This window comes from Hibiscus syriacus, unplaced genomic scaffold (genome assembly GCF_006381635.1).
Source record: "Hibiscus syriacus cultivar Baekdansim isolate YM2019G1 unplaced genomic scaffold, ASM638163v2 tig00111779_pilon, whole genome shotgun sequence".
NCBI classification, from domain to species: Eukaryota; Viridiplantae; Streptophyta; class Magnoliopsida; order Malvales; family Malvaceae; genus Hibiscus; species Hibiscus syriacus.
In genome coordinates, this window is record NW_024063176.1 from 1,509,158 (window position 1) to 1,561,909 (window position 52,752).

Sequence of the window (52,752 nt, forward strand, 5' to 3'; positions counted from 1 at the left end):
TACAATATAAGCGCTATCTATTACATCATATTTTTACCTATTATATTGTAAAGTATCGATCCTTTTTATACTTTCAACATATCAGGTAACATTATGAAAAAAAATGTAAAATTTACTTGATATGTTAATTTACCTATTACATTATAATTATTGGTTTTGATGTTTTTTGGGTCGATACTTGTAGAAAATGTATTGACACATATTTAGGTAGTTATTGTACATACCTAAACATGTACTGCAAATTTAATGTTGTACCCACCCTTTAACTACCACTACCAATACCACATCCTATTGAAAGCAGCACGACTGAAACATGTTCAAAATGAACATTTGCTTACATCTCCATCAACTCCGGGACCACTGAACTTGCACAACAAAATTTTTGCCATGGATCATACTGATGTAGACAATGTTAAGCCAACCGAGGAATGTCATGAAGTACATAATGTTGATGAATCTGGCAGATTGGTTGGTCAGCTCTTCTGTTCACGTGATCAAGTTTGGTACTTTTACAAGGGATTCACACGGGAACATGGTTTAGTGCACGTAAGGGAACAACACGGCTTGACGTGGAAGGGAATGTGAAGATACAAGAATTTTGTTGTTCCAAAGAAAGGTTTCGAGTATCAAAAGTCAATACTGTTGATCGTCAACGTGCTCATACGCCAGTCACAAGAACAGGATGTAAGGCTAGAGTCTTAGTTACAGCAACAAATACAAACGATCAGTGGGTTATAAGTAAGTCTGATCAGAAACATAATCATGCATTGTGCACACCTGCTATGACACCATTTATGCATTCTAATAGAGCTGTAAGTAAGGCTGATATTGATGAGGCAACAACATTGAAAGAGGTTGGTGTTGGCACGTCACAAGTAATGAATTATTTAACGCAGCAGGCAGGGGGCTATCATAATGTTGGATTTACACATAAAGACCTTTACAATGCACTTCAAATAGGTAAAGCAAAGGAAATCGTCGATGGGGATGTGAATGTGCTTATTGCCTACTTTGATTATAAGAAACATGATGATCACGGGTTTTTATGACATACTCGGTAGACGAATCGGGGGCATTGTATAATCTTATTTGGTCGGATTCTACATTGAGATCGGATTACACATGCTTCGGTGATGTAATTGCGTTCGACACAACGTACAAAGATAATTTATATGGTCGACCAATTATGCCTATTGTCGGAGTCAATCATCACCATAACACAATTGTGTTTGCCACTGCCATAATCGCTGACAAGACGTCTCAATCTTTCGAGTGGGTGCTACAGAATTTTTTAGAAGCCATGATGAATAAATCACCTATTTCAGTTGTCACCGATGGGGATAGGGCAATGCAGAGGGCTATCAAATCTGTTATCCCTTATGCTAAGCACAGATTATGTTATTGGCATCTTTCTCGCAATGCACAAGCTAACATTGTTAATCCAAAGTTTACAGCATCATTCTCAAAATGCATGGCTTCCTGGTGGACAACCGAGTAATTTGATATTCAATGGTGTTCGGTTGTTTCAGAATTCAACGTCCAAAAGCATCCATGGGTGATTGAGAAGGGAAATACACGACACTTATGGGCACAAGCATATCTATTCGGTCATTTCTTTGCCAATATTCGCTCAACACAAAGGTGTGAGTCTATGAATGCATCACTAGCGATTGCACTGAAACACAAGAAGATATATTTAGATGTTGTTTGTAAAATTGAAGATGGAATTAGTAGAATGCGTATGAACGAGTTGAAAGCGGATTACTTAAGTTCCCATACGAAGCCCTTCCATATCACAAAACTGGTCGACCTTGAAAGCCATGCCGCTGCGATTTTAACCCGCGAATCTTTTCATGCGTTCCAAGATGAACTTATACGGGAGACATTGTACCGAATTGAGGCAGAGATTAAGTCCTTATCAGATGAATGTCAACATTATATTTTGTCAAAGTACGTAGAAAAAATAGGAAATTTGAAATTAGTTTTGATTCTCGTACGAAAACTCTAATTTGCTCCTGCAAAAAATTCGAGACCGTTGGACTTCCGTGTCGCCATCAACTTCATATTTTGAAGCACTTGGATTACACATATTTGCCCGGGACTTTGATTCAAAGTAGGTGGACTAATGATGCGATGGCTTCTGCACTCATTTATGTTGACATGAATGTGTCTCCAGAAGTGATGCAAATGGCAAGGTTCGCTGCTCTACGTTCAACGTCAAGTAGGTTATGCTACATTGCATCAAAGACATACGAGTCTTTCAAAACCGCAAGAGATGAGATGAAAAAACTAATAGAAGAATTAGAAAACTCATTTGGTTTGAATGATTCAGTCAACCAGAGCATTGTAGTAAACAACGTTCGTGACCCTCAACAAAAACAACGCAAGCGAAAAAAAGTGTCAAAGAACAAGGTCGAGAAGAAAATTAGGCGATGTGGGTACTGCAACGGTGAGGGACATAACAAACTAACATGTTTCTGGGTTTCGATACATATATTACACCTATTATCTCATAAAACCGGTATACTTATACCGGTTAGATTGAAAAATTACCTATTACATTATACTTATGGGTTTCGATGTTTCTGGGATCGACACTTTATGGTTGCACCCTGTTTGCCATTCATTCTGGACCAATAGTATCGACACAAAATTAAAAAGTGTCGATACATATATTACACCTATTCTCTCATAAAATCGATATACTTATACCGGTTAGATTGAAAAATTACCTATTACATTATACTTATGGGTTTCGATGTTTTTGGGATTGACACCTTTATATATGGATCGACACTTTATGGTTGCACCCTGTTTGCCATATTGTAAATTTACCTTTTACTTTAAAGTTAATTTTGTAGTTATTGTACATACCCTCAATATGGAATGGTCATTCAGTCTCGCACATGATGATAATTATGATGACATTTGGTATAATACAGACAACAATCTCCATATATCGTAAGTATCAACATGACTCTTAATGTGTATAAGAAACATGTACAATAACCTACTGCTAACTTTTCTCATCTCATTCATAATTACATTCACATACAAAATTATAAATCGTATACAAAATTATAAATGTTATACAAAATTAACCCTACATTTACATCATTGCATCCTTTTGTTATTCTTATGTCTCATGGCAGCTTTTGTTATCTCTTGTCTTCGTTGATTTTGATTGTGGCTTACGAGATCGTTTAAAATTCGCGATCGATCCCACTCTCCAACAACCTATATTCAAATTGTCAGAACGTTAAGTATTGTAAACTACAGCATTCAATCTACGACTTTTAACAATTTTACCACAAACGAATTTTTCTTTCCACTTACAAAATCACCAGTTGCCCCTGTAGAACCGATCGATTCTATCCACATCATCACATACATGCCGCAATCATGTCTGTTACAAAATTTGAAAACCACACATGTTAATTATGATGAATCCTGCATAAATTAAGCTTTCTATTTATGATAACATCTCATACTCATTCAATTGCTTATTCTTCTTATGCTCCACAAATTTGAAATTTTTCAAGGGAAACTTTCCTAGAGATCCACAGTATTCAACCCAAATGCGTTTCTTATTATAAAAATCTAATATTTTAATATGCATTAAAAAAGAATAAGTTATGATCCAAAAAAATAATGCATTATAATTTACATAATGTCATTTCATACATACATACATACCAATCTCTTAGCATCTTTCACTCTCTGTTTAGCTGCTTCAGATGTAAACATACTATCATATATTGTTGCAACACGATCTACCATATCCAACACCAACAGATACCAATGTGAATTATGGTAGTTTATTGTGATCATGATATGCAACAAATTTCACACCCAATTTGACAAAATTCAACATTCTATATCCGAAAACATCATTTGCAATTAGTATGGTGTCTTACCTTCTCACAGTCTGTGAATTTCACATAGTTATCCAATATGGGACCCCAGAAGGTAGTAATACTCTCAACACTTTCTTTGTTGTTGGCATTCAACGCCTGATGCTGCAATTACACAACAAAATTATTAATTTACCGTCTATAACACTACTTATCTCCATTTATTAATTTAACTCACCGCTAAGTGGTATGGAAGGTAGCCAATCCTCCGGAGTGACTTTTGAGAATCGTAGTATACTGTCCAGGCGAGCAAATCAATAACCTAACAAAATTAATTACACAATCAGAACATATTCAATAAGTTTTAACATTTTCTACTTTCTACTTACCACACCGCTAACCCATTCCGTAGGCTTCAACGTTGCAACGTCATATACAGTAGCGAATTGATTTCCCATTGAGATTACAGAATATCTATATGAATCATTAGGATTAATATGTTGTCATGAAATATTTAAATATCACTCACAAAGCAATATATTTCACTTACCCCGATTCTAACTCATTATTCCATAAATAATCACAAATTGCAGCTTCGATGTCATCAATTCCGCTTGGAATATCTGTTTTTTCAACCTAGAATTTTGCATACAAATTTTTGTCACAACAACATAATAAATATCAAATTAAGTTTTCTTTTATTCAACTTACCTTCTGCTTCTTCTTCTAGTGTGCATGACATTCCGAATCCAAATCTGCTGCTATAACACTCTCCGATGTATAAATGACATCGACTTCCTTCCTCCTCATTTCTTACATCTCTTCTTCTTCCTCCTCCCTCTTTTTTTCTTCATATTTTTTCAGTTCATCGTATTTTTTCTCTACATAGCTCTTCATCTCTTTTATTTCACCATTCAATTGATCTCCTTCATCCAAGTATTTATCAACCACCCCCTTCACCCCCGTAAGTTCACTCCTCAATTCCATAACCTCCTTCACCACTCCCTCAAATTTTTCACCCGTCACCATCTTAAGATCACCCCTTAACACCTCAACTTCTTTCACCACTTCACCCCTCAACACCTCTACTTCTTTCACCACTCCATCTATTTTTCCTTCCACTACCCCCTTATGCCTCTCAAGTGTATCTTCGACTCTCTCAAGTTTCTCTTCGACTCTATCAAGTTTCTCTTCGACTCTTGATTATCTTTGCATGATATAAAATTGGATTTTTTTGATATCAACCAATTCAGACATCAAAATGTCGAAGTTACTCTATTTTCCCTCACCGTAGTCCCCCTCACCGTCATCCCTCAATACAACCATCTCTCATTTCTTCTCCACTGCCTCCACTACCTTCTCTACATCATTGCCAATAACCTTCAAAATTAAATTACAATATTAAGACATTGATTATATTCTTAATATTATTTAATTACATTTATTACCCTTTCTTGCTTCTTCGCTCTATTCAACTTCAACTTCACCGTCACTCTAACCACATCTTCCTTCCCCTATGTACGGATGCGTGCCACTCCGGTTCTTTCATAAGCCAGCACTGCCTCACAGCCCGACCAAAAATCGAACAGTGCAACCTGCATTTATAATAAAATTTATATTTTTATATAATAACTATACTATCATTTTATATAAAAACACAAAAAAGTTCTTCAACTCATTTACCTCTAAGATTGCTATGCACCCTTTGAGGTATCTCTGGCTGCCCTTTTTAAATGTGATTATTGATTCAATCAATCTCGAATGGATATATTCAGCCCAATTGAATTCACCCTTCAAGCTTTCATCATAAATGAGCTTCATATATTCCTTGTTCGTTGACGTATCACCCGTTGGACAAAGAAAGATACCGACAAGGTATAATAGAACTCTGGCCTTCATCTCATCCCCCCGTAAGATCCACTTTTTATTTCCTCTTCAATTTCAGCATATGTCACCTTCTGCTTCAAACCATATTTGGAGGGAAGTGCTTTCCAGTCCTTACTCTTACAGACTTCTACAACACTTTTGCCTTCATTTTCTACCCCCAATACAGCTGCAGCACATGGGATCCCGAGAGGAAATGAAAAATCACCATACTTAGCAATACATTGTCTGACATCAAATTGTGCCATCAATGATCGACACAATTCCCTCCGAATAGGTCGACCCCTTACTCCTACCAACGATCCAAAACTTATTTCTCCCAGCACATTCAACTGACCCTTCTCCTTAAGGTGTTTAATTAATGAATTCACCCTTTTAATGTTGCATCTTGTCGACACTTCCTACATTTTTTAACAATATATAATGTTATAGTTCTTATATATTTTGTATCAACGTATTTACAAGTTTAATGAATACCTTATTTTCATGTGCTTTCCTCCGTTCTTTGTATTCTTTACTATCATTCATTGACTGTGTGATGTAAGGTTCCTTTTCAGCATCACTCATCGAATTTCATTTGGACCTCACATCTTTTTTCACCTAATATTAAACATAAACGTTTCTTAACCAATACATTAACACTAAATAATACTTAATGTCAATTTCATTTTACATACTGAATCGCTCTGTGTGCCATTTTCCTTCATCCTTTTGCATTCGGCCATACTGTCAACATTTAAAATTTGTAATCAATTTAAAGTTTATCGATACTTTAATCCAATTACCATTTCAACAATAATAACAAAAAGACATTGATACTTACTAGAAGTACATATATCCACCCTTTGGTTGCTTTCGAGTCTCGGCCTCAATTTCTAAGTCATCTGCGTCACCAACAATTTTCCAACCCATTGACTCCATTTTTCCTTCATATATCAGTTTACACAAATCAAATTATTTTGTTACATACACTTTATTCAATATACAAATATAGATAACTACTCTTGTGGTAAAACAGTTTTTTTCAAAAGAATTTGAATGGCCACTACAAAATCTGTCGGCACATTTATACAACCTATAATATCATTTTCTACCTATAATATTTAATAAAAGTATCGACATTTATATTTTACCTTGAATATCACTTTCTACCTGCAATCGGTCCCAAATGTTTCTTTACTCCAAAACCCCAAACAATACATAAAAACCCTATTCGCGATTACTGTAATAATAAAAAATTAGGGTTTCAACAACATACTTTTCGATTCGACTGCATCAACAAACAAACAAACTTCGCTTTAGAAAGGCCTTCTGAAATGCAGCAACAATTACGCTTCGATTTCAAAAACTCGTTCGTTCTATCTATTTTAAGAGGATATTTAGCTATGGCCTTTATATTTTCATCGGATATGTTATTTATATTTAATCGATACAGATACAAAAGTGTCGATACTTTTATGTCAGGTGTAGATACTTTCGAAAGGATAATTACGTATTTCTTTGAAAGTGTCGATAATTTATTACACGTAGTTACGAAAGTATCGACACTTTCAATATATCCGGTAGCGTTTTACCGGTTTTATCATTTTGATACCGGTTTTATCATATTTTTACCTGTTATATCGTTGTGGATCGATACATTTTTTTAAAGTATCGACACTTTATAGGCACTAAAACTGCTTCTCTTTTAAATTCACAAAGTGTCGATCCTTATATAAAGTATCGATACTTTCAATATATCCGGTAGCGTTTTACCGGTTTCATCATTTTGATACCGGTTTTATCATATTTTTACCTGTTATATCGTTGTGGATCGATACATTTTTTTAAAGTATCGACACTTTATAGACGCTAAAACTGCTTCTCTTTTAAATTAACGAAGTGTCGATCCTTATATTAAAGTACCGACACTTTAAATATATCCGGTACCGCTTTACCGGTTTTATCATTTTAATACCGGTTTTATCATAGTTTTACCTTTTATATCGTTGTGGATCGATACATTTTTAATTTGAATCGACACGAACTGACAAGTTAAGTTTGCCGGTTGCACAATTTTTTAATATTTCTTCATGACTTAGACCTACTACATTATTATTAGTCAACATTTCCAGTAGCGCTAAACCAAATTTATTAAATATCTTTTAATATATCCAGTAACGCCGTATATTAACCGTATATTAACCCGTCTTTCCTGAGACATTCCCTTGTCGTAGCAAGTATTCTATCTAAAAACTAAAATTTTCATGCCTTATATAACTAACTTCTTTTCAACGCATTATTAAAAAAAATGTTATCATAGAATTTATATGACAGTTTTTTTTTTCAATTCATAAATTAAAAGATATTAAATGTATTTAATTTTATGCCCTTCAGTATAATGCATCTAAGAATGATAGAATAATTTATATTCGGAATTTTGACTCGATTTGATTCGATAAGATTGGATTTATAATGAAATTCGAGTTTCAAGTATGATCAAGTTTTTTTTAAGTCCACTTAGTTTAGGTTTGGACTTAATTAGGGATGGTCATGGGATCCGAACCTAACGGGTTCTGACCTGACTTGACCTGATCAGGTTGAGTTTTTTTTTTTAAATGAGTTTGGTTCAGTTTGGGTCAGATTTTTTAAAGGTGATATCCAAGTCGGGTCGGATTTTGGTTTAGGGTAAAAAATACCCAACCCGATCCAACCTGGGAAAAAATATAATTTTACCTTATATATTTATGAATAATTACAATAATACCCCTCTAAATATTATTATTTTTAATTAAATCATTGTTTTTATTGAATAAAAAATAATATTCTTTATTATTTCGGGTCAAGTCGGATCGAGTTCAGATTTTATCTAAAAAATCGAGTCAGTTTCGGGTCGGGTGGATGGTATATATTTTTCGGATTGGGTGAATGATGTAAAATTTTCGGGTCGGGTTACATAACCACCTAGTTTATGATAGTTATAAAAATATTAGTTAGATTATGATAAAACTATGAGTATATAAGGTACTCAAATTATGGTATTAAATTAAATTTTATTTTAATTTTATGTTATTAATTTTAATAAATTAATATTTTATTTAATTATTTTTATTCATATAAAAATATAGTAACATATATTAAATCGGGTTGGATTTGTTGAAATTGGATTTTTAGTTAAAATTTTGGGATGTTAAAAAAAATTAAACTTGGATCGGGTTTTGTTATATAGTTTTAGGTTTGGACCGGTAAAAATCTATCCTGATCTGACTTTTTCCAGCGAACTAAACTCAATTAATAATTAGATTCAGATTTAAGATAAAAAATTCTTAACCCAATCCGAGATAATAATATGATTATATCTTGTATATTTATGAGTAATTATAATACTATTTCTTTCTCTATATTTTTCAATTAGATCTATACTTTATTGAATAAAATTTTTATACATATTTATATTAGGTCGGATATAAATTTTTATCTCAAAATCGAGTTACCCAAATTTCTAATTCAACCTTACTTGTATCCTTATCTAGTTAAAAACTTATATGAATAATGGTTAAAAGGTACAAGAATATAAAAAAATAATGTTTTTATTTAGTTGAAAAATATATAATTTTATTGAATTAAAATATTCTAATATTTTTTCACTAAAATAGTAAAAAAATATTATTATTATTATTATTATTATTATTATTATAGTCAAATATTGGCAGCTTATCAATTTCCTTACTTTAGTTTGTGAAGACTGCACTTTATAAGTAAACTTCTATTTAATATTTGCTATTTATTCTCAATGGGCTTCGGATTCACACACATTGATAAGATACTCATATGTCCGTTTGGCACTGTTTTCTATTTTTGCTTTTGCTTTTGTTTTTACTTTTTCTTTTTATTTTATTGTCCATTTATTAAAATATATGAAAATAATAATGAAGCCGGACATGTTATATTTTGACACTTGGCATGTTCAAACTTCAATGGGAACCAAAACGATGAAGATGTAGAAGTATGCATAGAAGGACACGTTCTTCCCTCAAAGGATTGTTTCAAGTACTTAGGGTCTATGATACATAAAGATGGGGGTGTAGATGATGACGTTACACACCGTATAAAGGCGGGATGGCTAAAGTGGAGGGCCGCTACTGGAGTTTTGTGTGACAAGAAGGTGCCTCTAAAACTTAAGGGAAAATTTTATAGAATGGCAATAAGACCAGCGCTGTTGTATGGTTCAGAATGTTGGGCAACCAAGAAGGATCACGTAAGGAGGATAGAGGCCGCAGAAATGAGAATGCTTCGATGGACATGTGGTAGGACTCTGTGGGATATGACGACAAACTCTGCTATTAGGATGTCCTTAGGGGTGGTGTCTGTTTCCGAAAAATTGAGGGAGGGAAGACTACGGTGGTTTGGGCATGTCCTTAGGCGACTACCGTCGGATGCGGTCAGGAGGGTAGAGTCGATTACAGTCGACGGTGCCAGAAGGAAAGGACGACCAAGGCGGAAGTGGGAAGACTGCTTGAGATCTGATTTGATGGATTTAGGCCTTACCGAAGACATGACCTATGATAGGAAATTATGGAGGCTTAAGACTAGGGTAGTCGAGTAGTGTGGGTCACATCTATAGGGTGTATCATCTTTGTCTTCTTTTAAATGCATTTGTAGTAATTTCCAGGACTTTTACTTTTTATACTTTTCTGTTATTGGTATTTATGAAAGATTAGAACTGGGCTTGCTATAATTGTCTTCTGTGTATCATTCTCGTCATGTTTCCTCTGTTAAATTTAGCCGGTCTTATGTTTCTGTCTATATGCAGAGATTCTTTCGCAGGGATTATTTTGCAGGGATTACTCCCCATTAAAGAAGCACATATGATATTAATGACTGCATATGAATACTGTTTAGCTATGTATTTTTGTAATTATTTATACATGCATTGCATTTTATCTATATTTTTAATTTTCTGACTGCCGGAGGTCTTTCACGGAAGCTATTCTCAACCTGGCGTTGGGGGCAGCCTACTACCCTACCTCCCCCTTACCCCATACATATGGGAATTGGGTGTTGTTGTTGTTGTTGTTGTTGTTGTTGTAACTTAGCATTATGTTTGCTATTGGTCTATTGTAAATTTCATCTTTATATTTTATAAATATTAAAAAGTTCACTTATTTTATGTTAATTTATCCGAATTTGATCCTCTTATTTTATAAAAAAAATGAAAATAATGAGTTTGTTTAATTCAGAAATATTATTAAACCTTCTCGTTTAATGATTCACCTTGAAAGTTAATATTTCTACCGTTTATATTAAGGATGGATATTAGTAGAATAAGAATAGGTTTTTAGTTGATCCGAAACAAATAAAAATTTTCTTTATTTTTTTTCAAACATATGAGGATAATTGAAAACATGTATATATATAGAGATATTATAGTAAATAATTTATTCTCTATTTTTATTCGTTAAAAATACGAAAGTAATTATATATACATAAAGAGATGTTATAATAATTATCCCTAAATATATGGAAGATAGTTGTATTATTATTTGAGGTTCGATCGAGATTTTTCACCCTAAATCTAATTTTAACTTGACTTTATCACTCATAAAATCTTACTTGACCCAAACTAAAACGCAATTAGAAAAAACATACCTTATAAAACTAGATAGAGTAAAAACCATAAGATTCGAGTAATTTGATTCTTCTCTAATTTATTTATATAATATTAAAAATAGTATCTTAACAACTTATGTGCAGTAAATTGAAAAAAATATTTCATATGTTTAACAATAAATGAAATATTTTTTATTTTCATAAAATATGAGGATAAACTCTGATAATTAAATACATGAACTATTTTTTTATATAAAGCAGAAAGATAAAAATCTATAATTAGACCACTAGTCCAGTGATGGTACATATAGAAAATATTAACCAACATTATTACAAATAGGATGGATCGAAGAGCGGATGAATAAAATCATCTTCTTAAATTTTTAAAATATTATATATTTCTATTATGATATACTTTCGTCCCTAGAATTTTATAAATTAGCTTTCTCCTAAAATTTTAGAAATTTATCCATAATAAAATTTTGCATCTCATCCCTAATTGTAAATCTAATTATGCAATAAATAATAATTTTTAAATAAAATTCACACACACACACACATATATATAATTATTAAGTGGGAACAGTACAGGTGAATAGAATGTTACTAATAAAGAGAGAACAAAGAGTTGTACTGTATTTATCCCAAAAAAAAAAAAGTTGAACTGCTCTTAGTGCTTTGCATGTTTAAAGTTTGGGGGATGGAAAGCACAAGGAAATGTAACCAATAGAAATTAATGTGAAGCCCTTGGGTTGGTGTGATTCCCTAAGTCAAACAACATAATTTTTATATATTGATAATATTATTTATATTTGATTTACTTATCGATTAATTCAAATTAAATTATAGTTCGTTATGAGAATGACCTTCTCAATCTAATATTCATTCTATTCATAACATTATGATTTGAATTAACGACATTATCGATTAATTAGAATATATAACTTTTTTATACAATATTTAAACCATCGCTAAATTTTATACCCTCAAATTAGGGTGTAAACAAGTCAAGTTGAGCTCAAGTATTGATGAGCTCAGCTCGACTCGATTCGAAAGCTCACGAATTTAAAATTGTCTAGCTCTACTTGAACTCGCAATCAAAAATTGAAGCTTGACTTGAGCTCAAAAAACTTAAAATTGAAACATTCTCCTACTTAGCTCGATCAAAGCTCGAACTCGAGTTTAAACCTAAACCTTAAGTACATGAAAGTCTTATATTACATTTAAAAAGCCACAACCCAGATATCAAGTAACTTTTCACGTTAGATATCAAGTAACTTGCTTCGGCTCATTAAAAACTCGAATCAAATCCATATTATTCAAATATTTTTTTGAATTAATCACTAGTATTCGATCTATTAACCAACTAATCCAGATCGGGTACTGCAGAGGCGAATGCGACCCTCCCAACCCAGTTTGTTTCATTCGCAAATGCCAGGATTCGAACCCTAACCTTGCTTAAGGGGACCTAATACCTCATCCTACTAGACCAACTGATTGTTAGTCATATTATTCAAATATTGATCGAACTTTAATCGAATTAACTTAAATAACTCACTATTTATCTCGTCTCAATTACGGCCCTACCCAAACAATTAAAAGAGAGGTAATGAAGCTTTTAAACACCCTTAAATTCATATAAAAATTGTAGATTTGACACGGTCATCAAGAATGTCTTTACTTCGTGTGACTGAACAATTGCTCGAACTAACTTTAACTGATTTTTTAAAATACTTTTCAAGAATGTTTATTTATTTATTTCTTTAAAAAAGGAGTCATTTAGTCAATTTGTTAGGACTTATATAAAGTTACCTAACAAAGTAATCCACCAATTATCATTCCTCAAAGTGGTTTCTAGGATATACACATTGTTATTTCTTTGAAAGTTGATTTTGGAAAATGTGCTTATTGCTTAATATAGAGGCAAGACCATGAATATTTTTCGATTATTTATTGATATTTAATTTGTTAATCGTTTAATTTAGATCGAGTACTATAGAGACTCGTTACAGTATTATCTTTCTAACATATTTTGTTTCATTCATAATGTAAAGATTTGACACTATGATATTGTTTAAGAGATTTTGTCAACGAAGTAATGTTGGCAATGATGAAATATTTATTTAGAAGAACCAATGATATGCAATCTATTGATCCACTTATAAGGATAACTCTCCTAACCTAGTCTACTTATTTCACATCGTCAAGATTTAAACATAAAGAGATATAATGTTTCATTCTATTAGAGCAATTAATGGTTGAAAATAAAAATTTATAAAAATTTATATAAAATTTAATATGTATTGTCTATATTAATAAAAAATTATAAATGTCTAACCGAACAAAATATTGGTTGTGTACATAAGGAATGCACACATCCTACAGACTTCATTGTTCGAATTTAGGACTTCTAAAGAGATTAAAGTTCCTTCTTATTATCAAAAGTATTTAATAAATTTGGATAGACCTCAAAGGCATAATAAATTTGAATCTCCTTACATAATATCGAACCTACAAAAGCAATGTGTGTCGTTTTGTTTTAAACATTAATTTCAACAAAAACTAAGCTGGATTTGTCTCGTATCGTAATCTACTATGAAAACGAGGACTAAATAAGAGAATGCAAGGACCCAATTTTTTTTAAAGCTTTGTTTGGTTTTGAATTTTTTTTTTGTTTTTTGTTTTAAATGATTTTAATTTTTATATTTTGGAAATTCAAAAATACTAAATAAAAGTTATTTTCAATAATAAAAAATAAAAACATGATAAATAAAATATTTCTTTTTATTTGTACAGATCTGAATAGAGATGTGACTAGAACCAAATCTAAAAAAGAATCAGATTCGGTTCAGTTCATATATTTTAAAGGGTAAGGTCGTGAAAAATACCAAAATAATAATATAATTATCTCTTATATATAAGAATAATTACAACAATATTCAATTTTATATATTTTTTGAACAAATCTCTCTCTCTCTCTAACTATTTAATATCTCAAATTTGTTAGAAAAAAAAGAGAATATTTTATGTTTACATTGATTTGTACACTTTTAGTGAGAATAATAAGAAAAAAAATAAATTAAATCCCTAATCGTTGTTTTCTTACCATTCTCACGTATTAATTTATTTTGTTAACATTATAATTTTTTTTAATCATAAATGGTTTTGGATCTAAAATCCCAACCTAATTTTTGTGTAATTACAATGTACAAGATTTGTAAAGTCAATTTGAGTTGGGCGGGTTATGATTTCATTTTATGTTTAATTAATGGTTAATGGAAAGTTAATAGTTACTATTGCCATAGCTCTTGCACTTAGCTTGACTTGTAATTTTGATATCTTTTTAGTCATGTTTTTTCATACTATTTCGGTACCAAAACATTGAATTGAAAAAATATTAATCAAACCCTCTCAAAAGTCTACATTACGATAAATGATTTTTATGTAAGTGGACATTAGGGATGTTAATGGTTAGATTTCAATCGAATTAATCGACATAACTAAAATTTAGTTTAATTAATCGATCGGATAATTAAATGTTAAATAGATTATTGGTTTTTTTTTTAAAGTTCGATTATCAGATCCTATATCCATATAAAACTAAAAGAGTTTAGATTGTGTAATAGGATCCTGACATCCTTGCATTAAGTAAAGAAAATAATTTTATCCGAGCCGACACATTCTAAATCAACTCAATCCTATTAGGATTGGATTTTTTATTTTGAATTTGGGTTAGGTCGGATCGAGTTCGAGTTTAAAATGAAAATACTCTAATCTAATCCGAGATGATAATATAATTATCGTCTATAAAGTTCAGGTGCAAGTTTTAACTCTAAAATCTAGGTTGGGTTGTATCTCTCTACATCCATATCAGATCGATTGAAAGATAAAGAGATATAATATTCAGGTTAGGTTCAAATTAACCATAAATCCAATTTAACTCAACTCATCCCTAACCTTCTTTTTGATAAATCTGGAGTGAACATAAGGTAGTATTTATTTAAAGACTTTTATCGGACAATAAATGTTCATACTCTTACATACGATTATCAAATTCAAAGCCTTAAAAAATAACATCAAAACCTTTAATCACTAAAATAATTTAATTCGTGCAACCCATCCTTAATTTTAATTATAGTATAACACCATAAAACTACACGTAGTTTCGTAATTTTTGTACATACAAAGTTAATATCCCATAGAAATTACATCCAGTATCTATCTACCCACGTATATTTGTCTGTTAGTTGGATTTGACTTTATTTTACAGTTTTGGGCATGCTCGAGCCTCGATCGGCCTGGTTTTGTTTCGAAGATGGTCGGAATGGCCTAAAAAAATAGGGCTTAGTGACCTTCGAATTAGCAATGGTAACCAAGTAGGATGATATTTTATTTGTTAATAATTCGACTTTTTACATTATCTTGAATTTAAACTTTAAATCGAAATTCATTTAGTGATTTTTTAAATCAAACATTCGAGTATATATATTGTCAAAAGCTAAAAACGTCATGAACACATATTATTTATTATAAGCACTCTAATACTATTTCAAAAGAAAATATTAAATTGAATTTTTTAAATTTTATGTAAGAGATCTTATAAATCAAATTCAAAATTTTCGATTTTTTTCTAAAAAGTCTTTTAAATATAAGTACAAATACAAAGGATGATAATATTAAAAGAAAAATCAGCCATTACATATTGCATTTCATTCTCATGTGATGACTTGAAACAAAATAATCTAGAAAGAATTAACACATGATATATATATGATAAAGTTTGAACAATAATATGAAAAAAATATTTTAAGACATATTACATTCAATTTTTTGTAATAAAAATAATTATATTGTTTTATCAGAAAATGACGTTATTGATAACAATTTGAGAATTAGAATTAGGATAATCATAAGTAAAATATAAAGATAAATGATTAAAAAAATCCATTTAATCAGAGCGTGAATAATAATATTGACAGAATGTTGAATAGAGTGAATTCTCATGCAACTCTGTAGTTGCAAGAAGAAAACATATTCAAACCTTGAAGATATGAATCATTTTATAAGCGAGTAAAATTCAATTTGATTTGAAAAAAAAATATTCTTTTAAATTTTAAGTTATTCAAGTTATTTTTTTATTTGAATTTTAAGTTTAAGTTTAAATTTACAAATTTTAGATAATTAGAAAATTAAAAAAATAAAACAACATTGTTTTGATTTTTGATTAAATAATTTGATTCATATTTTCTTGTTTTTTTTAAATTCCTCCTTAATTCTAAATTTATTTTTATCAAATTTGAATCACATACATGACCACTTTAGAATATTAGTGGGATAGAAGTTACAGTGCTTAGGAGCTTCAAGAGACATTCAAGGATCTTAACAATGGCGAAGAGTTGGATGGCGAGTCATCGTGTCTCCATTGCTGGCCGAATTGTGGCTCGTAGAGCCTTTGGGAAACTTGCTTTTCTCACTTTAAGAGAGGATTCCGGCACTATTCAGGTTTTTCTCGTTTTTTATTTGTAACGTTTCTGCTGTAATTTTATTTAACATTCTAGGTGATTGTATTGTTATCAAATGATTGTAGTTATACTGTGAGAAAGCAAGGGTTTGAATGATCAATTTGAGCAGTTAAAGACACTTGTTCAGGGGAGCTTTCTGTTAAGGTGGATTCTTTTTCAATCCGTACTAAATCACTACTTCCTCCGCCGGATAAGTTTCATGGTTTAACCGACATTGATAAGCGTTACCGTCAAAGGTGATTTGCCATTTGCAACTTCTATTATACCAGTTTTAGTGAATCAACTTGTAATGCACTCATTCAAAAATATATTTCCCAATCCTACTGAGCTCCTCAATGGATGTTGCTGGATATTTGATTTTTTTAACTGTTCTTCCCCTTAAGGAATAAAAAAGAAAAAGATATGATATATTCTGAATGGTTTTCCCTTAAGGGGAAAAAAGATGAGCATAATTTATTACTTATTAGTTAATATGTTTTTTTTCTTTCATTTACCATTGCATTTATTAATATTTTTCATTCTTTTACTCATTAGCAATCACATCAAGGAAGCAAAACACTCATTCCTATGGATATAACATATTACGAACTGTTTGTCCCTTATACATCTTTTTTTTGTGTTTCTTTGATATTGCTGGATTGTTTCTCCCCTTTGACCATATTTCCTCCCTCTCCCCTGTTTAGTTATGTTGATATGATTGCAAATCCTGAAGTAGCCGATATATTCCGGAAACGAGCAATGGTGATGTATTTCCGCTTTTCATAATGATGTTAAAATCTCCTATTGTTTTCCTTACTATCAGGCTGTTCTTATAACACTTCAATTATTTGGTTATTTGGTCCCTAGAGTCACTTTTACACTCTAATCACCATTTGGTTGCTCATCGAACCAAGAAAAAAATTTCTTGCTCTTCTAGGGTATGGTATTTCATCTTCTATAAAACTATATATCAGTTGGTTTACATGTTTGGTCTTCATCGTGATATCAGTTTATGTTCTTATGAAGGAATTACTATGCTGCATATTTTCCCTTTTTCTTATAATATATACTTTTCTTGCATTTGATAAACTATGGTGATATCAGTTTATAATCTTTATTGCAATTGAACTGTAGGTAAGTGTCATAGATGGATGTTTATTCAAACCTCAACCTTTTCTCCAATTTTCTACTGTAGCCTAGCTTTCTGATTTTGCTGCTTGTATAAATATAATTTTTGTCTGTTTTTTTTTCAATCATTGTGCATGAATGTTTCTTTAGTGAAATACAGATTCTTGTTTGGAGGAAAGTATTAACTTCCTGACCTTTTACTTGTCTATTTTTCCAGTTAATAATGATTATTGAGTTGAAAAATAGTTGGTCCATCTGGTTGTTGATCTGGAACAGTCTGAACTTGTTTAAATGGCTATAAGTTAATGGATTGATTGCTTTGGTGTGTATGTATGTTCATGTGTGTGTATGCCTTGTTTTTCTGGTGCCTATGTGTTTTGAGATTTGACACTTTGGAATTTTATTCTTTTTTACCTTTCTTATGGTAGATCAAGAAGGAGATACGGAAGACAGTTGAATCTCGAGGCCTTGTCCCTTTGGGATTATAAGGGATCTAACACCTAGAGTCCATCTTGCACGCTTGACGACACCAATTTCTTCATTCCATCCCTCTTTTTTTTTTATTTTTATCCTTAGTGGCCGATTCTGATATTGTTTGGCTCTTAAGTTTATACCGCCAGCAATATTTATATCTCCTAATTACAGGTTGGTGGATTTGAAAAAAGTATATGAGATTGGTCGGATATTCCGAAATGAAGGCATTTCTACTCGTCATAATCCAGAATTTACTACCATAGAGGTATATATAAAAATGTCAGATGCTGATTCCGTGCTTGGCAGTGCAAATATGCTTTATATGATTTCAAGTTTCAAAATTGTTTTCTGAAGCTCTGATTATCATTTTTTAAAAATAATTTTAGATGTATGAAGCATATTCAGATTATCAGACTATGATGGACATGGCTAAGGAAATTGTGACCCAATGTGCTCTTGCAGTTCACGGAAAGCTCACCGTTGATTACAAGGTAATGCATTTCATGTCCAGTAAAAATAGTTTTATTTCATTTCTGGAGGTTTTAGATAACTAGGTTGTTGTTGTATGTGTGCGCGTTTGTGTAAAATCTATTTGAAACAAGCATTGGAACTACTAATGTATGCCTTCCGTACAGGGGACTGAGATACAATTGCAGCGGCCATGGAGGAGAGAAACCATGCACAATCTTATTAAGGAGGTCACCGGTATTGATTTCACTGAACTGGAAGATGATCTTAAAGTTGCTAAAGAGGTTGTTCTGAAGGCAATTGGAGTTGGGCTCGATAGCAAGGACAAGTCTTCTATTGAAGCCTGCCCTTCACTTGGGAACCTCCTTATTGAGGTCTATCTTCTTTAATATTTCATGAATGCTAGTTCCGTATACAGTGAACTGCAAAATGATGCAACAGAAAGTTATTTGCACAATAAGAATGGAAGTATAAGAAAAACTGAATAGATTTCACAAAAGGAAATGCATTTTCTGTTTCACCTCTTTCTCATCTCTCTAGACGAGCAATTCAGGGAAATTCGTTGCACATTAATCCATTGGTGGGTACTTTTTGAACCATATGCTGATTTCGATTATTTTGCTAAGACTGTTTCTAGTAATTGTTCATTGCTAGTTGCATTAAGCCTTTGGTTCATTTATCACTTTCAGGTTTTTGAAATTTCCGTTGAACCGAAGCTCTTGCAACCTACATTTGTTTTGGACTATCCCATTGAAATCTAAACTTGCCAAACCACACAGGAGGTATGGAAGTTCTACAGGGAACTGGTGCAGTTTTATGTGTGGATTTATTCATATTGTTGTCTTCACATTCAGAATTACTTCCCCTAAGTACTCTGGAAAATAGGCATGCAGGTTTGACTGAGAGATTTGAACTCTTCATATGCGGTCGGGAACTGGCCAATGCATTCTCGGAATTAACTGACCCTTTGGACCAGGTAATAATGATGCTTTAATTTTTAATATGCTAAATATGCCTACTTTTTGCATTATTCCATATTTATACCATCAGCGGAAGCTGTTGTACTTTTTGCATTGCCTGACATCTAACTTATATATAGATGACACCTATGCTTGTTATATAAAGATAGCCCCTCGAGATAGCTGCGACTTTAAAATACTTTTGTTAATGATGCAAAAGTCTGTTCGCTCGGCTTTCTTGAGATGCTTATTCGTTTGTATCTCGGACAAAACCTTATAGCCCATTCAGTGGCTTCGAAGGTACAAAGCATGGTTGAAGAGTCTTCTTGGGGTACAATTTACGAGATACTGTGACTTCCAATTTCGTTTTTAACTTTAGAGCTATGAAATTTGCATTTGTTACCCATGATGGCAGAGGGCCCGCCTGGAAGAGCAAGTAAGACAACATAACAAGAAGAAAGCAGAAGCTGTTTCAGTCACAGATGGCACGGTAGAACAGAAGAATAAAAACGAGGACTCCGTGTACGAAGTGACTCTTGACGGCGATTTTCTTACTGCTTTGGAATATGGAATGCCTCCGGCTTTGGGAATGGTACGATCATCTTCTCATTTGCAGATATTGGTATTAATCATTCTTTGTTGAATTTGTCGATAATAATTGGTTCCACTTGATCATATACATGCTGGGTTATGATCGAGCCCCAAATGCACTATTCACTAATGACTTCCAAATATGCCTTTTGGATTGGATTGATATTGTTGCACTTAATCTGTACTTCTAGTTCATCCCTAGCAAGCTGATATGCATGCACACATACATACATACATACGGACATACATGGATCCATGTGTATTATCTGTATGCTATTGGAGTATTGTTCTGGGTTTTAAGGTGGGGGGACTTGTATTTAATTTTCATCCTCGTGTTTCACCGACAAAACTTGATGTTGAAAATGGTTGTTCGTAGGGACTCGGAATGGATAGGTTGGTGATGCTTTTGACGGATTCCGCCAGCATCCGAGATGTCATTGCTTTCCCTGTTCTGAAGATTTCACATTAATGGTAGGATGTTACTACTTGAACTATAACACCTTTTCTTTTCCCTTTCTATATATTTATTTTTATTTATTGCCCTTATTTGAGCATTCAATGTAGGGTTTATGGTGGAAAGAGCATAAACATTTTAAACGGATTAAAGAACATTTATGACTAATTTTTTTAGGGTAAAGTATATAAGATATCACTGAACTATATTAAAATGATGGTTTTGGTCACTGAGCTTTTAAAAATTACAAATATCACTAAATTTTATTGAACCACTATAAAACAGTCATTAAATGCATATAATTAAGCAATCATATTAAATTTCTATTATATTCAATGTACTAATATATTTATATATTTTATCAAGCTATAAGAATTTTAAACCGACATAATCCGACTATCAAATAAAATATATATTTGTTTTTTTTGTTATAGATTTGAAGTTATATTTTTATATTTTAATAATAAATTTGATTAAATAAAATATTTGAATTGATTAAGTGAAACTAAATATAAAGTTGACAAAAGAATTAATTTATAAAAATTTAATCGAGATAGTTGATCAAGAAAATATATGGAAATTAATTGAGAAAATAAAACAATGGGACATATATTGATTTTAAATTTATGTAAAGAATATGAATAAGTCTAGGCTTAATGGTTCTTAAGATTTTCAAACTTATGAAAAGTATCAAAGTATTTCTTAGAATTTTTTTTTATTTAGTTAAGGCTTTAAACCTAAAAGTTTAATCAATTTTATCCTTTAACCAATGAAAATTATTGTTGATTGTTATGATGTAAATACGGAATGATCAATGATAGTTTCGTTCTGTCAAAAGATCATATTGATTATTTCCATAGGTTTAAAAGATTTAAGTTAAAAAATATAGGGGACATATTGACTTCTTTTTAAAGTTTGAGGCCTCAAAAAGTATTAAACCATCAATCCATAATAATAAAAAGTAAATTGATTCTTTTTAAATTAGTTATTTAGGTGTCATTCTTCTATAATTTTGCTTCTATTGATTTTACCTTTGAATCTGTAGGGACTGCAGCATCCTGGGCCAATGTCCGGCATGGGCACTGCACATGGTTATATTAATAGGATGTACCCCAACAAACCATATAGCCAGTATGGTAGCACATTCAGATCTGGAATAGGCTTTGGATCTAATGGTTATGATATGCGAACAAATGGACTGAGGGGACAAGGCAATGGTTACTTTGGTTCTGTCAATGATATCATGGACAGTTTTAATGAATTGAACAGGGGACCTAAGAACCAAAAGGGTGTCACTCCTGTCTCAGCAGCTACGGAGGGGCAAAATATTTCCTCAAATGGAACCAAGGATGAGGAGAAAGAAAAGGAATACATTGTTCCAGACCGTGAACAATATAACCGAGAGGATTTCCCCGTGGATTTCGACGATGCCAAGTTCTTTGTTATTAAATCATACAGCGAGGATGATGTGCATAAAAGCAAGTACAATGTTTGGGCTAGCACACCAAACGGTAACAAAAAGCTTGATGCAGCTTACCAGGAGGCTAATCAGAAATCTGCTCACTGCCCTACATTTCTTTTCTTCTCGGTTAGTGTCTTATCTCATCTTATCTATTCTGACAATTTATTCCTAGACTATTGCCGCGCTTAATTTCTTTGAAATTTCGTAACCTTTTATAGGTCAATACAAGTGGACAATTTGTTGGCCTTGCTGAAATGGTAGGGCCTGTCGATTTTCAGAAGAACGTAGAATTCTGGCAACAGGACAAGTGGACTGGTTGTTTCCCACTAAATTGGCACATTGTTAAGGATGTACCTAACAACTCCTTGAAGCACATTACCCTAGAGAACAATGAGAATAAGCCCGTCACGAATAGCAGGGATACACAAGAGGTATTCTTTGTTCCTAAAAGAGTTCTCTTTTTTTCTTTACCGAGTCCAAAAGTAACCTTCGTCTGGTTTGTGCAGATCAAGCTCGAGCAAGGGCATAAGTTGCTCAAAATCTTCAAGGAGCATTCCAGCAAAACTTGCATTTTAGATGATTTTGAATTTTACGAGGTTCGCCAGAAAGCAATCCAGGAGACAAAGGCTAAACATCAGTTGCAAAAGCAGGCAAGACATTATACGGCCAAAATTTTCATTTTCTTTTACAAATCTGTGCTTGTTTATCCATGAAAAATTCGTCTGATTCAGTTTCGCAAAATTACAGGTGTGGGAAGGAAAGCTGCCTGCATGAGCAGCAGATGAAAAGAAAGATGTAGCAACAAACGGGGATGTAATTGTTTTGGAAAACGGTTTAGCAACAAAATCCGGAGATACCCAAAACGTTGAGAAGGTTTTATTGAACGGTTGCTAGCCTTGTTGTGAATGCCCTTGCGGCGGTTTGCGGCGGTCTCTTGTAGAATATGATGCCAGAGGATGTGTTATTTAAACTGAACTTTTTGATGGTTTAGAATTACCATAGATCACAGAACCATGGGACCACATTGAAGTGAATAATCCATTGTTGGTTGGGGGTGAGGGAGTGTAGAAGGCATTCTATGAATGGACATGTTTCTACTAGTGTTTGGGTTTTTTTAGGGTTTTTATCTAAGTGTTCGCTTCTCTATTTTTATTACTTTTTCTTTCCTTTTCCAATTATTATTATGTTTACATGTAGTTAGGGATGGCAATGGTCGGGTCGGGTTGGGTTTTTGGGTTATTCGACCCGAGAAAAAAGGGTCCTTCACCCGTGACCCGACCCGATGAAATTAAGGTTTCACCTGACCCGACACGACCCGACGAAATTAAGGTTTCACCTAACCCGACACGACCCGAATATATGACTTAGAAATCCGACCCAAAATAATAAAAAAAATATTTTTATTCAATAAAAACAGTGATTTAATTGAAAAAATTATATATAGAGGGATATTATTGTAATTATCTCTAAATATATAGGGTAAAATTATATATATTTTTCTGGTCGGTCGGCTCGGATTTTTTTCACCCTAACCCGATATAAACAGTGCATTTAAAAAAATCTGACCCGACCCGAACCCGATTTTTTTTTTAAAAAAATGTTTGACCCTGTCGGGTCGGGTCGGAACCCATCGGGTTCGGGTTGATCCCTACATGCAGTATTGTCTGTTTCTTTCGACGACAAAAAAATGAAGAACGAGCCTTGTTCAGAACGACTTCGTTTTATGCTATTAGATTTTTCATTCTCCATCCTTTAATGTTTATGGAACTTGCAATGTGGTCCTAATTTCATTGAATGCCGATATGATTGAACGCCATGCGTAGACGTTTCGGTCACTCCGGTGGTCGGGCCACTCTACAATTTTGCTTTTAAATTTTATGGGAAACCATAATTTCTTAATAAACTATGTATTTAGTTACTAATCTATTTTCGTGATTTTAGTTTGATCATTTAATTATTTTTTATTTATAATCATATTTTTATTATGTTTTAGTCATATGTCGTTAAAAAAAATTAAAAACTATTGATATGATAATCTTTTTATAATTTTTTTAATATTGATAAAAATGGAATTAAAGTATTTTATGTAAAATAAAGTATTTTATATTCGAACGTTTATTTTTATTGAAATTTCAGTTACTGATTTTTTTTAATTAAATACCCTATCTTTAAACCATGATTTTCATATTTTAAATTGATTTCCAAACTTTTAAATATTTCAATCATATTCCTAAATTACGACTCATTTTAAATTAGTCTTTAAACTTTTGAATCTTTTAATTTAATCCTTAAATTCATCCAAATATGTAATTGGATTCAATTATACCTATTTTTTTAAAATAACATATAATAATATAACTTGACCAATTATTTATATTAATAATGGATGTGATTAGTATATATGTATGATTTAATATGAAATTAAAATGTTCAAAAGTTTGGGAATCAATTTACAATAAAAGTCATAACTTAGGGATGGAACTGATGTATTCAAAAGTATAAGGACTTATTTAAAATAATAATCATAGTTGAAGGATAAAAATGAATTGTTATAAAGTTTAAGAATTAATTTAAAATGAGAATAATAATTTGAGGCCATGTGATGTAATTAACTCTTTTTATCTTAAACAAAACCTTAAACTTTGATTTTATAAGAGTAAACTACACAAATCACCACTTAACTTTAAAAATTTTCAATTAATAATTTTTTATAAAACTAAGCTGATTGCAAATTAATATTTGTTTCAAATACTCTCAACCATTTGACAAAGAATGTTCATTTACCCTTACAGTCGCCAATGCTCGAACCCATAGCCTCTAAGAACAACAACAATTCCTTTAACCATTGAGGTAAATTAGTTCATATTCAATTTAATAACTGAACTTTATACATTAAATTTTTTTTATCACTTATCCGTTAAGTCGCTAACAGAATGGTGACATTGCATTTTCTATTAAATTTTTCTCATTTGATTTATCAATTTTCTAATTTATATCTATTTCCCCTTTTTTTTTTTTGTTCTACTCCCAGTTCTAAAATCTTATCTTACAAATCTAGACGGACCCATGTACACAAGATTTTGATGGGCTAGTTTATTTCTTAAGCATGTCATTCTACTTTTCAACAAAAATATATTTTTAGTGATTCCAATGCAAGAAGTGCTATCGGTTTTGTTAACAAAACCAAAAAAAAAATTACTTAAAATATTATTATTTCTATCAATTTTATTATTATTAGTCATTTTACCGAACTTGATAATATATATATGATAAAACGTTATCTAAAACATTATTTTTCTACCGGATATATTACCAAACTCGGTAAAGTACTCAATAATAACAAAACTGGTAAAAATAATAATGTTTTCGATAATTTTTTACCGATTTTCTTATTTAAATAATAACAAAACCGATAATATCTTTTTTTAACCATATATTACATCTATCGTACGTGATCATTTCCCCAAGATCTGAGAATTTTCGATACAATAACTTGAGTTTACTGTTTGCAGGTGTTAAATAGTTCTAAGAGTTTCGTACAATTCCTGTTGTAACCACACACATTTATCAGAAGATGGTTTTCCAATACATTGGTTAAAAAGGAACAAAGGAGGGAGAGACTACACTTAGATAGTTCTCCGAGTTAAGGGCAGATTTGAATCTATTTTAGACCATCTCATTCCATCCCTCCAAATATAAGAATGGAAGGTGGAGAAGAAAACCCACTCGTTTATCATTATTCCTTGGGTCTGCCCTTTTTCTCCAGCTACTAGTCATGCAATCCTTGTCACAAATAAATTACACATACATGTACTTCTAGCTAAACGTTTAATCAACCACAGCTAACTATAGAAAACTTCTCAAAACAATTAAAATAATATTGAAATTAAAAAATAATACATTGAATTGATTAAGAAATAATAGAATTGCTTCTCACAAAAATGTTTCGAGTAATCAACAAATCCATTATATATTATAAGCATTACACTTTCAAGTACATTATCATTTAGTGTTAATTAGTTTTATTATATTTTGCAATATAGGGTTTTGATCGCTACAGAAAAAGCTAAAACAATCAAAGAAAGGAGATTGTATTAAGTTTTTGAAGTTCATATATTAGTTTCTTTTGCCAGTGATACATTTGTACGAGAATGTGTATACACTTTCCTGTTCATCTCACACACGTGCATGTGTGTCAAGGATTTTCCATTACTTTTTAATTAATGAACTTCGACCAAAACACAACATCATATAACCAAAAAACTCAGAACCATATTCAAATTCACCCTCGACTCGAAAAATTATCTAACGTAGTCTCTCCCTCTTGTTCCTTTTTAACGTATAAGAAAATCATCTTCTGATATGCAACAGAAATTATGTGAAACCCTTAGGTTAAATTCCACTCAACAACCGAGGAAAAGTAGACTCGAGGCATTGTACAAAAAATTCTCGGGTCCAAATCAAAATACTTGGGCACTTCTTAGACCAGCAAGAGTAGCAAATATTTCATCACATCACAGGTTTTTTCAATTTAATTAATATTTTTCTAAAAAAGGCGAAAATAGTCAAGAGTCAGAAATAGCTGGTGATGTTCTCATGGGATAATCAATGGGAATCCGTCTGATTGTTTTCATCATCCTCTTTCAAAATTTTTTTGAAAATTGTTCGAATCTGAATCGAGAAACTAAATTTACTTTAGAAAGATTTTGCGGAGAAAATCAAAAGAGCCTCAGAGATCTTGGTGGAAATAATCATCAGATGGAAATACATACCATCAAGAGTAGCAAATATTTTCTCACATCACATGCATCTAAATTTACATCTATTTAAAAAACCTAATTTTTTCAATAAAAAAAGGGAGGAAAAGGCTAAAGAGTCAGAAGTAGCTGGTACTGTTCTCATGGAATAAATCAATGGGAATCCGTCTGATTGTTTTCATCATCCTCTAATCTATTTTCCTCCATTTCTCTTAAAAAATCAAAGAATAAAGAAGGAATGTATCTACCATGTCACCGATAAATCCCAGAAGAAAAAGAATAATCAGAGCTAAAGGGAGAGTATACACATAGGAAAGCTGCGTATACAGGTACAGCGAACCTTTTCTTTGACCTAACGATAGATCCCCTGATCCATTCCTGTTTACAAATATCAAAGGACTGCAATTACTATAGGCCTTTGCTACACAGAATTGAATCAAACACAGAAATTTTTGTGATTTAAATAAAAAAATAACACGAGAAAAAAACTAAATCGGCAGCTTCCTCAAGCCATTGCCTCCAAACGATGCACGGGATATGAGGGTTTATATAGAGTGGAAAACTCCATGGACAAAAACCCTAAAGAATCCTAATATCTTGTTGTTTGGGTTTGGGCCTATCTCTTATATTGCTTTTAAAAATAGCATCATTTGCAAAGCATTTTATATTTATTTATAAAAGGTTTATATAATAGATAAGTAGGTAAAATATATATTTTTCATCTAAATATTTAAATTATTCTTTTATCAAAATAAATATATAAAATTATCTTAATGATTGAAATATTTATATTTATATTTATGTCAGATCGAATATAAATTTTATCTCAAATGACGGGTCAAATTTTCAACATGAATGAAAGTTTCTACACAAACTAACAAGAGGTCGGTTAGAAAAGCATGGTCTCCCTAGAACTTGTTCAACCATGAGCAGAGACGGACCTTTATGGGGCCAAGAGGAGCCTTGACCACAACCAATTATTTTTTTAAGTATTAATAAATATTAAAAAAATATTTTTTTAAAAAACAAAGAAAGAAAAATTTACCAGGCAACTGTATTTATAGAAAATGAAAATTATTTTAACTCCCACTATAATAAATTGCTAGGCCCGCCCCTGACTATGAGTAGGCATGCATACATGAACGACAGACACCAATGCCTTGATATTTTATCAAGTTCAAATTCCAAAGAAATGTATAGATGAGTATTCAATCAAATTGAGTCTATTTTTTTGAGATAATTAAGTTCACGAGTGTTATTTTATAACTAAAATTTCATTTGATTTTTTTGAAATCCAGTTTTGAGTTTTTCTTTAAATTTAATAGTAAATTGGTAATATTATTTAATAAATCAAATTACATCTAAAATTATAAAATATTTATAATGTTGTTTTTAAAAAGAGTTTTTTTAAGACAATTTATTGAGAAGAGTATAAAAGAGTCAAAAGAAATAATGATAAGAAAAAAAATTTACAAAAAGAATGCCAATCAAATGACTAAATTAAATGAAATATAACTAAAGTGTCAAAAAGGATAAATTTATTGTTAATAATAAAAATTGAAGCTACATAGGTATCCGATAATATTAATGGAGTATGTTATTTAAATTTAATCAAAAATAGATTTAAAATGAGAGAGTAATTGAAGAAATAAGGAATAAATTGAAAAAAAATAAGAAACTGATTTTCAAAAAAAAGATTTAAAGCTACGTAAGTATCAATCAAAATTAGACTTAAAATGAAAAAAAAAGAAATAAAGAATTCAAATATTAAATTATAAAACAGGCAAATTTGATTTTTTTGAATAGGTAAATTCGAATTCAAAAACCAAAATTGAAATTCGTATTAACTCTAAATAAAAAAAATTAAAATTTTCAAGTTAAATCGAGTGGTCACCCTTATAGAAATAAACCGCACCCACAAATCTCATTGTAACCTCCATTCAAAATGAATTTTTAACCTGATTAAAAAGAACTTAGATCGCTCAATTCTAACAATATATATCAAATTCATCCCTAAATAAGTATTAACATAATGAATTCATAATTTTAGATTTATACTGCTTGTAATTAAATATATTTAATCTTGAGCGGTAAATATTTTATTTATACAATATTCAAATTATCAGCCATAAAGTTAAAACAAAATAAAATATTTAAAACAAAATTATAATTATATTAGATTAATTATTCGAGTGATATTAGATTCTTACCAAACGATGTCGTTTCCTTCCCGAAAATCACGTCTTTCACATTTTAAGCCCTGACAAAGCCCCGTGACATATCCCTAGTTGGAAGCTGTTGAAGACGACTAGTATATTTCTCCGACTGGCTTTGTGAAAGCTTTTGATTGAGGTTTTTTGCATTAGAAAGATGAAATCATATTACATTTTCATTCTCCTTGTATTTTTCTTAGCTTCATTTCTTAGATCATCATCTTCCTATGCTCCTAAGCACCCTTTCCATGGAATTTCTCCTCAAGGTCTTTAACAATCTCTCCGTTTTTTTTAACGATCTTCCAATGAATTTCTCCTTGTATCGCTTACTTATGCTGATAATTGCTGATATGAATGATACCCAGATTTGAATTACTACAAATCATCATCGGATATCATTAAATGCAAAGACGGATCCGGGAAATTCTCCAAATCTCAGCTCAATGATGATTTCTGCGATTGTCCTGACGGCACAGATGAACCTGGTTTCCCCCCTTTTGATTTAATGGGTTCAACAGGGTATAAGCCATCTTCCTTATTTAACCTTCATTTTCTCTCTCTCATAGGTACATCCGCCTGCCCGGCTGCAAAATTCTACTGCCAAAATGCTGGACATGTTTCGCAATTCTTTTTTTCCTCTAGAGTCAATGATGGCATTTGCGGTAAGTTCACTTCATTAGTAGAAATTGGCTGATGTTATTTATTTGCAATAACGAACTCTTTTTTTGTATGTCCCCTTTGAATTGCTTTTTATTCACTGCACTTTATCTTCAGATTGTTGTGATGGGAGTGATGAGTATGATGGTAAAGTGAAGTGCCCCAATACGTGTTGGGAGGCTGGTAAAGTGGCTAGAGACAGGCTGATGAAAAAAATCAGTACTTATAAGGAGGGGATTACGTTGAGAGAGCAGGAAATTGAAGTGGCTAAAGTAGGTATAGCTAAAGATGAAGCAGAACTAGCAAAGCTTAAAAACGAGGAGAAATCATTGAAGGACATTGTTGAACAGCTTAAAGGTAACATTTTCTTCTGAAGATTCCTTCCTACTTGTCGTGTTATCATTGTGGATGTGACAATCTTGTACTTAAGTCTGATTTCGATTCCATGTGTATGTTGTTGAAGTGTTTTGTTTGTTTTTCTATTGTGGTTGTTTATGATGTGAGTTTTTTCATGACCAATGACGCTAAAATGTTATGTGAAGAAGGTAAGTTCTTTCATATGTGGCATGACATACGTTTACCTGAAACAACATTTTGTCCCCGAAGCTCATTGTGAAGAATGTTGTTGAAGTGTTTCGTTTCATTGTTTTTCTCATCTGTCTATTAAGTAAATAATCTCATGTGTAAATAGAAAATATCATCACAATACTAAATCCCAAATTTTGTATGGCCTTAATATGGTGTTTATGATTTTATAAGGTGTATTTATAAATTGCTCTCAATTCTAATAAAGTAAATCAGCATTTACTCTTACTACTAATGCATCAAAAATAAAATTTCAAAGATTTTACCTTCTTTGTTGTGACGGATTATTCATTAGGGTGCTAAACAATTGAATAATTCAAGTTAAAAGGTATTGAAAATGTGAAGTAGCTAGAAGCAGTCAACATTTTCTATTGTCTGACAACATGATATTATTTGTTCTGACTAAAACATCTTATATTATTCCTTTTCCAGACCATTTCAAGGACAATCCATAAAGAAATTGTGTTTTTCTTTTTTCATAAACCCATCTAGTGCTTTTACAGAGCTTAGTTGCAGGCTTTATATATCAAACAAACATTACAATTAAAACTATGCATTAAAGTTTTATATTTTTTCAAATTGCACCTGCATTTTATGCAATGTCGAGGGTTCAAATAATCAAGTTTTCATCCATGTTCTGTTAAAACTTTACCTAAGGGTCGACAAATTGTACCTACTTTTTCGTTATACCTGTTAATATTTGAGCTTATTGCAACATAATTGATTTGCTTACCTTGTATAGAACAAAAAGAACAAATAGAGAAGGCAGAGGAGAAAGAAAGGTTGCAAAAAGAGAAGGAAGAAAATGAGAAAAGAAAAGCTGAGGAAGCTTTAAGAGAAAATGGGAAAGCTGAGGAGGAAGGAAAGGTGGAAAATGAGAAAGTTGAGCAAGAAGCTAGCAGTGAAGACAAACACGAAGAAAGTACAGATGATGATAAAATTGGTAACATTGAGGATTCTTCTGTAAATGAGGTTGGTTAGGTTGTTTTTTTTAATTTTCTCTTGAATTATCTTTACATGAGTGCACATTTTATTACTTCTGTTTGTTTTTTTTATTGTTTTTGTCATTATTGACCTTTGGCAGGACCCTAAAGTAGATGTTAATGAGGGTGATCCATCAAACAAAGTTGAAAACAGTGATATTTCCAAAAACGAAGGAGTTCCTCTTAATAAGGGAGAGGAGGTATATTATAATGGTCATTTCTTTCACATATAACCTCCGGAATGCTTGTCTTTTCAAGTTCTATCTTAGACAATGGCATGTTCTTGCTTTGTTTTGTAGCATGTGTTAGAAAATAAGCATGAGTCTTCTTCACCAAGACACAATGATGATTCTGTGGTGTCACCTGAAGTTGATGAAGATGCCGGATGCAAAATACCACCTGGTGAAGACAAGAAAACAGTAATTTACTCTACTACTCAGCTTTCCTTTTTTGTCAAAAGCTTATAGGGATATTATGCTGTAATCTATTTAAGAAATTGTTGTCAGATTGGTCTTGAGGGATAAGCCTCGTTAAGTTGCTTTCCAGAAATAAGAAATTGAAGCATGTTGTTGGAAAAGTTCTATTGAATAGTTTATCTACTTACCCAAGGGTCATGGTTGCGCTATTTAAAATAATAAACAAAAATTGTATTAGAAGCAGGAGATTAGTGGTCTCAGAAATAACTCACAAAGGACAAAGAAAGATGAAATCATTAATTATGGTTTCAGAAGGAGGTATATAGTAAATTGTTAGCTGACATTTTGGTTTTAATTGTGAACATGTTATCCTGCACTGCTGCAAAACTTGTTTCTTTGAATTGTCTCTATGATAGAGTTGATGTAGAAGCAGGTTGATTCAAGATCCACTGTATCAGCTAATATGTTTGGTTATGTTCTAGATTCTATACTACTTCATACAAGTAGAAGCTTCTGTAATTTTCTGTTGTAGGGCTAAGAAAGGGTCTGAGATTGAGAATGAAAGGATGAAAATAAGCATGGGTAACATTTTTTTTTTCTGTTTTCAATATATGTGAATTATGAAGTACAGTTTTCTTTTAGGGCTTTTACTTCGGTACATTTTACTTCACCAGTGTATAGTTTTTAGAATAAGCAGCCGTACAAAGAGTTTCTCAATACTCTGCGCATGCACGAACTTGACAAGTTTCTGAGGTACTCTATCTTTCGTCATCGACGTAATTGCTCTCTGGTGTCTGCAGGAGAGTGATGCATCTGAAATTACAGAGGCATTGTCGAGGGAAGAGTTAGGTCGTCGTATTACTTCCCGTTGGACTGGGGAAAGTACTGAGAATCAAGGGGGAACAAAACATGATACTGATGAAAGCCATGAAGAAACTCATAAGGACGAACATGATGAGGAAGAATATGACAGCTATGCTTCTGATAGTGAGGAGGAGGAAACTGGAAAGTATGATGATAGTATAGATGATGTAGATGATGAACCGGATGAAGGTTATGAAGAGGAGAATCATGATGACTCAACCTCGTACAAATATGACACAGATGATGAATCTTACTTGTCAGGTGTGCAATTCTTTTCTGGTTGATATTTCATTTTAAGCCGGGATAATGCAATCACTAAGCTTATTCTTAAATATGTTGTTAGAAACAAGCTCCTCAAATAACCAGTCTTGGTTGGAGAAGATACAAAGAACGTTTAGGAATGTTCTTGATGCTGTTAATGTATTCAAAACTCCAGTGAATATATCAGGTATATGCTGAACTCCCACCGTTGTTTACTACTTAAAATTTAAGTGAGCATATGGAAATGAGCAACCTTTTATGTTTGACTTGTTCAGATGCAGCTCATATACGCAAGGAATATGATGCAGCCAGTGCCAAGTTGTCTAAAATACAATCTAGGATATCAAGTTTGACACAAAAGCTCAAACATGATTTTGGTATGTAGTAAACTCTTTTAGTGACTTAAGCGGTGAAAAAGAATTGTATTGCTTTGGCTTCAATAAACTGAAATTGTGTTTAATATTACAGGACCCAAGGAGGAGTTCTATGCGTTTTATGATCGTTGTTTTGAGATCAAGCAAAACAAGTTAAGAACCTGTTGCAGTACATACTCTGTTGCATAGATTGTCAAACAAAATTATTGCTATAATAATAATTTCCATTTATTTCACTTTTAATGACTGAGACCTTTGGCTTCAGGTATGTTTACAAAGTTTGCCCATACAAGCAAGCTTCTCAAGAGGAGGGCTACTCAAAAACCAATTTAGGGTAGGTTTCTTGCAATCATTTTGTTCTCTAATTGATATAAAGAAAAATATCTCATACATTTTTGACTCCATTATAGGGTTAAAGGGTTGACAAGTGTGGTATAAGGTATATTTATTAATATTAAAAAAATAACTAATTAATTAATAAATGCAATTTCTTAATCTTGCTTGTGGAGTTTAAAATTTTTCCGTCTAGACTATGGAAAACAATTTCTTGATAGAAACATTGTTTTTATATAGTGGAAAGTTAAGGTGTCATTTGGGATGAGAAGGGATAGAATGTACCATATGAAATCTATTTGCTTTTTCTCAACTGTGAGATTATCAAACCTTTTATTGTTACCATGGGAAGTCAATGCTAGAGCTGAATCTCTTAGCTTTCTAATCAATCATTGTTTGGAGAACTATTGATCTATTTACTCACCTGCTGCTTTGAATTCCTAGGATATATTGGGATCTGTTTGGAACTGTAGTTTTCCAGGTTGTAGCTAGTATGGTGATATCTTATTTGTGCATGTTTATTGTACATGCCTTGCAGTTCCCTTGCGCTGCTCATATGTGAAATCACACGTTTTGAGCTCCAACTCTCTAAATATAGGAAAAAACTCTGGAAAAATAAATGAAACCACCTATGTCAAACATGTGTGCATGGATGAATGCGTGTAGGATACCTTCATAATTCTCTTCAACTGAACATTTGCAAGTTTCATATTCACTGTACTTCTGTGGTTTTTTTTTGTTGGGTTATACTAGACGTTGGGACAAATTTGAGGACGGAAACAAGATGATGGTGTTTTCAAATGGAGATAAGTGTTGGAATGGCCCAGATCGAAGCATGAAGGTACTGTCCCGTTACATGGTTTTTCCATGTTCTGATTTGTTGTCGCTCAAATAACCCTTGTCTGCATATATTTTTCCAATGATCAGGGCTGTTAAATTTTGATATGGTTTTATTTTCCAATTTTATTTTGGACTATTACACGAGTGAGATGTAGGCAAAAGTAAGACGAGAATGAATACTGATGTTGACTATCAAATTGTTGTAATTGTTCTCTATAAAATGTCTTCCTTTCAGGTGAAATTAAGATGCGGCTTGAAAAACGAGATCACCGATGTTGATGAACCAAGCCGTTGCGAGTAAGATTCTCTCCCTTTCCATGTGTGTTGTGCGTCCATGCATGTGTGCACGTGTTGTTCTCCTAAAATTTAGTTTGTCATGGCAGATATGTAGCTATATTGTCCACCCCAGCTCTTTGCCTCAAAGATAAGCTGAAGGTAATAACCAGTAACTGTAATGAATTCGGTGATGCAATTCTCTTCTCTACTGCTTCGACATAATCTAATCGGTTTGGTAAATTTTAATTGTGATAGGAGCTGCAAGATAAACTAGATTTGTTGAACAAAGAACAACCTCGGGAACATGACGAACTTTGAGGAAACCAGATAGAAGATTCAGACAACGATTAGAGGATGTTGACTCCATAACAAATCTATCATTAGAACACGTATCAGTTCATTCCTAGTTAATGAAGAGATGTAGAATGTGGCCTTTTCGAGCTAGTAGTGAAGGATTTCAAGCAATATCTGAGGTAGCCTCCTGAATTTTTTTTTTCATATGGGAGTATTCTTCATGTTGCGGTTTTTATAGATGGATTGAGGTACGATTATGTTTGTTCGGTTGAGCTGAACTGATTATGGTAAAAAATGAATTGGTCCCGTGCCATGATTTTTCGAATTTCTGCATTTGAAAACCTATATGAATAGTAAGAGACAGCATTAATTTGAGTGACATATTGTATTTTTCTTATTGCTATATTATCGAGTTTATTTCTCAGCGATACTGGGGTTCGAAAGCAGCATTTAGTATGGATGTCGTATACATATGTTCTTTTGGTTGCTATGAACCGGGAATGTTGAACCTACACACCCGGATGTGAGTGCTTTGGGTATGGATATGGTCAACTTGTTCCAAGTTTTTCTATATGTTTAGAGGGATTTGGATGACCTTTTTTATTCATGTCTGAATATGAGTTTCACACATAGTGCTAAATAGCCATAGATTTAGAACTAGGGTTAGGCCTGTAAACGAACCGAACGCACACGAACGGAGGTATGTTCATGTTCATTCATTTAATAAATAAACGAATATAAACAAACAAATTTTTTTTTGTTCATGTTCGTTTATTAAGGAATATAACTTGTTCATGTTCGTTCATTTAATAAATAAATGAAAATAAACGAACACAAACATAAACGAACACGAACATAAATGAATACAACCATAAACGAATATAAACGTTGGAGACCCTACCTTCCATTGTTCTTTCATGAAAAATAGTCGACAATGCAAATCAACCAAATCTACAGTGATAAATAGCGAAAGAGCTGATTAGCAGTGATGAAATGTTTGAAGATATCAAATATTCCGATCGATCTTTTAAAGATATTAAATTATTCACACGACTTTAATTTAACGATATAACATTTATCTTAGTGGTCCATGATTACATATGAACAATCAATTTCCATTACGTTATTCTAATAAATTCACCGGCTAAAAGTTTTGTGACATCAATGTCAGACTTTAGTGAGATTTGTAATAATGGTTCTTTCCGTTGACAGAGTAGAAAATTTAACAGCATGAAGATTTCGAACGGTACAAATTGGACTACAAGGCAATAACATAGATCCGAAATCCCTTCGATGCTACATATCGTAACTGATATTATTGTTAAACCACCATTCAAAATTTTAACGTACCTAAAGTCTACTCCAACTAAAAGCCACACAAGAATTGTGAAAACAAAAGTTAATTGTCAAAGTGTATTTTCTACTTATTAATGGGTTCTTCCTAGAAACCTATTACTTCCGCTATTACACTCTTTTGCAGAAATTGCATAAAAACCTTTGTTTTGTTTTCTGGCAAATTCTATATATTTTTCTCTTTATTGATGCTCATATACTTTCGATTGTTACCTTTATCTTCCCATCTATTTCTAGAAATCAGTATGATGTTTTCTTGAGTTTTAGATGGGAAGATACTCGCAATAACTTTACATATAAACTAATAAGCCAAATAAAACAGAGAAAGAGATGAAAACATACCTATACAACTTCATATTGCACTATAATATAACTTGTTTTGAAACTTTCAACGATTGTCTCCACTCACTAGTGAATACTAGGGTTTGGGGAAAAAAAGGAGAATGAATATAGGTGCGAGGTGCCTCACAGGTTAACATATTAGATTTAATCTCCAAATAAAATTGGGTTAATTATAAAATTAGTCATCAGAATATCAGATTAATTAATATTTTTAAGATACTTACAAATTGGTAACCAAAATTGATTTAAGAAGATTGGGTTAAACATAAATGAATGAACATAAACGAACATAACCGAATGTTCACTGACGTAAATGAACGAACGAGACCTATGTTCATGTTCGTTCATTTAATTAAACGAACACAAAATCTTGTTCATTTTCGTTCATTTAATAAATAAACGCACATAAACGAACTTCCCGCCGCACGGTTCATGAACAGTTCGTTGAACGTTCAGTTCATTTACAGGTCTACCTAGGGTTAGTTTTGAATTATTTTGAGAAAAATATTATTTTTTAAAAAATATTCTTAAAAAGTTTGATTTAAAATTTAAATGTTTAGGATTATTGTAAAAAAAATATTTTAAAAAAGATAACTTTTTTTTTGTTTGATATTATGTTGTAAAATTTAAAATATATTAATTTATGTTATGTCTAGATTCATTGATATTATTTTTATACATATATTGTGATATGTTATTTATTCGAAATATTATTTTATTAAATTAATTAATATGATTTTTTAGTTCTGGATATAATTTTAAATATGTTAATATAGTTAAAATTTCAAATTATATAATAAATAAAATATAATGAATTATCTAATTCATTCAAATTTAATAATTTATAATTTTTAAATTTAAATATTAAACATTATTGTCAAAATATTTACAAATAAAATGATTGCTTTAGACTTTTCAAAAGATTTGAGAAACACTTTCGATATGAAAAGTTGAAAATTACGCATGTTATTTTAGTTTAAAAGTAATACAGAACCCGACCTATGCATTATTATCCAGCTGAAGTATGTTTATAATTTTAAAAAAATTTATTTTGTTGATTTAAAATATTTAATACTGATGTTAAAAAGTAGTATACACAGTTAAAATCTTTATTTTTTTGTTAAAAATAAAAAATATAACAAATAAATGAGAATGCTTTAATAATTTAATATATAAAATTATTCTTATGATCTGATCTTTTCAAAGGTTTGACTATTGATCAAATTAATCGATTGAACACTTTTAAATTCTAAATTTAGCAAAATACAAACAGACTGTTTCAAGTTTGATAGATCCGGTTGCCAAGAACAAAGGCATGAAAATATGCTAGGAAGACAAATTCTAAAATTTTAAGAGGAGATAAATTATTAAAATTTTAAGAGATGAAAATCGATTATCAATTGAGAATACAAAGAAAATATTTAAATTATATAAATTTTAAAAGTTTTAAAGGCTCGCCTCCCATTACAGTTTCCAGCTCCATGGCATTAGATGGACGGCTGCATTAGGCAAACGTGGTTTCATTACTTTCCTTTGGGTTAATCCGGAAAGTGATAAAAGCAAAATTAATGTTAATAGGACAAGTCGCCATTAAATAAACAATTCCACAACCTCATTTTAAACTCGATAGATTAGTTCAGTACATGAAAAATAAAAATGGAATGGGTTTTTGGATTCCAAAGAAGTTGAAGAATGTTTAGCAAAATTGCCCAAAACAGCAAAGACGGCACAATCCTGACTGTTACATCTCATTTACAACTCTACACCTCTTAGCTAAGAGACCAACCTTGGCTTCTACCACCATCATATCTCTATATAACCAAGTCACTACTTATCTCAATTATATAAACGACTCTTTCTTACAGGGTTTCAACACACCGTTCGCCGCTTTTTTCTTTCTAACTCGAAGCCCTTCAGCTACACCCTGCCGAAAGAATGACAAAGTAGGAACCTGTACAAATCCCACTCCCACCAAGCCGAAAAAAATTTAAGCAAAGTGATAATGATAAACTCAATTTTTCACGGATATCGTGCTCAGATTCAAACACTGAGGCAATTTTGTAGCATTCTCCTCCTGTAGTGGTTGAGTTCAGAAGGCAAAGGCACCGAACAGGGTGATCGACTGGTAATTGGGAAAATATAATACTAACTATAAACCAATAAGTAGCACAGAAAACCCACATTAAGTATGCTATGAAGAGATGAAGAATGCTATTAACAGCTTCCATATCCAAGTTGATGAAGAAATAGGTTTAAGGACACCAATGTCGTAGACAACAGATCCATGGAAAACGGACAAGAAAAGCAGAACCCATGCAAGTAACTCACTGCCTTCCAAACTTGAAGACTTTTTCAACCGGTTAGAGATACATACTTTAATTATAGCTTTTTCAATATATCTCTCCTATAATACATTTTCACTTTTTCAGTCCTGAATAGGGAATGGAGAAATACTAGTGATAGGTTACGAGCACTGGATGTTTATTAATTGATTTATTTACTTTTTGGTTTCTCCTGATGCAAAATAGAGATCAGATGAAGGGATTAAATAAGCCATTAAAAATGGTAAAGTACACCAGAGGTCATTGAACTATGCTAAAATGATCATTTTGGTCACTGAACTTTCAAAAGTTACAAAATGGTCATTGGATTTTTGAATTGTTATAAAACGTTCATTGCGACATTATAAATTTATAATTAATTGCAAAAGTTCAAGAAATTTAATGATCATTTTGTATTTCAATAAAACTTAATGACCATTTTGTATCTTTTAAAAGTTCAATGACCAAAACAATCATTTTAGTTTAGTTCAGTGACCTCTGGTGTACTTTACCCTAAGAAAATGAAAGAATAAACCATACATTACAAATAGGATAAAAGAAGCACAATCACCAGAAACACAACACTCTAAACTTATGTAGGATAGAGCCAAAAAGAAAAGTAAAGCACTTTTACCAGAGAAATGAAAAGAAAAAAAAACAGTGAAATCATATCAGATATAGGCCAGAATCTGAAATTTCATTTGCATTATTGGTAATCAAAATCTAGTTCCTTTTTGAAGTTGACAATCAAGGTAGGTAATGCCAATAAATTTCAACAAATATCACCAAATAAGCAGAAAGCTTCCCTATATAAACATTAGCCAAACAACTAAATGACCCCCATATTATATTACTATATAAATCAAAATCAAAATCAAAATCCACATAAAAGTCAGAGTGACTTATTTCTTAATTGAGCAGTCTGTAAGAGCTACTGGACCTATTGCTAAAAGGAAAAAAAAAAGTGTAAATCGGAAAGTCGAAGGAAAAGAACGGATAGATGCTTACATCGATAACCTGAATAGTCGTAACAGGTGATGGCTTTAGGAGAGAAGTTTCAGCATCAGGAGCAGATCCACTTCCACCAATTCCATCATGATCCTGCAAAAACGAAAATTAAAAATGAGGACAAAAAGCAATAGGTATGGAATAACAAATGAGCTACATCTATACCAGAAGAAAAATTCTATTGTGTTGCTGACGATCCTCAAAGAGAGAAGAGTAATAAGGAGGATCATAAATGGCGCCTCCTAAAGCTTCATCGGATTCATTTTGAGGGCACTGTCTAAGTAAGGCATTTGAGGGAGTTGAAGGGGTTAAAAATCCATTTCTCAAATCAAAATCAGGGTCTCTTATATCGGCACCACCGCTTACATACGAAACCCCAAACCTATATATTTGAAACCACAAGAGAGAAAACCATAGTCTCACGAAACACCCCACTATCTCCATCGCAAGCGTTAATCTTACCGAGAAAATGAACAACATTCCGCGACTCTCCCCTTCTCCTTCCCCATCGCCGTTGCTCTCTTTCGACATGTTCCAAATATCGTGGGCGAAGAGGACGAACCATGAAATGTCGAGCAAAATGGCGCAAAAGAGCAAAACGGCGTAAGCTCGGCCTAAGCTTTGACTGCCACTCTCGATTGCGACCAAAGCGAAAAAGGCTATGCCCAAATTGGCCAACAACACACCGTTGTACAATGCGCCGAGGGATCCGGTCAAGGCGCACCCAATCTGAATCAATAAAAAAAAGATTATGCATAAAGCAACCCGACAAATGGTAAATTAGGGTTAGAATACACACGGAGGAAGTGGAATTACTTGGATGTAAATGAGGATGACTGCCACATACAGAAGCTTATCACAATCATGAAGACAAGCTTGAATCGCATCTCTCAGATTCAGAGAGCAACAACAAATCATCATCTGCTGCAATTCATCCAAATTTTGATTGCCCCTCCAAAACCAACAGCAATCTAATAAAAAACGAACTGTTTCTTTCGTTCTTTCTTGCGTCTGATTTGGGCTTTTGCAAGGCTACATCGAAATCAAACAAATAAATCGAAATTCAAGAAATAAAAAAAATGATCGAACACACTGAATGCTTCAACTCGTTTCCTTCTCTCCTTACTGTTATTTTTCTTTAAAAAAAATTAATTTTGTTTATGTATTTTCTGATTTCCCAGGTTGACGAATGAATAACGATTTAGGTGTAAATCAATGCTGAAGCCTGAAACAGGCCTTCATGCATAGCAATTCTTTATTTATTTCCTTTTCTGAATTATTTTATTTGTAATTATTAAATATATATTTTTTTCAAATAATTTCTTTATGTTACAATTTAGTTTTTGTTTTTTTGTTTTTTTACATCCAATTAAATTTTTATATTTCAAAATTTTATTATTTCACTTCTTCAGTTAACGTTGATTGTTAAATCTAATAATTGTTTTTAGATTATTTGATAATATCACGATATTGTCAAGTAAAAATATGATTCAAATTTAGAAAAAATCCATCTGATATGATTTTTAAATAAAAATTCACACCTGATCCAACACACACTCATGTATTTCTTTTATTAAATACATTATAAATCTAATTTAGAAAATATAAAGAGAGGAGAGTATTATTGTAATTATTTCTAGATATACGTGGATAATTATACTATCTTAGGTTAGATAAAAAAAATTCACCTAAACTCAACTGAACTCGGCTTTATCCTTAAAAAATATGACTCAACCTTATTAGATCAAATTAGATGAAAACTGGTTGGATTCAAATCTCATATTCATCCCTAATTACAATGTACCACATGATAATAATATATCAAAATATTGTTAAAATTTATATATCAAAATTAATTAAAAACCTTAATTGATTCAATTTCTAGATTCCAACGCTTAACTAACTAGATACAAAATATTAGGAGCGTAACCCCCCCCCCCAAGTTTTAAAAGTATTATACACCCTTGAGATAAAAAAAAATATGTTTAGATAAAATCATTATAAAACAAATATATCTTGACCTACGTACTACATGATGGGATTTGAACATAAAAGTTAAATATCTCAACGTCTTAACCTTATCATTGAATAACATATCTATTTTTTATAGACATAATATCGAAAAATACTTGACTAAATGATTATTTTTATTCATAAATTTCTAAATATTTTAATCTTATTCTTTTTTAGAGCATTTAACCCCCTCAATGTTACATTTTCAGAGTAAAAAAAGTTTATATTATAGAACGTTGATCATTTGTTAATTAGCAGTTTTCATACAATCCTTTTACCTTAAATAAAACATTGACGACCAAAGTACTTCAAAAAGGAGAAAAAATAAATATTAAAACGAATATTTAATCCAAACATCAAGAACATTTTTTTTGTCATTATGATTTTTTATAACACATATAGGATATAAAATTAGTTTCTAAAACTTATTTTAAATATATAACACTAAAATTTTAAAGCTATTTTTATATCATTAAGCATTTTACATTCAATCTAATTTATTCAAAAAATTATATTAACCTGAATGTTTTAGTTTTAATGATTTTTTATTGGTAACTTGAATTTCAATTCAAATTCAATCAAGTTCATAAATAAAAATCAAACTACTAAAAGCCATTAAATTCGACTAGACTATACACGTACACAAATTCACTTCTAAAAAATTAAGTTCAATCCTCATATTTAACTTCAAACTCAAGTATGTATACTTAAAATTAGACTCAACTCGACTATACTTGTTTAGACATTCACTTCTAATAAAATTTAAGTTCAATTCTCATATTTAACTTCAAACTCAAGTATGTATACTTAAAATTCGACTCGACTCGACTAAACTTGTTTAGACGTTCACTTCTAATAAAATTTAAGTTCAATTCTCATATTTAACTTCAAACTCAAGTAAGTATACTCGAGTTTGAGTTGGTTTTTAATACTAATAAGATTTATATTAAAGAACCTCGATCGTAAACTACTCGAATCAAACTTTAGAATGCTTAACCAGACTTGCTTGATAACTTGAATTACTCGAGCGTAACTCAGTAATGACTAAATCAAATTCAATTTTTTCTTTATCTGAATATCTGAATCGAAATAACTTGCCAAGTAAAGACAATCCTAGGATAATTGAATTTAGTAAACATTACAAAAGAGTGTAATCCAAATCATTATCTGAAAAATTATAACACAACTGAATGAAATCAACCAACTCATGCATGCATTCTATCATCACAACCAATACAATTATTGAACTTGGAACTCAAGCAATCATTTACCTGGTTAGTATCTCTTTGTGAGCTTTAAATGAGAGAATCACATTCCAAACTACAGCAATGAAATTCGCAGCAAGGACCTGAAAAGTATCGAACCATCGACGATGCAGTTAGACCTCGTAAAGGAAATAGACCGTCCAAAAAAGAGTTGTTTGTCAAGCATTACCCACCTCTGGTTTTTAATTCAAGTGCACCAAAGGCCACTGAACTTTCAAAAATTACAAAATGATCATTAAATTGATCAAACTATAACAAAAATGATTACTGCAACATTATACTAAAGTGTAAACGTTCGATAAATTTAATGATCATTTTGTAACTTTTGAAAGTTTAGTGACTAAAACAATCATTTGAACATAGTTCAGTGGCTTCTGATGCACTTCATCCTTTTAATTCTTACCATAAAGCAAATGTAGAAAATAGGTTATGGGAATGAATCAAGCAAATAAAGAACCCAAACCAAGATAACAAACAAGCATATGACAAATCAATACATTCGGCTTCGCGGGACCATCAAGATCAAAATGAGTACAAAGTTGTTTTAGGACAATGTGAATACTACCCCCATATCATGAGAACAAACCCGAATGAACCGAACACATCCCATATCATGAGAACAAACCCGAATGAACCGAACACATCGAGAAATTTTTTTCGTAGTTTCTGTACTGAAACCACTAACATTAGTCAGTATAATTAGCACATTAATCCTATGTATTGTTTAAAAAATAACAATCTCGATACGAGCATATGAGGTGTAAAACAATTCATTTTGGACAAGTCATTGACTTTTCAGATAGGATCCGGCATTTCGAGTCAAGATGTCTAATTGTTTTACCCCTCCTATGCTTAATATCAAAACTGCTTAAAAAGTTCTCTTCTAACACAGAACTAAATGCTACCACAAATAATACAAGCATTTTAGTAGGTTGATGTTATGTTCTACATATTTAACAGGCTAATCATGTCAATATCGAGTTATAAAAATCTCAGACCATACAAAACTGCACGTTTAGGGGTGTTCAAAGTTCGGTTTTAACCGAATTGACTGACTGAACCAAAGTTTTTTTTCAGTTAATTAGTCGGTTAGTTTTAGGTTCGGTTGGTTAACAGTTAATGATTTTTCCAAGTTTAGGTTATCGGTTCGAAATCAATTAATTAACTGAATTAACAAAATTATTAAATGTTTAATATATTACTTAGCCTTAGGAGTGTTTAAACTTCAGTTTTAACCAAAAAATATTAAATATATAATATATATTATTTATAAATTTTTGTTAATTCGGTGAACATACTGAATTAACCTAACTTTGTTCGGTTCAATTAAAAAATTTGGTTCGGTGAACGGTTAAAAAGGAAAAAGAATTTGGTTAATGAATTTTAGATAGTTCAGTTTGATCGGTTAACCAAACCGACCGTTTGAACACCCTTATGCACGTTATGTTGCGAGTTAATAACCCTATCGAGTTTGTATTCAACACTAGTGATAAAATAACCTGGTAGGAAGCTTTTTCTTCCTCACTTCACAAATTCTAAATCATCCAAACGAGGTTAAAATGATAATAGCAATAAATTCCGATGAATTAAAAAAAAAAAAGATTACCTGGAACTGTTGTGGGACAAACCGAAAGTTAAGAAACTGGAAAGGTATCCATAGCTGCCAATTCGCGACAACAGCAGAAAACCACTCCTACAGGGTCAAGTTTTCTATGAATGTGAGAGAGAGAATGCAAAGTAGGGAAAATCGATATAAACAATGCATGAATGTTTTAAGGTTAGAGATGTGCCCATCAATTAAGATAACCTGTTGAAGTTTGGGTACAACTTGCGACGGCCTTCCTTCCAGTGCCGTCAACGTCGATAAGAAAACTCCGATAAAGATAGGAGCAAAAATAAACTGCAATGTGTTGCATAAAATTAGCATAAACTCTTAAACTGATTGAACTAATAGAAATTTTCTACAGATTTAGTAAGAAAGATAGTTCACCTGATCCAGCAAAAGCCGCAAGAAAGCACCTGATGCTCCAGGTAATTTAACGAAGTTACTTAGATTTAAATACCTGCAAAATTACCATGTGTATATAAGAAAAAGGAAATATAATCTCACGTGCAAAAAAAATCATTTTAAACTAAAATAAGTATTAGATTTTTATGACCCGAATACTGTTAGATCTGGCACGAAAAGTTCGTGTTGCATCTCACTAGGTGAAAGAAATAAAATAGAGAGAAAAAATAGGGTATCCGTAGTGGTATGGACATTGCCGCACATATTGAATCCGTACAGGACTATACTTCTATTATTAAACATTAATCAAGACTAGAAAACCTGGTTGGAGTATATTTCTTGCTATGCAAGTTTCCTCTTTAATAAAGTAATTATAGATAGATATTAAGGATAACAATAAGCATGATTATATATTGAGGATAAGAATTAGAAGTTAGTCAATTAAGCCTTAAATCCGCACATAGCACAATTCTCTTGTATTCTTGTTATTTTCGACATTAGTTAAATTTCTACTCCGTATAGTATAACAATAAGCATGGCTCCATCATGAACAGTCCAGAAACATAATAAATAGTAGAGAATTTTGCATATGATGCGTAATCCCAAGGATACAAGTCGTTCGCTTATGAAGACATCGGATTTTAGAAAGCAAGCAAAGATTGGAATTCAGAAACTAACAAACCATTAATAAAACACAACAAAGAACTAGAGATTCGCTGAAGAATCAAGTAGGCGAGTGAACAAAACAACTATAAGCATATAACCAATTTAAACACACAGAACTGATCATGAAGCTTACCAGAAGTGCAATGAAGGACCTACTAACACCAAACCCAGTAGAGTAAATATAAATGTCCTTTTCAAGTCGAGGGACGGCACTCGGTCAATCGCAAGCTGAAGTCAAGATTTTCGAAGTTAAGTCATGCCTAACATTGCATTAATAATAGAAGATACAATAATCGATGGTTAAACCAAGAGATTTATAACTGGAAAATAGCAAACTACAAATGCCTTAACAATAAGGGGGTGTTTGGTTCAGGTAATCTGAGATTACTGGGGAATGGAATCTCATTCCCCCGTTTGGTTGGCCAACATTCCCAGCCCCCGATAATCTTTTATTACCAACAGTGATATTTTGGTGGTATATTACCGGGAATGTGATTACCCCTTTCCTTAGGTATTATTGGATTGCCGGCGTTTTGGACTAAAATGCCCTTAAAAATATTTTTTTTTTTCAAAAATATCCTTATTCCGTCGTTGAATAAAAAAAATTATACGAATGTTAAATTACAAATTTATCCTTAAACTATTTTAGATTTACAAAAAAAATCTATAATTAGAATTTTATATGAAGTTCAGGGGTTAAAATAAAATTTTACTCTTTCATTAAACCTATTTATCTTTTCAATTTTGTAAAAAAAATTATATAAATTTTATGAATTTAAAATTTTTAAAGAAAATATATAAATTAATTATAGTAAAATTATATTAGAATTCAACTTGTTAAAAAAACAAATATATATAATAAGGACAATTTGGTAAAATATACATTCCAATAATCTTTTATTCCTTTAACCAAACACGGTAATCTTACATTCCTGCTAAACCAACCAAACACAAAATACAACATTCACAGTAATCTTATTCCCACCGGTAATCCCATTCCCACTGATAATCTTATATTCCGTGAACAAAACGCACCCTAAAGAATACAATAAAACAAGGAAAAGCCAACTAAAGATCTTCGACTTGAACTATTTAATTTTCGAAAACCGACATAAAACCCGAGACTGAAAAGAAACGAGCCTACCGAAGTTCCCAACTGAACTTCCATGACTGGACATCAAAAGGAAAGCTTTGGCATTAGGACTAGCTTAAGGTCACATACATCCTCAATTATGAGCCAATTGCAGTGTTCTTAATGTTTCGAAAGAAGAACAAAACAGGAGATAAATCCTTTTAGATTATTGCAGCCGGCTATAATTCTGTAATTTTTGGCTTTAACTCTTATCAAACTGTTAAACTTGTCATTTGTTACAAAACCGAAATCATATGAACACAACCGAAATAGATTGAATCATTGAAAAAAGAAATAGATATTCTATTTCATCTTTATAAATCATCAAACCCTCATTGTCATTTCAGGCTTTGAAAGCACAAGTACCGTACTGCCTGTCGATAATTCGTTATTTTGGACAAATATTGCACTTCGGATTGAAAAAAGAAAAGCAACCATTTTGTTTGTTAAAAAAGAAAAGAAAATCAAGTGCAATTAGAAAACCAGATGGAAAACCAGGAAGGAGGAGATTACTCATAGTGCATTGACATTCTAAATGGAACATAGAAGAAACGTACCTGGCAAATCAAATCGCCAACGAGAGTCAAAAGTGCAGATGTCACAGCTTTTGTCAACACAGGATGTTTTGCTAGAAGACCCAAATACCTATTAAATAACTTTAGCAAATCAAATTCGAGGGGGGAATGCACAGCACATTACAAAAATAAATACTTTAGCATACTAGTCCAGAAAAAGGTTCCATAACACCATAACAAACACATTGCTCGACCGGCATTCACAAGAAGTAAATGTTCTAAGAAACCATTGAAAATTATTCATAAATGACAGAGTATCATACCTCGAAGCAATTAGCATAAGCCAATATTTGAAGAACTCAAATCTAACAGAGAATATAACAGAATATAAAATCTACTCGCCAAGTGTCCTAAATCATATACATAGGCAACCGGAGTCTTGTGTATGTACCTGTATAAGGGGGTAAATGATTTGGGTTTGAACGATTGTTTGTTTATTTTTCAAGGTGTTCATATTCGGTTCGTGTTTGTTTAAATTTTTAATATCTCGTTCGTGTTTGTTTGTTTATTTTAGAATGTGTTCATTTTTGGTCCGTTTGATGTTCGTCAACATATTTATTTATATGTTCAAAAATGTTAACTAAACAAACAAACAAAATTAAATAAAACAAAAGCAATTAAATAAAACTTAGGCTCCTTAAGCTCCACAATAGAACTCCAAAATTCATTACCTTCAACAATATTTAAAATGTAAAAACAAAAATAAAAATAACTAGGTAAAGGAGCTTATAAACTAGTCAATAAACTAGATTTCAAATGAATTTGTTCGTCAATATAAACAAATCAAAAACACATTTATTCTCGTTCATTTATTAAGTAAATATTCAGATTTTATTTATACTCCTATATGTGTATCTAAACTTAGGCAAACCCAATAATGACTTTAGGCACTTATGAGTTCAGATGATAGTATCCAAACATCCATCAATTTGAAGAAGAGAAAAGGAGATTGCGAAATGATATTTATACCTTTTAAAAAAAAAAAGAAAAAAGAAAAAGAAGGCAGGGCTTTAGTTAACTACCATGAAAGAAAGGAACAACCGCCACCTCCTCCACTACCATCGGCGCCTTCACCTTTTCCACCAGAATTCCCATCACCGGAGCCTCCAAACCCACCGCTTCCACGGGACCCGCCGTCCGAAACTGCTGAAACCCGTAAATAATCGAAACCCACCAGCCCAGCTGCTCCCGTTTTGCGAGCACCCCATTCATTAAACACAGCTCGATGACTGGACCTGGAAACACATGGATAGGAACAGCCCTTGGACTCTCTGACGGGGAACCTAGTGCCGGCCGCAGAAAGGCACAAGGTTTTTGAAGAAAAACTCGTGAAACGGTACACGTGAGTGAATCTACGGGTAAGTAACGAGAATTTTAGAGCCATGTTTGTCACTGGCACACGGACTGAGTTGGGAAACTCGGTGATTCTATTGTTTATGCTTTTGGCTATGCTGCCCTGTTGTAGTTGGAAGGAGTAGGATAGGCGAGCTAAGTAAAGCAGAGTGCCCTCGTTAGTCCATTTTAACCCGAGTCGGCGAATCTGCATAATATTTTGGGCAAACTACATTCTAAATCAGTCAACTATTAATCAAATTACAAACGGATCACTTGTTTAGAAGTTACAATTTAGTGTCTCGATTGTAATATTATTACAAACATGTTACTTCATCGATAAAATTAAAACAAATTTAGCTTTATATAATAATAATTTCATTATTTATATATTTTATTAATTTAACCACAATTTAAAATAATTTAGTACATCTAAATTTTTATATTATTCTTTTATTAATTTAATCATTTTTTACAATACTATTAAACCAGGTGAGTCCACCAGATTATTACAGTAATTGGATAATTGGATTACACTATAAAACAAGAAGTTGCTGGTAAAAGCCTTTCATTAATGAATATTAACCAATTATATGATTGAATAAGTTCTGCTGGCTGCCTTAGGTCATCTCCAGCCCTCATCTCTATTATAAAACATCTCTATCTCTACTCTAAAGATGAAACAATAATTCATCTCTAGAACTATCTCTACATATAATAACAAAAACAAAAAAATTACAAAAAAAATTAGCAGTCGCCACAATGCAACTACAAAGTGGCGATGGGCTGGAGCATAGGATCATCTCAAAAGTGGAGATCTTCGCCACTCCAGCGATGCGCTGGAGATCGACTTATCAAAGTACATGTGTAGCAAAACTGTGTCATAGTGACAAGATTATTTGACGATCAATACAACCCGTACTTTGTGCTTTGAATATTGGATTAAAATCCATAATTATGAATCTATATTTTTAATGTATATTATTATCATAAAATATGACATAAATTGAGTGATCAATTATGTTATAAAGTCATAAAATATTAGAAGTGTCATGGAAATAAAAGTGTAGATATCATTAAAGTTGTATTTATAATCCAATGAGAGGCATAATTGTAAGTACAAACAATAACTGATAGGGTTATGGTCCAAAAAATAAATCATCTCGTATTTTCTCTTATCCCGTCAGAGAGTTTATGTTTAATTCTCTTGGAAGATCACAACCAAGACAATCTTCAAGATCTCAACCTTCTGGATAATATTCAACAATGGATTCAGATACGATTTAAAAAATCTAGTTTATTTTATTCTTGATGATTTAGCATGACTATATCCGGTTGTTTTCATATTTATTATGATTTGATTCTAATAAGTGGTATCATTGCGTTGTCATGTTGAATCATTGAGAATCAATAGGTTTTAAAGTTTATGTTTGAAAGGATTAAAAATTTCGTATAAAATTTTGGTGTTGTTCTTATAAATTCTAATCCTATAATTAAGGGTTATTAATTGTGATTATTACAGTGTTATTTACTATTCATAATCGAGCATTGAAGTTTCAATTTTTATAATTTGATTGCTTGCCGTGATATTCAATTGGGTGCTATATCGTAATTGTTCGGAAATCAATTGCGTTTGTTGTCCAACTATTGGATTCAGCTTTGAAATTTGCATGACAATTGTGGGGAAAGTTTGTTTATTGATTAAATTGCTAATCTGTATCATTGATAAACCTTTTGATTGTGGGTCATAATTAGTATTGAGGAGATGTTTAACATCTGCAGCGTTAATAGCATTAATAGGGGAAAACAAATTTAAGGTAAAAAATTGTTCTTGTTTTCCGGGTTCTAATTACTTGTTTGATGCTTATTTACTTTTGCTTCGGATTCCTTTGAAATTGAGAGCAAAAAAAGGGGTAAAGTATAGTAATGGTCATTGAACTTTTCTAAAGCTTTCAATTAGATCCCCAACTTTTAAAACTTGCAATATAGTCCTCCAACATTTAGTCTATTTACAATTAGTATTGACGACTGTGTTGCACGTTTTAAAAGTTGTGGGACCTAAATACAAGAGCATGAAAAGTTCAGTGACTATATTAAAAATATACTAACGGCAGTGTAACGGCGTCGAACGACCAGTTACATCGGGGACCATATTGCAAATGGACTAAATGTTGGAGGATTGTATTATAAATTTTAAAAGTTGGGGCTCCTAAATGAAAGCTTTAGAAAAGTTCAGTGACCATTACTATATTTTACCCCAAAAAATATGGTTTTTACTTTGTAACATCTTAATTTAGGGGTTAAATTTAAGAAATTATAAAGCGGAAAATTTAATTGGTATTTTTAGAAGAAGTTGAGGATTAAATTGTAAAATCGTAAAGTTTGTAGACCGTTTTATAAAGTGTAGGAAATTTAGTGGCTAAACTCATGGTTTAACCATTTTTATTATGAGTTGAATTATAAACCTCTCCCGCGCGCACGTTCTCATATTTTCCAGTTTTTCCTTCTCTAACAACCCTCCTTTCAATTCAGATCTACTCACCGTATGACCTCCGATCGATGAACCGAAACCACCATCATGTTCGTTATTAACCGAGGAATAAAACCCTTCAAACCTTTCGTTGTGAATCATCGTCGTTCGTCGTTAATTTCAGTCGAAAGAATCGTCGGTAATAACTCGATTTCAGTTGGTTTTTCGTCGATTCACGACGATCCGATCATCCGTTTACGACACCTCCCGCACCATTGTGTTCCTTGCATCGTTCCGAGTCTACCGGTGTCTTCCGTTTCTCCGTCGTCGCCAGCGCATAGAGGGGTGAGACCATCAAAGTTTCCGACGTTTCGGAATCGAGCTCTCCGCCGTTCAAAATTGTGAACCGAGCTTGGTAAGTATTTCAAAATGCCTTAAAATAATTTTTAGGAATTTTCCGACACCGTGTTACTGTTCACGCGTCGCACGCGCCACCCCCAAGAGTTGGCATCGTCTGGGTGTTAATTTTGTAACTAATTTCTGTTTGGGTGTTATTTGTGTAAAATTCGGGTGTTAGTTTTGTAAATATTTGCAGAAGATGGCTAATTTTGTAATTAATTTATGTTAGAGTGATATTTATGTAAAATGGTCGAATGTTAACCGTTGACCACAGTTGACCATAACTTTGATCGGTGTTGACCGGGCATTAAACGACCTTTGACTTTGACCGAGTATACCTATCCTGAAGTTTTTCGACGTTCCAAATCCGATTCCGCAGTCCGTTTTTAAAATTCAGACATGAAGGCCTTGAAATTGCCAGTCAAACCCGTTTACTTTGATTTTGACCGAAAAGTCATCTTTTATGTTTTGACGTCCCGAATCTATTTTTGGGGTCCGTTTCGCCAAACTCGAACCCGGTAAGCTGTTTTTGACTGATTTATCACCCGATTCGATCTGTTTTTCGGAATTAAGCTCTGTTTTTTTTTTATGTAATTTATGCTGATATGTATCTGAGGAATTATTGGAAGATGATTTCAAGATTGGGGGAGT

At 32.0% G+C, this 52,752-nt stretch overlaps 4 protein-coding genes, 3 non-coding genes and 1 pseudogene across 10 annotated transcripts; 3 read left to right on the forward strand and 5 right to left on the reverse strand.

The window, feature by feature from the left end:
* Positions 1 to 2,133: 2,133 nt before the first annotated feature.
* On the forward strand, positions 2,134 to 21,059 carry LOC120170392 (annotated as a pseudogene).
* Positions 21,060 to 21,939: 880 nt separating this feature from the next.
* On the forward strand, positions 21,940 to 23,196 carry LOC120170473 (YTH domain-containing protein ECT2-like). The gene is made up of 4 exons (XM_039178421.1): positions 21,940 to 22,490; positions 22,583 to 22,795; positions 22,871 to 23,014; positions 23,112 to 23,196. The coding sequence occupies exons 1-4, from the start codon at positions 21,969 to 21,971 to the stop codon at positions 23,136 to 23,138; spliced, it is 906 nt and encodes a 301-aa protein (XP_039034352.1). The 5' UTR covers positions 21,940 to 21,968; the 3' UTR covers positions 23,139 to 23,196.
* Positions 23,197 to 26,931: 3,735 nt separating this feature from the next.
* On the reverse strand, positions 26,932 to 27,007 carry LOC120170493. Its single transcript, XR_005520767.1, has one exon. It is a non-coding gene; the product is annotated as a small nucleolar RNA R12 (small nucleolar RNA).
* Positions 27,008 to 27,089: 82 nt separating this feature from the next.
* LOC120170491 lies at positions 27,090 to 27,173 on the reverse strand. The gene has a single exon (XR_005520765.1). It is a non-coding gene; the product is annotated as a small nucleolar RNA SNORD24 (small nucleolar RNA).
* A 62-nt stretch (positions 27,174 to 27,235) lies between these two features.
* LOC120170492 lies at positions 27,236 to 27,312 on the reverse strand. The gene has a single exon (XR_005520766.1). It is a non-coding gene; the product is annotated as a small nucleolar RNA R12 (small nucleolar RNA).
* A 2,145-nt stretch (positions 27,313 to 29,457) lies between these two features.
* LOC120170472 (glucosidase 2 subunit beta-like) lies at positions 29,458 to 35,542 on the forward strand. 3 transcript variants are annotated; one of them, XM_039178417.1, is made up of 16 exons: positions 29,458 to 29,600; positions 29,700 to 29,819; positions 29,901 to 29,996; positions 30,109 to 30,348; positions 31,319 to 31,548; positions 31,658 to 31,759; positions 31,859 to 31,978; positions 32,776 to 33,100; positions 33,183 to 33,287; positions 33,376 to 33,477; positions 33,569 to 33,626; positions 33,740 to 33,808; positions 34,561 to 34,648; positions 34,883 to 34,944; positions 35,031 to 35,082; positions 35,179 to 35,542. In XM_039178417.1, the coding sequence occupies exons 1-16, from the start codon at positions 29,492 to 29,494 to the stop codon at positions 35,239 to 35,241; spliced, it is 1,941 nt and encodes a 646-aa protein (XP_039034348.1). In that variant the 5' UTR covers positions 29,458 to 29,491; the 3' UTR covers positions 35,242 to 35,542. The 3 variants fall into 3 exon arrangements, with proteins under 3 accessions (XP_039034348.1, XP_039034351.1, XP_039034349.1); XM_039178420.1 differs by having other exon boundaries at positions 32,779 to 33,100; XM_039178418.1 differs by having other exon boundaries at positions 31,661 to 31,759.
* A 3,265-nt stretch (positions 35,543 to 38,807) lies between these two features.
* On the reverse strand, positions 38,808 to 41,439 carry LOC120170475. 2 transcript variants are annotated; one of them, XM_039178424.1, is made up of 4 exons: positions 41,058 to 41,437; positions 40,407 to 40,970; positions 40,242 to 40,334; positions 38,808 to 38,986 (listed from the first exon to the last, which is right to left on the reverse strand). In XM_039178424.1, the coding sequence occupies exons 1-4, from the start codon at positions 41,160 to 41,162 to the stop codon at positions 38,924 to 38,926; spliced, it is 825 nt and encodes a 274-aa protein (XP_039034355.1). In that variant the 5' UTR covers positions 41,163 to 41,437; the 3' UTR covers positions 38,808 to 38,923. The 2 variants fall into 2 exon arrangements, with proteins under 2 accessions (XP_039034355.1, XP_039034354.1); XM_039178423.1 differs by lacking the exon at positions 38,808 to 38,986 and having other exon boundaries at positions 40,046 to 40,334; positions 41,058 to 41,439.
* Positions 41,440 to 43,333: 1,894 nt separating this feature from the next.
* LOC120170474 (protein sym-1-like) lies at positions 43,334 to 49,380 on the reverse strand. The gene is made up of 8 exons (XM_039178422.1): positions 48,923 to 49,380; positions 47,883 to 47,970; positions 46,327 to 46,421; positions 45,510 to 45,582; positions 45,327 to 45,419; positions 45,126 to 45,212; positions 43,482 to 43,602; positions 43,334 to 43,423 (listed from the first exon to the last, which is right to left on the reverse strand). The coding sequence occupies exons 1-7, from the start codon at positions 49,282 to 49,284 to the stop codon at positions 43,522 to 43,524; spliced, it is 879 nt and encodes a 292-aa protein (XP_039034353.1). The 5' UTR covers positions 49,285 to 49,380; the 3' UTR covers positions 43,334 to 43,423; positions 43,482 to 43,521.
* Positions 49,381 to 52,752: the final 3,372 nt, after the last annotated feature.

What these genes read in the sequence shown, in the direction of transcription:
- LOC120170473 (XM_039178421.1), top strand. Translation starts at nt 21,969, where the DNA reads ATGTCCGGCATGGGCACTGCACATGGTTATATTAATAGGATGTACCCC. An exon ending in ATAGCAGGGATACACAAGAG is followed by an intron (nt 22,796 to 22,870) that starts GTATTCTTTGTT and finishes TGGTTTGTGCAG; the next exon opens with ATCAAGCTCGAGCAAGGGCA. An exon ending in AACATCAGTTGCAAAAGCAG is followed by an intron (nt 23,015 to 23,111) that starts GCAAGACATTAT and finishes GCAAAATTACAG; the next exon opens with GTGTGGGAAGGAAAGCTGCC.
- LOC120170472 (XM_039178417.1), top strand. Translation starts at nt 29,492, where the DNA reads ATGAAATCATATTACATTTTCATTCTCCTTGTATTTTTCTTAGCTTCA. An exon ending in TACTCAAAAACCAATTTAGG is followed by an intron (nt 33,809 to 34,560) that starts GTAGGTTTCTTG and finishes GGGTTATACTAG; the next exon opens with ACGTTGGGACAAATTTGAGG. An exon ending in GATGAACCAAGCCGTTGCGA is followed by an intron (nt 34,945 to 35,030) that starts GTAAGATTCTCT and finishes TTGTCATGGCAG; the next exon opens with ATATGTAGCTATATTGTCCA.
- LOC120170475 (XM_039178423.1), bottom strand. Translation starts at nt 41,162, where the DNA reads ATGATGATTTGTTGTTGCTCTCTGAATCTGAGAGATGCGATTCAAGCT. An exon ending in TCATCCTCATTTACATCCAA is followed by an intron (nt 40,971 to 41,057) that starts GTAATTCCACTT and finishes TTATTGATTCAG; the next exon opens with ATTGGGTGCGCCTTGACCGG. An exon ending in ACAATAGAATTTTTCTTCTG is followed by an intron (nt 40,335 to 40,406) that starts GTATAGATGTAG and finishes TCGTTTTTGCAG; the next exon opens with GATCATGATGGAATTGGTGG.
- LOC120170474 (XM_039178422.1), bottom strand. Translation starts at nt 49,284, where the DNA reads ATGGCTCTAAAATTCTCGTTACTTACCCGTAGATTCACTCACGTGTAC. An exon ending in TTGGCGATTTGATTTGCCAG is followed by an intron (nt 46,422 to 47,882) that starts GTACGTTTCTTC and finishes TCTTGACTTCAG; the next exon opens with CTTGCGATTGACCGAGTGCC. An exon ending in GGTCCTTCATTGCACTTCTG is followed by an intron (nt 45,583 to 46,326) that starts GTAAGCTTCATG and finishes GTAATTTTGCAG; the next exon opens with GTATTTAAATCTAAGTAACT.